General features: G+C 38.6%; 4 protein-coding genes across 13 annotated transcripts in view; 2 read left to right on the forward strand and 2 right to left on the reverse strand.

Annotated features, from left to right (window-relative positions):
- The first annotated feature begins 17,262 nt into the window (after positions 1-17,262).
- LOC116257310 (cysteine-rich receptor-like protein kinase 3) lies at positions 17,263-22,495 on the forward strand. 3 transcript variants are annotated; one of them, XR_007573814.1, is made up of 3 exons: positions 17,263-17,724; positions 18,442-19,565; positions 21,228-22,495. XR_007573814.1 is itself a non-coding variant. In XM_050078684.1 (2 exons), exons 1-2 carry the CDS (start codon positions 17,469-17,471, stop codon positions 19,459-19,461), a joined length of 330 nt encoding a protein of 109 aa, XP_049934641.1. In that variant the 5' UTR covers positions 17,274-17,468; the 3' UTR covers positions 19,462-19,851. The 3 variants fall into 3 exon arrangements, 2 of the variants coding, with proteins under 2 accessions (XP_049934641.1, XP_031489785.2); XM_050078684.1 differs by lacking the exon at positions 21,228-22,495 and having other exon boundaries at positions 17,274-17,724; positions 19,388-19,851; XM_031633925.2 differs by lacking the exon at positions 21,228-22,495 and having other exon boundaries at positions 17,282-17,724; positions 18,442-19,850.
- Positions 22,496-24,006: 1,511 nt separating this feature from the next.
- LOC116257309 (uncharacterized) lies at positions 24,007-44,715 on the reverse strand. Its single transcript, XM_031633924.2, is given in 7 exon segments — positions 24,007-24,200; positions 25,217-25,293; positions 25,398-25,445; positions 33,217-33,303; positions 44,075-44,212; positions 44,507-44,542; positions 44,641-44,715. Coding segments are annotated over 7 exon segments (618 nt in total). The 3' UTR covers positions 24,007-24,043.
- A 19,858-nt stretch (positions 44,716-64,573) lies between these two features.
- Positions 64,574-72,089, reverse strand: part of LOC116257404 (uncharacterized) — a 14,737-nt gene continuing 7,221 nt past the window's right edge. For 5 of the 8 annotated variants that reach the window (XM_031634124.2, XM_031634123.2, XM_050078756.1 and 2 more), the window contains one exon: positions 64,574-65,192. In XM_031634124.2, coding sequence (XP_031489984.1) covers positions 64,646-64,987 — 342 coding nt within the window. In that variant the 5' untranslated portion in view covers positions 64,988-65,192 and the 3' untranslated portion in view covers positions 64,574-64,645. Of the gene's footprint in view, positions 65,193-68,047; positions 71,644-71,683; positions 71,836-72,089 lie in introns of those variants that run through there. The other 3 variants (XM_050078758.1, XM_031634120.2, XM_050078757.1) reach the window with 2 other exon arrangements.
- LOC116257660 (uncharacterized) overlaps positions 70,502-72,089 on the forward strand; it is a 1,832-nt gene continuing 244 nt past the window's right edge. Inside the window, exons 1-3 of the mRNA XM_031634607.1 lie at positions 70,502-70,906; positions 71,555-71,697; positions 71,751-72,089. The exon at positions 71,751-72,089 is cut by the window's right edge and continues 244 nt beyond it. Of these exons, the coding sequence (XP_031490467.1) occupies positions 70,502-70,906; positions 71,555-71,697; positions 71,751-72,089 (887 nt within the window). The remainder of the gene's footprint in view (positions 70,907-71,554; positions 71,698-71,750) is intronic.

Below are 72,089 nucleotides of genomic sequence, written 5' to 3' on the forward strand. Positions count from 1 at the left end.
GAGAGTACCGGGTACGATGAGGCGATGGCGTAAAGAGAGTTTTTAATACATGTCATTTAGAAATTGCGAGAGACCAGAAGTTCCATCCTTTTTCTTTCTTACTTTTTTTTATCTAGTCGATAACATTGTCTATTTAAGTGTTTACCATCCCATTCTCAATAGAATGTGGCCCTATTAGACAGATCAAATTTGAATTAAATATCCATCCGAATTACTTCTAAAATTTTGAATATAGTAAGCAATTTAATATCCGATTGAGAAAATCGGATCGAATTCAGATTTGAAAAATAACATCCAAGATACTTAACCATCTTATCGTTGGATACGGATTCAGATTCAGTTTTAAGTATATATCCGATCAGATACTTAACCATATCCGAATCTGAATTGATATCCAAATCCAAATTACAGCTTCATATCTTAATCCGAACCGTTGGTTGATATCCGAATCCAAAACGCAAGTGCTTATCCGAATCCGAACCGATAGTTAATATCTAAATCTGAAACACAAGGTGCTGACATCCGAATAATAGTCTAACCAAACGCACCAACTTGAAGTTATATTATTAGAGAAATATAAAATATAAACAAAGACATAATCTAATTAAGAGCCAATGATTTTTATGAAGTTATATATAATAATAGTCATATAGTCATTATATATATCATTTAACTTAAATTAAAAAATATATTATATAAAACTAATTAATTATTAAGTTTTATTGTATTTAATTAAACGTTTTTGTGTACACAAGCAAATTAGAGTTAAGACATCAACTAAACAAGATATCTTAAATAATGTATTTATTTAATTAAACACCTATATCAAGAAATTTCAATAAAATGAATATTTTTTAAAAAATAAAAATTAATTGCAAATAGATATATTTAATATTAAAAGACTGTTGAACTCATAAAAAAATTTTATTTATCAAATTATCAATTATTTATTTAATCAATTAAGTAAATTGAAAACAAAAGCCTTTAACTAGCAGGAAAACAACAAATTGTTCGATTTAATAAACTATCTTATATATCATTTGAGTAATTATACAATTTTATGTAAAAGACAGTTATTGTAATAAATGTAAAAGAATTAATAAATTATCTGATATATTATTAAACACTCTTTTTATGCGTATAACACAAATTATTTCAATTAACTCAATAAAATGAGAAAAAATTATTAAATAATATCTTTTTAATGAGAAATAATATGGGTCACATGATTTAATAATTCACAATAAGTGATCATCATGAAATAATAGTTTAGTCAATTAAAATATGTTATTAGTTTAAAATAAACCAATTAATGTTCAATATGTACAATTATTATGAAGGAAAGTGTGACTATGTATTTTAACAGGAAATCTTAAATAACATATTTATTTAATTAAAAATAATAAAAAAATTTCAATAAAAAAATTCAAAAAAATGAGAATTTTTAAAAATATAAAAAAAACACTTTTTAAAACTATAAATTTTAATGGACTGTTATGTCAAATGGGTTTCAAGAATAACTATATTATATATTTCAAAAATGAAATGTATCAAGAAAAACTATTGACATGTATGTCACTTATGAAAAAAATTTGATAGCAAAAAATATATTTCTTTTCTAAAACCAACTTAAAAGAAAATATGTTTTATAATGAATAGAAAATATTACACAATATTCATTTTAAGTTGAAAGCTTTTTCACTTTGTAAAATCTCAAATAAATATATTTAATATGAAAAAACTATTGAAATCATAAAAAAGTTTTATTTATCAAATAAATTCATATATAATAATATAATTATTTATTTAATCAATTAAGTAAATCATTTCATAAATTATATAATTTATTCAAAAGTCTTAGTATTTGATATATAACACATAATTCACAAAGTTAAAAATAAAAACTTTTTACTAGTAGCAAAATAATAAATTATTATATCATTGAGTACTTTTTTTACATATGTAACTCAAAATATTTTAATTAACTCAATGAAATGAGAAAAAATCATTAAATAATGTCTTTTTTAAATGATATATAATATGGGTCACCTAATTTAATAATTGTAATAAATGATCATCATCAAATAATAGTTTACTCAATTAAAATATGTTCTTATTTAAAATTAAACCAATCATTATTCAATATGCACAATTATTATAAAAAAAGTACAAGTCAAATATACTAGTAAAAAAAAGAGCCGGTTATGTAAATAATAGTTTATTCAATTAAAATAATAGTCAACTCCCTGCCCTAACTGGTGAGATAAAACCCAAAATGTATTCATAATTAATACAACCCCTCATAAAAAGATAACTTAAAATATAACATCGGATTCAGATATGGTATAAATTTTTTCATCCATATTCGAATTTAAATCTGAATCTAGATATATGAATATTCGGAAAATCAGATATGGTAAAAGGTATATACAATTTGAATTCAATCCATTGACATCCCTAAACCTTATCATTTCATTGCTGATATTTTGTTTCTTTTTGGTGCATTTGCAGAAATTTTATTTCTTTGTAGCCATTCAAATTCAGACCAATCAGCAGGTTTTGACATTTTCCTCTCATTTGCAAGAAACCACAAAGCAGCTCTTCCCAATCAGCAAGTTTTGGGAAACAGCAAAAAAGACTTTCAAGGTTCCAAATTGAGCTCAACAAGAACCTATGGAACTAGCAACAAAAAGTTTGAAGCTTGGATAAGATTTTGACTGCAAATTGCAATTTGGACAAGAAATAAGAAAGAAAGCACACCGGAGCTGTTGATATTAATGCATGAAAGATGGAGAAAATACAACTATGACAGTGCAAAAATGCAAGAGAGAGATAGAGAAAGTGAGAGGATTCAAATAAAAGAAAAAAAACAGCATTAGATCCATGCAAGGGCATCGATAGGGCTACACATGAGCCGAGTTGAGCCCGAGCCTAGCCAGCTCGAGCTCGACTCGGCTAAAAATACTCGAGCTCGAGCTCCACTCGAACTCGAGTCGAGCTTCTTAAAACAAGCTCGAGGTCGACTCAACTATACAAAGTTGAGCTCGAGTCAACTATACAAGGTCGAGCTCGAGCTCGACACATTTAACTCAATTAACTCATTAACTTGTTTAGCATCTACTCGACTTAACTCGTTTACCTCGTTTAGCTGGACGAAAATTAAAAAAATACCAACTTTGACAAAACATTCACTAAAGAAACGAACTACAACACAAAGAGATAGAGAGAGAGAGAGAGAGCGGAAAAATTACATATACCACTGATAAGAAAAGATAGACAGGATGCCAGTGGCCGTTGGCTGGTGGCCTATGGCCGGATGGTGGTGCTGCCGTGGTTGTACAGGCCGTGCAGTGGCCAGCCTATGAGGAGCCTATAAGGGTGGTCGTCTGGTCGATGGAAGAGGAAAGACAAGAAGAGAGAGAGCAGAAGGAAAAAGAGAGAGCAGTTGAAAGACCTAAGGCGAAGGGTGGTTGTCTGGTTGACGGAAGAGGGAAGACGGGAAAAGAGAGAGACAGCGCCGTAGAGAGCAGTAGGGAAGACAGAGGAAGAGTGAAGAGCGAAGGCTATAAGAGAAGACCTCGGTAAATACTTTTTGCCCTAAACCGGTGAACTGGTTTCGCGAACCGGTTTATACAATTCAACTGCTTATATAACGAGTTGAGTCGAGTTTAGGTAGAGGTGGGCATCGAGCCGGGTCGGGCCAGCCCGATATCTGAAACCCGGGCTCGACCCGGTTATAATAAAATAATAGTTTTTAAAAGTTATAAATATATATTATTAAAATAAAAAATATTTTTTAATCCTTAATGGGCCGGCCCTGCCCGACCCGATAAGAATGTCAAAATCAAAGCCCGGAAACCGTATCGGGAAACGAGCCGGGCCGGGCCAATGTAATTTCGGGCCTCGGGCTTCGATTAATGCCCGAAGCCCGGCCCGACCGGATTGATAATGGGCCGGACGGGCTTAGTCGGGCTTTTGGGTGGGGCGGGCCGGGCATGTTTCTCATTTTTTTTTTTCTTCTCCTCCTTCTCCCAAGAGAAATCGATGAGTGGTTGTGGTGGACAGTCTATTGGAATGCAAAATCTGGCGATGAAATGAAAAAATGATCGACTGATTGCGATGATATCGAGAAGCGAGGGAGAGTGTGATGAAGAGGCGGTAGCGAGGGAGAGAAGCGCGATGGAAGAAGCCCAAACGGGCAGAAAAAAAAATCGTCGAAAAAAAGTCGGACCTTTACGGTAATGGCGACGGCAACAGGTAGGATCGAAGGCCGACGGGGAGGACCGGGCCTGTTTCTCATTTCTTCTTTCTTCTCCTCCTTCTCGCAAGAGAAATCGATCGAGTGGTTGTGGTAGACAGTCTATTGGAATGCAAAATCTGTCGATGAAATGAAAAAATGATCAACTGATTGCGATGATAATGAGAAGCAAGGGAGAGTGTGATGAAGAGGCGGTAGCGAAGGAGAGGAGCGCGATGGAAGAAGCCCTAACGGGCAGAAAAAAAAATCGTCGAAAAAAAGTCGGATCTTTACAGTGATGGCGATGGCTATAGGTAGGACCGAAGGCCGACGGGGAGGACCGATGGCTGTGCAACGGCGATGGAGAGAACCGGAAGAGCAGCCGAGGGCCGATGAGGAGGATGGGAGGAGGCAGTCTCGACGACAGAGATGAAACTTTTAACAACAAAAAGTCCAAAACCCTAAGTTACCTAAGTGCATTTTTGTAAAAGAAAAAAATAATACTATAATAGTAATGTCGGGCTTCTCGGGCCGCCGACGATCACAGCGGCAAGCCCGAGCCCAGCCCGTTATTTATCGGGCCAGGCCAAGCCCGATAAAAAAAGCCCGGAACTCAATTTTTCAAGGCCTGGGCCCGTGGCGGGCCGGGTACCCGGTACCCGATGGTGGCCTGGCCCGATGCCCAGGCTTAGGCCCGCTAGGCTTTTTCCGGCCCGAACCGGGTCGTTGAGGTGCTTTATTTCTATTACAATGATGTAGGTATGAACATAAAGTTGGCATACAAATATCACAACAAAAAATATGACAATCAAATATATCTATAAACTCTAAAACCAAAAATATAAATGTTACCTAAAACAAGGAGTTTTGTATTATTTTTACGTACACAATCATTTTTTGCCTGTCTTTATTGAAAATAGTTACATATCATCATTTATTCACTTGCACAATAAAATGTAAATAAAAGTTACATAATTGATTATTGAAACTAAATAATGACTCAAATAAACGTTACCATAAAAAGGATACAACAAAATACTTTATCTATTGTAGTTGTGGTCTACGACTTTCCATCTTATAAAAGACATCAATAATACATCGAAGAAAAATCTGAAATTTAAAATAGACAACAAGATTTTAACACATTGAAGAAACGTACTGAAATTTTAACTCATGAAAAAACAAGAATTTAAAACCAACCACCTTGTAAACAGTAGATAAAGAAAACAACATTCACCTATTGAACCTCTTGCACTTTGTAGAACAACGAAAAGTTCTTTTCCTCCCTTCGTCAATGATGCTACCTTGCATTTCAAAGAGTTTTTCCTATTTGAAAAGAAAAGAAAAGGAAATATGCTGCGATAAAAAAGTAGTATAATGTTTTACAGACAAATTTAGATCTATGAATACAAAATATATTCTTGTGATAAATAATCTAAAAGTATCCTTCAAACATAAACAGAAGATTGGGTCTTAAAATAACAAAAATGTGAATTTGTCTCAAAAGTATCTTTGTGCTGGTGCTGCTGCTACTACTGCTGGCAGAAGAGAGCATGAAACAAAAGAGGAGTGGTTTTGTAAGGCACAAATGAAAACCAAGAACGAATGAAAAGACATAAATGAGAGTAATATATAAAAATGATTGAAGGTGTGATTCAAGAAATCAAGAGATCGAATGTAAAACCTTCTTAAAGAGAATGCTCAAACCCACAATCAATAATGGATCAAAGGAGCTCTAGTTTTATAAGGCAGTCATCAAATCCTGAACTATATATTTCAAATAATAGCTCTTGTAAAACAGAAAAGACATCAAAAGCATGTTGTCACTTGGAAGGAATGAAAATGCAAACACATATAACGGTCTAGATATACACTTCGGCCAACTAGATCATAGATAGATTATGAATCAATCGTTTAAAGTTCCACTTCCCAATAGAAAAATAGACGATCACTGTCATATAAAATTAATTTCTGAACTAAATAGAGCAAAATCCGTCTGAGCTGTTACACACCAGAAGAACATAAAAGCAGAGCATACCTAGCTATGGATAAGTTTGACATGTTCTACCAATGACGGGAGTCCAAAGAAACACCAGTGACAAGCTGATCTATGTATTCTGATGCTGAAAAAGTGGTAAGATGCTTTCTTATTAATTCATCATGTCCATTTCAAAAGTGGTTGCAAGTTCCAATTGGAGAAATGAAGATGCAGAGGAATTAGGAGGGCCTATCCCCTCGACATACCATTAATCCAAAAAAAAGCTAAAGATCAAAAGAGAAAATTGAAAATCTCAAACGATTTTACCCGCTGCTACCGTGTGCCTAGTCCGTTTTCCTCATGTTCTTCTCTCTCTTCTTCTCTTCCGACTCCTTCCTGCAGCCCTGCTATTTCTCTCGTGCTCCCTTTCTCACTCTTCCATACACTATCTCCCTCTCTTTGTCTCTTGTTCTCTCCCTCGCACTCTCTTCCTGCAGCGTAGCCTTATGTTTTTTCCCTTTCGAAAAGCAATTTTCGAAATAGGCAAACGAAAGTGGGCGGGATTTGTGGGTTGGATAAGAGTGGATCAATTTTTTTTAATTTAACCTTTTTTTCATTTTGCTGGGCGGCTGGGGTGGGGCCACGGCCCAGGTGGGCCCCCTGGCTCCACCCTTGGGTAGAAAGTCTTTGGGGTGTAGTCCATTTAAAATAGCAAAGAACAGCAGTAATTGATGCCACATATTCTTGTTGTTCAACAGAATGGAAGACCAACCTTCACCTACAAGTTTGTTAGAGACCGGCAAAAGCAAATAGAGTTAGCTAAATCGTTCTTGCACAAAGTTGCCAAGAAGATGAAGAATTGGGCCAACAAGAAGTGATGACATGTGGAGTTTAGAATCAGACCAGGTTCTCTTAAAGTTGTACCAAGACCGCACAAAAATCTTTTGTGGGCGACACCCTGCCTTGGTATAGAAGTATGAATGATCATTCATGGTAATCAAGAGGATCAAGAATTTGCAATACAAGGTAGACCTGTTGCCAGACTTTAAAGTATATTCAGTGTTTTATACATCAGTAACCTGAAACTCTTCTATGTTGATAGTGAAAACTCAGAAAGGAGCATGTTGCAACGGAAGCCAATCTTAGAGAGAACACAATCAACCAACCGAGTGACAGACCGACAAATAGAATGAATTCTTCGATACAAAATTAACTATCTTAAGGAGCCAAAGAAGTACTTGGTGAAGTGGATAGACGATGAACAACCAACGTGGAAGTATGCCTTCTGAATGAAGCAGCGACACCAAAGGTAACCTAGGCCTACCATGCAGCTATTAGCGAAGAGGACACCATATGATTTGAAGGGGAGAGACTGTTTTCTTGTGTTCGAGTCTGTTTTTATCTTCTTTTTTTTTTTTTGCTTATAATATCTTTGGTTTATGCTTTTTTACTTGTAATTGAGTACTCTTCCACTGGCCCAGTGCATATTGGAGATTTTGTGTTTTGAGTAGTTAATATTTGAATCCTATGTAAGTAAAGTTGAGCTTTCTTCAAAACCTCTTTACTTACATTGCCTTACATTGCCTTTGTGATGAATGCAACCTATGCTCATTGCAAGTGCCTCCCTCCATTCTTTGCGTCATTCGGTTTCCGCACACTATCATTGTTTTCAAGTTATTTGTGCACTTGCCCCCTAAGGCTTATGGAGGATAGGCAACCGTCATGTTGCACAGGCCAAAGAAAGTAAGCCTATGACACAGAGGCTCTTATCAATTAATTCCTTCTTGGATCAACATGCAATTAATAGTCGGGAAGGCTTATCTCATCTTTAAGTGGTAATCTTTTACCAGCGTTTGATGGTTTTCTGCTTGCTTTGGTTCTTATACATGTTTAATTTTTCCACAGGAAGTGATAACTTTCTCCCTGTTTTAATTATTCGAATTAACTATCAAATATTGCTCTGTTATATTATGTATTCAGAGTTTAAGATTGAATATTGAGTTAGGCGTGGAAGACGTTGGCCTTTTGATTATATTATGTGTTCAGAATTTAAGATCGAATATTGAGTTGCGCGTAGAAGACATTGGCCTTTTAATTTGCATTAGTGACTTTGCTAGTTTCTTAACCTAATCCACGGTTCCCTGTTGGATCCGTGCACGATTCTTTATAATACTATTGGTGAGTGTCCACCGTGAAATTCTACAAGGCGAATGTGACCGCCGTCGTACAAAACGCTATATATGTCTATCAGATAAATTAAAGATGAAATTAGAAGGACCTTGCTTAATTATATAGCAGCTACCTTCAGCTATATATATATATATATATATATATATATATATATATATATATATATATATATATATATATATATATTGGCCTTTTAATTTGCATTAGTGAGTTCGTTAGTTTCTTAACCTAATCCACGGTTCTCTGTTGGATCCGCGCACTATTCTTTATAATATTGTTGGTGAGTGTCCGTCGTGAAATTCTACAAGGCGAATGTGACCGCCGTCGAACAAAATGCTATATATGTCTGTCAGATAAATTAAAGATGAAATTAGAATGACCTTGCTTAATTATATAGCAGCTACCATTAGCTATATATATATATATATATATATATATATATATATATATATACCGGCAAGAGAGTGAAGTGATCTAAAGTAGTGGACGCTGGCCTAACCCAACATGCAAGCAAATTAGAGAGCAAAGGAAAAGGGAAGTTTGTGTTGTGCTTAGTAAAAGCCGTTTTTTATATTTCAAAAATAAGTCGGCCAAAAAAACCCTTCTTTTTAAAAAATGTGCCAAAACGAAAAAAATCCAAAAATATAAAAAACACATTTTTTCATGTTTTTTGGTATATTTTTTCATTTCTTATTACTGTATTCCATTTCATGTTTTAAGGTTTGAAGCTAAATACGCTATGCATGATGTGTGAAACCGCGAAGTTTATCCAAACTAATGCAATGCTAGAAATCAAAATGCTACTCTACAATGCATGCAAGAAAGATTCCTACACTAGAAAAGAAGTTATTTTTACCTTGGGGTTTAGGGAGAAGCATGACATTTCACTTCCTTTGATGAACACTCTGCTGCTAACAATCCGCTCACTTGATGAGGTACTCCTTGTGTGGAATGCACGAGGAAGATTGAATGGATCTAAGTTAGGACGAGACATTGGGAGCTTGATCACCAATAGTGGATGTCGGGAATCTTGGAAGAAATGTAAAAGACAGTGAATGGTTTGTGCATTTTGAGAAAGAGGAGTTGATAAAAAATTCTTCACCCAACATGAGTGGATATGTTTGAGAGGCTTCATCCATTATATGGATGAGTACTGCTTTGAGAAATTAATGACAACATCCTTCAAGAACAAAGAGGGGTTGGGAGATCACCTAAGAAGTGGGAAACATAACAAGCGATGTCAAGTTTTTACTTTGAAATAGCTCATAAAACTTAATTTTAAATCATAAGCTTTAGTGTTCTTGTTGTGCAAATGATATGTCATTTATTTACCTAAGTATTGTACAAGCATCAGGATTCATTTCATATCAATATTGTTGAATCTATAGAAGAGATGTCTTTAAAAATCTAAAATATGAACATAAAGAAATCATAATGGATGTCTTAGAAAATCAAAATAGCGGAGCAGATATTGACCCAAGAATTGCATATCTATTAAAGATTGTCACATTTAATTCCTATAAGTTCAACCTGCATGCTATTCATTTTTTGGACTGCTTTTTTCTTTTCTTGCTTTTTTTTTCTTTTTATTTTTTTGTAGCCAGCTTTTTACCTTTTTTTTCTTGCTTTTGATTTTTTGTTAGGCTGACTTTCATTTTTGAGATAATACCTCACCACCCCAAATGTTATTACATTACTCCACCGCTTTAGTGGTTATGTATAACTTTGTCATGTATCCAAACCATTTCACCTTGCGGGTTTTTAACATGCCAAAGGTTCATTAGATATAAATCAACTTTATGTCTACTTGATACTTTTGATTCCTGATCTAAAAGAACAACTACACAAGCCCTATGCTCATCTTTCAACTCTCATTTTGTTATCTGCCAAGATTTTAAAGGGCATTATGGCTTATCTCTTGAAATATTTTTCAAGCTAAATCTTGATACATGCTTTATCACTAACCTTTCCTAGTCTTGACTTTCTTAGCTTTACAGATTTTTTCCCTCATCACTCATATCTAGGATTTTTCCAGACTTCTTCTTCTAATTTACAACAAAACTTGAAACTTTTTCCTTTTACACAGTGAGGTACTAAGAATAAAATGAATAAGTATATGTTCGTGAGAAGACATTTTTAAAATTATTTTAGTCAAAATTAAAAATTTCTTCTTTCAAAAATTTTTTTTGACATCAAATAGCATATTACATAGAAGTAGAAACTCTCTTCTTTCTAAAGAGAGGAGTGTTTATAAGACTAGATGGACTTGTTAGGTAGAACAAAGAACTTCATCACCTCTCTTGTCAAAGACTTATGAACCAAGCTATCGCTATCTACCACAGGCCGCTTAAACCAAGTAATGAGTTCTCATAAATGTCAGGTCAGCAACTGGCTTCAATACCAGTTGGTGACCTGTCATATGCTGTATCAAGTATTCCCAGCGCCAGCAGACAGGGAGAAGTTGAAATGATGCCTAACAGAACCAGGTGAAATGAGTAATTCTTTCAAGCAAGTTCTGAATTCGCGCATGAAGCACCTAGCTGGTTGCAACTGTGACACTGCGCCTCCGTCATGAGGCCACCTCGAAGACATCCAATAGAATTGAAACGTATTTAACTTATGAACCAGGCTATCTACCACAGGCTATAAGATGAAAAGTGGGGGAGCAAAGAACAATGTCAAAAATAAAATGCAAAAAAGGGGGGGAAAGGTTGAAAGGTGGCTCAGAAACCCTTCATGACAGCAGCAGCAGGAGGCCAAGCCCGGGCGGCCCAGGCCTGAGGACAGGCCCATCAATAATCGGGTTGGGCCGGGTTGGGCTTCAGGCATAATCTTAAGCCTGAGGCCCGACCTGGCCCGATACTCAGCCCTACAGTAGCCAATGGTAGAGCAGTTGGGTGTTAATTGACTGGTCATAGGTTCAAATTCTACTTGGAAAGATTTGATTAAGCCTTTTTAACAGGACAAAGCCACTGGTATTGAACTATAGCAGTGAAGTTTTGGCACGGCATAGGGAAAAACTAGCAGCAAAATAAATCGCCGGTATATCTTCAAACAATCACCACCACTGGTATTGAACTATAGCGGTGACGTTTTGTCACGGCATAGGGAAAAACTAGCAACGAAAATAATCGCTGGTATATCTGCACCAGTGACAATCATCACCGGTATAGATTAGAATTACATATCCCCCCTTCAAAACCCAATCAAAAGGCCATGTCCGTGTGAGGGTTCACACTTGGTACGAACAAGCGCACCTGCTGTCACGAGAAGATTCCAAAACGATATGCCCTTTTAATTTGGTTTAGCATTTGGGATGTGGCCATTTTGGTGACATAAGGAGATCGGCAAGCTAGACAAACAAAACCTGTATTTTGATGTGTGCTAACAATAAAAGCGACATGCTGAACAATTTTCATTTTTTATTCTTTAATATGTTGGGCCAGTCGCACAACAAAATGACGGCACGAGGCTTATTGTTCAGGGCCTTTGATTTATGGTTTGTCCTTTCAGGCTTAAGAGCATACAGGATTTAAGGGAACTACCGCAATTTAGGCCACGGAAAAAATCGTAGCCCCTCCGCCACTTCCCTAGGTAGTGATTGATAGGCAGGGATTCTACTGTAGCTCAGGAAACATTATTCAAATTTTAAAAAAAATTCCTGCGTATCAAACGGGAATTAATTTTTCGTCTGTTGCGGTCGATTCTGGAATTTTATTTCCGGAAATATGTTTCCACCGCGCTAGGTGGAAACATATTTCCAGTATTATTTTTTTGCCTGTTAGGGCACGACCTTCGTTATCCATCTTCTTTCTCCATCCTGCGCTGCCGCTACCGCCTTCACCATCTTCTTGTTTTGATTGGAAAAAATGGAAGCGAAGAATCCAGCTGCTGTTGGATACGAAGGTGGAGATGGAGGATGGAAATGAGGCGTTTTCAGCGAAATCACAAGTCCCATGGACAAGACGTTGTGCAATTCTGTTAAGTTATGAGGCTCTTAGCAATTAAGTTCAGCCTAACCACTAATTCTGAATTTATTAGCAGGCTGTTTTGGATCAAGAGTCTAGAAGGTTCTCACCTTATGCGAAGACAGCTAAGTGGTTACGTTTTAACAGAATTGGTTTTATATTCTGAATTTTCCTGTTTTTCATTATAATTCATTATTCTTGTATTGATGCTCCATAAAAGGGTGTTCATAGCCCTCAACTGAAGCGTGAATAATACATCTCACCTCTTTCTGTGCGTTTCTTTTTTCTCTACTTTGTTCTGCTCTGTTCTGCCCCATTGCAGTTTATTCACATGGTATCAGAGCGTTGATCCATGGCAAACGCACAAATGCCTCCTGTCCAACCAATTTCTGAGGCTGCAACAGAAATCAATTCTGTCGACTTCTCAAGCCCCTTTTTCCTGCATCACTCGGACAACCCTGGGACTGTATTGGTCTCTCAACTTCTGACGGGTGAGAACTATGCAACTTGGAGCCGTGCAATGCTCATGGCTCTCTCAGCCAAGAACAAGACCTCGTTTGTAGATGGCAGCCTTCCTCAACCGAAAACCATGGCACCTGAGTATTGTCTGTGGAATCGCTGCAATCACATGGTACTTTCCTGGCTCTTAAATTCCATTTCTCCTGATCTTATGCACAATGTTATATATGCCTCAACGGCAGTAGAAGTCTGGAACGACCTCAAAGAAAGATTCACCCAAAGCACTGCTCCCAGAAAATACCAAATCAAATCTGCCATCTGTCGACTGAATCAGGAATCTATGACTGTTGCTGTCTACTATACCAAGTTGAAAGATTGTGGGACGAGCTGGACTCTTATGATATTTTACCTAACTGTTCATGTGGTGCTCTGAGTAAAATATTTGTCAAGCAGCAAGAAGACAAAGTCATTCAGTTTCTCATGGGTCTGAATGACTCCTGCAACACAATCCGTGGTCAGATCATTTTAATCGACCCTCTGCCATCAATCTCTAAAGTTTACTCACTGGTTCTCCAAGAGGTCCAGTGTGAAGCGAGAAACTCCTTCAATCCTGTCGAACATGTGAGCTTGCTGTCAAATTCAGACAATAGATCAATGAGAAGCAAAGGGATCAGGAAGAACCAATACTTCTGCACATACTGTCACATCTTTGGACACACAAGAGACCGTTGCTTCAAATTAGTGGGCTATCCCACAAACCCAAAAGGAACAAAGCTGAGGGCTGACAAGGGTGCGACTGCGAACAATGTTGTTGATTCAGAAAAGAACGGTGGATATGGTACTGCATCCAATGCTGCTGGTTCATCTCAAATTGGCATTGAAGCTGCCAAAGAGCCTGCCCAATCCCTGACTATGGATGAGTGTATCAAAATTAGGCAACTCCTGAAAGACAATTTTCTACCTCAAGTAAACTTTGCAGGTATGTCTCTTCATCAAACCAATTCTTGGATTGTTGATAGTGGTGCAACCGACCACATGTCATCTTCGTTAGAACTGATGTCCAACGTCACTCCTTTGACTACTCTGTTTCCTATTCGATTACCTAATGATAAATATAGGTCAGGCTGTCTTTTCGCCCAGTTTAACACTTGACAATGTTTATTTCTTGCCTCACTTCAAATTCAATCTAATTTCTGTAAACAAACTTGTCAAACAGCTTGATTGCCTTATTACCTTCTCTGGTGAGTGTTGCTTTTTGCAGGACCAGAACTCCATGATGAAGACTGGTCTGGGTGACTTGCGGAATGGACTGTATGTTGCAAATTTCCTCAACAACTCCTTGAACTCTATGGCCTTCCATAGTAGTAGGTTCATCTCACCAGAAATGTGGCACATAAGGCTAGGACACCCGTCAATATCCAAAGGCCATCCCTTCTTGAAATGTGACTCTGGTATTGAGCAGTTGAACAAGCATTGGGACACTTGTAAACTGGCAAAACAGACCAGATTACCTTTTAACTCAAGTGAAACTGTTTCTACTGCAATCTTTGAACTTGTCCACTGCGATATTTGGGGTCCATACACTGAAGCATCACACTCTGGTGCAAAATACTTTCTAACTTTGGTTGATGATTTCTCCCGTGCTGTGGGTCTTCCTTATGAAACGCAAAAGTGAGACTTCCTATCATCTCAAAAATTTTATAAACTTGAGCAAAAATCAGTTCAGCGCCATTGTACTGAAAATCAGATCAGACAATGGCACTGCACTGAATTTTTTTCTGACAATCTGAAAATTTTCTTACTTGAAAAGGGGATTGAACATCATCATTCATGTGTTTATACCCCTCAACAGAACGGTGTTGTCGAAAGGAAACATCGACACATTCTTGATGTTGCGCGAGCACTAAAATTCCAATCAAGTGTTCCGCTAATCTTCTGGGATGAGTGTGTTCTCACAGCAGTATACTTAATAAATAGAACACCATCCTTGTTACTGCAGAACAAAACACCATATGAAATCTTAATGGGAAAGAAACCAGAATATTCTCACCTCAGATCTTTTGGTTGTCTTTGCTATGCAACTAACATTTATCCCAAATCCAAGTTTGATCCGAGAGCCATCCGATGCATTTTCTTGGGCTATCCTCAGGGACAAAAAGCCTACAAGGTGTGTGATTTGCAAACCAAAAGAGTTTTCACTAGTGATGTTATATTTTATGAAAATATATTCCCATTTAAACTTGTTGCAAAACCACAAGTATCACCTGTTATTCCACTGCCTCTTACAGATGATCACATGGAGACAATTGATGGTCGTTTAGACACCAATAACCCAAGGGCCCAACCACCTCAGTATGACACAACTTTCCCTTCATCAGAATCACATTCTCAATCACAAAACCAAAACCATCATGATATCGACTCCATCGAAAACCCTCAAGCTGTGGGAACTGAAACTGAACCTAAACCAAACTCATTAACTCATCCTAATACTGCCCAACCTTGTGAACTGAGACGCTCCACCAGGCTACGTAGACAATCAGTACTCTTGAGAAATTTTTACTGCAATGCAACTGTCCTAAAGTCACTCAACCAATCTTCATCTGGAAATCGGTCCAGCACAAGGTATCCTCTCTCCAACTCATTATCTTTCTCTAATTTCTCTGATTGTCATACTGCCTACCTTTTAAATATCTCTCGCTACACCGAACCTTCATCCTACAGTCAAGTAATACAGGACTCTAGGTGGATAGATGCTATGCGAGATGAACTAAAAGCATTGGAGAGCAACAATACCTGGACACTCACTCAACTGCCAGAAGGTGCCAAACTGATTCCCTGCAAATGGATATATCGCATCAAATATAAATCAAATGGTGAAATAGAGCGATTCAAGGCCAGATTAGTGGCAAAGGGCTTTGCACAGATTGAAGGAATTGATTACGATAAAACATACGCTCCCGTAGCAAAATTGACAACTGTACGATGCCTGCTATCAGTAGCTGCAAAGAGAAATTGGCTGCTTCATCAAATGGATGTATACAACGCCTTTTTAAATGGAGATCTTGAAGAAGATATATACATGATGTTGCCGCCAGGGTATGGCAGCAAAAAGGAAAATAGAATTCGCAAACTGAACAAGTCCATCTATGGACTCAAACAAGCTCCCCGCAACTGGTTTGCCAAATTCTCTTCACCATTGCCACATATGGTTTCAAGCAATCGAAAAGTGATTATTCGCTGTTCACATTGCATCAAAGGTCAGTGTTCTTAGCTGTGCTGGTATATGTAGATGACTTAATCATTGCAAGAAATGATCAAGGAAGAATTGATGACTTCAAGAATTATTTGAACCAACAATTTCGTATGAAAGACTTGGGTACCCTTAAATACTTCCTAGGATTGGAACTGTCTCGCTCCAAGCAGGGAATCTTCCTTTCACAAAGAAAATACACATGCGACATTTTAGATGAAGCTGGATTGATCAATGCTAAGCCAACTGATATACCCATGCAGTTCAAACAGAACCTGTCAGCAAGCTGTGGAGAACCCCTGAAAGATGGCTCAACATTTAGAAGATTGGTTGGGTGTTTGATCTACCTGACCATTACCAGGCCCGACATCATGTTTGCTGTACACTCACTCAGTCGCCATATGCAAAATCCCACCACAGTTCATTTCAACTCAGCACTCAAGGTCTTACGCTACCTCAAGAACAGTCCTGGACAAGGTCTTCTTTTCTCAAGAAATGACAATGATCAGATAATTGCTTATTGCGATGCTGATTGGGCAGCATGCAAAGACACTCGTCGATCCATTACTGGGTATTGTGTCTTCCTGGGCCAAAGTCTTGTCTCATGGAAGACCAAAAAACAGCACACCATCTCAAGGTCATCAGTTGAAGCTGAATACAGGTCTCTAGCCAATGTGTGTTGTGAAGTTCTGTGGTTAAAAAATCTTCTGTCAGACCTAAAAGTTACACAATCTTCTCCAGTCTTGCTAATGTGTGACAATAAATCAGCTATACAAATGGCAGCCAATCCTGTGCATCACGAAAGGACCAAACATGTTGAGTTGGACTGTCACTTAGTCCGTGACTTGGTGAAAAACAAAACTGTAGCAACCAAGTATATACCTTCTAACTTGCAAGTGGCAGATTTATTTACCAAGACTCTCCCAAAGGACAAATTCATGTTTCTAAGAGGCAAACTGGGCATGAGCAATCTCCATGCACCAGTTTGAAGGGGGTGCGTTAAGTTATGAGGCTCTTAGCAATTAAGTTCAGCCTAGCCACTAATTCTGAATTTATTAGCAGGCTGTTTTGGATCAAGAGTCCAGAAGGTTCTCACCTTATGCGAAGACAGCTAAGTGGTTACGTTTTAACAGAATTGGTTTTATATTCTGAATTTTTCTGTTTTTCATTATAATTCATTATTCTTGTATCGATGCTCCATAAAAGGGTGTTCATAGCCCTCAACTGAAGCGTGAATAATACATCTAACCTCTTTCTGTGCGTTTCTTTTTTCTCTACTTTGTTCTGCTCTGTTCTGCCCCATTGCAGTTTATTCACAATTCCACTAGATCTTACAGTAATCAGAGCGATTTCGTAGTCAATGTGAAGGGAATCATAGGGAACATGAGTTATCGGGCGGTTTCGAACAATGGTTTCTGGAGAGGTTCTGTTGGCAGCGGGAATTCGACGGTTTATGCTATAGGCCAGTGTTGGGAGACATTGAATATGAGCTCCTGCAAGACTTGCTTGGACACAGCAGCTTCCAAAATCGATTCTTGCCTTCCTTCTTTCCAAGCAAGGGTTCTCAGCTCGGGTTGTTACTTGAGATACGCCGATTATCAGTTCTATGATTCTTCAACCGCGTCTACATCATCTGGAGGTAATTTTATCAAGAGCTGCTGCTTTTTGATTTCTCTGTAGGGCGTCAAACAATAGTTTTTTGCAGAGGTTTTTTTTTTTTTTTACTCTCTTATTAGATTGTTTTACCGTTTTTATCAGTGATGGGGATGATGGCGGTTGTTGCTTTCAGCTAATTTTGTTAATGTTATGTTGAACATTTCTTATATTTCTCAGGTTCTGTCGCTGGATGCTTACAGTTTTTCTTGTCTTTTTTCTCTCCTCATAGCATTCTCTTTTGTACTCTTGTTTCTGTTCGTGTCTCTTTATCGATCTTTGAAGACTCTTCTGTAGCCCGTGGATGGCTACGACCAAATTATGACATCTTTCTCTCTTGCTGTAGTTTTTTTCTAGGAATGAATTCCTGAAAAGCATCATAAAGTAAAAGTTTTGTTGCTAGAGCCGGTAATGGGTTTGGAAGTTAAAAGAGGACTATTTTTCTAATGACTGATGCTCAGTATAACTTTTTTCAAGTGCACTGGAAGTAGTTTCTAAACTTAGTAAATACTGCTGCTATATAACCATGAACTGGAATTGGGAAGGACGTTCGATGTTTGAACATGGGATGCTGCTTTTCTTTTGATCTCTACCTTGCACTTCTTTATCCTTGCAATCTAGTATTTTCTAATGTCACGTGAATTCTATTCTTTCGACTTTGTAAGTGCTTATTGTAACATCCTTTTACCTTGTGTTATTATAGGTTGTTATTCCAACCTTGGACTGGGAGATGGGCACTTTTGGTCTGGCCCATCATGGATGAGCCAGGAATTCAATCTGATCTATCAGTTTGGTTTCATTAGATTTGTGCTTGCATTATGAGTGGCTTGACCGAGGCAGAGATGTGCAGGGTTAATATTATTGATTTCATGTGAAACACCTGTTGTTTGTAGTGCCGTATTCACGTAGCAGAAGGCAAATTAAAAAGAGCTTATGTGGGCATTTTCACCAACAGCAATTTTCTTATCATGTGAAAAATTATTGGGTTGGGGTTTTACATCTGCTTCACTTATTTTTTTTTCCCTTTGATCTCTTTTGAACATATATGACTAGACAGTTTCATCCCATATAGGAATTTCAAATTATGATGATTCAACAAATTGATTTTTTTTTTGGTTATTTTTTTTCTTACCTTTTTGTTTCAATGTGGAATTCTCCTTAGTCTGCTTCTCCATGCAATTTAATTGTTCATAAAAGGATGCTTGTGTTTATGTCAAATCAATCAACTTGGTCATCTGAGCAAGATTATCTTCTTGAATTGCCCACCACTGTCAAGCTGTAACTGTTTTTCTCATTCTCTTTTCATGTGAATGTGGTGACACTTGGGCTCTGTTCCAAACATTGGGAATCATGTTTTATGGCTTTTTTTTCTTCTTCGTCATCCTTTGCTGGATGTTAATCACATCTTCTAAGATTTTGTATTAGTAATTTAGTTGAACAAATAAAGGTAGTAAAATATACTGAATTCATTGATTAATTAGAATTGTAATTGTCAATTTATCAATAACTCGAACTGGGCACTGAAAACAAGAACTGAATCAACTGATTAATCTCCTGCATTTGACTATTCTCTGACCAAACGAATGTAGCTATTAATCTGTTAAGCTTTTCCTGTCTAACTTTTTTCCTTTGCTGCTTTGTTTTTGCAGACACTATAGTTCTGGAAATTGGAAACTCCTTGATCAAATATATAATGGCCTTCTCTTTATCCTGCTGTGTTTGATTTGTAGTAAAAATGAGCGTTGTTGGTTTCGACCTTGGAAAGGAGAGTTGTATTGTTGCTGTGGCACGGCGGCCATGTTGGACATGTATCAGCTGCTTTGGAAGGTTCAGCTAAACCTTCTTTCATGCTGTTTTGGGATTTGAATTTTATTAGTTTGAACATGGAAATTGACACTTGATTATGGCATTCTCACTCAGTAAATTTGAGTTTGATAATGGAGCTCTTGCTTAGTAATGTTCATGTTTATTTTATCGCTGGTCGTGCTTTGGTAAATGGTTTATTATTTATGTATGTGTTTAAGAAACTATATGAAGATTATGTAAATCTGGAAATATGTTTCCTTATTATCAAACACAGAAATATAATTTTGAAAATATATTTCTTTATCATCAAACACAGAAATATATTTCTAGAAATATATTTCTCAGTCATCACACACACATCAAAATGAGAATCGGAAAGATTTTTCTCATTCTATTATTCCAAGAAATATATTTTCAGAAATATATTTTCAATTCTAAAATTCCTAGCCATCAAACACTACCTAGATGGTTGTGGTTTGAGATCAAACTCTTGGAATTTAGGTTTTAAGGTTTGAAGCATGTTATTAATGGTTTAGGCCATAGAGCATTGGATCTGGGTTGGGGACAGAATTGTCACTGATAGAATTATCTTTCAACCATTATGCAGAATTGTCCCTCAACCATGGCTAGAGTGGCTATGAATATAATCGTCCTTCATTTATTTTGAATATGAAGGGCAAACTTGTCTCTTAAAAACCATTTGGTAATAGCAACAAAATGTTACTGTTTTATGAATTGAGGTAGATTCATGAAAAACGTAGTTTTATGAATTGAGGTAGATTCATGAAACATGTAGGTCATGAATCTACCTCAATTTTTGAACAGATTTATTAAACAATAATAATTTGTTATGGTTGCCAAAGAGCCCCTAAAGGGCCATTTGGAAACAATAACATAGTATTATAGTCTCATGAATTTAGCACAAAAAATAAGCAATGCACCTATTCGTATCTATTTAGTGATCAGCCCACTAGTTTCTTTGATCCCACTCGGTGTTCCTTTTCCATTTGCTTTTAATAGTTCGACCTATCCAAAAAAATGGTCGTCCCACGAATGTGGTTTCGATCCTTCCGATGATGCCAGAAGTCGTTTCGATATACGACTTTATCCGGTTTCTATTTTATTTATTATCCCTGATCCGAAAGTCACCTTTTCCTTTCCTTGGGCAGTACCTCCCAACAAGATTGATCTGTTTGGATCTTGGTCCATGATGGCCTTTTTATTGATTGAAAGAAATCTGGATGAATCTAGGAACTGCTGCTCGCCACTCCCTGAGGCCAAGGACGGGGTCGAACCGTCATTCCAGGATTTGCAGTATGATACATTTCCATTACTAACTTTATAAAAAAAATGTCATTATCCATACCCAAAATGATGGAAAGGTCAGGATTCTTTTTGAAGGTTAGGAATAATTTCTTGAAAGGTGAGGGCAACTACTCTATGGTTCGAAAAAGTCCTTATTTTTTCAAAAAAGTCAGTCTTGACCTTTCAAAAAAGTCCTCACTTTTCCATAACTTTTCCATTAACAAGAATGACATACAATTTGTTGTATAGTCGGTACTCATGGCATTGGTTGATGGTCAGCACTCATTTTGATAGTGACATCTAATTGCAATTAGTCCTCACCTTTCTTTGGTATCTGACCCTAACTTTGGCAAGGTGCGCTTCGTCCTCAATTTCAAGAACTATGTTCGCAATCTATAAGGAGCGATGGACCAACAAGAGCTCGAGCTACCACCACCACTAACACGGGGCAGCTGCTGCTCCAACCGTCAGGAATGTTTTTTCCAATTCAAGGGTAGGTGTTTGAGAGCAGCCCTGGCGGTTTACTCACTCTATTAGATGTAGTAGCGATGCTCAGCCTGCAATGTCCGATAACAACACTGAAGTAGTTCATCTATCGGCAGGGGCGGAGGGAGGGGGGGGCCCGCCTAGGCCATGGCCCCACCCTGATCAATGAAAAAAAAAATTTTATATTGAAAAAAATATTATTTTTTAATCACTCTATGTATTTTTTAGATTTAAATTTAATTTGGCCCTACCCGCATCTAGAGGTTGGACTGTCCTGGCTCCGCCACTGTCTATCGGCACTACAACAGTGGCATACCACTTTGGACCTAACGGGCAACAATTCCATTCAGAAGGACCTTCAAGATCAGATTGTGATATAGCTACACCTAATTCCAGACCGGTTCCAGAACGAACAAGATATCAGTTGAAAAGGGGGAGTTAGCAAAGTTGGACAAGATTGGAATGGGCATAAGAACAGTACTGATGTACCATCACTCACGCTTGCTTTTGACCGGTCTTGACTTTGCTTTTGAAAGGTCAAGACTAATGAGAATTGTATGTCATTAGTACTCACTATACCTGAAAATCACATGCTTGCACTATATCTAACTCGATAAACCAGCTTCTGAGATAGGTCAGGATTCATGGCAATGAGATGCTATTAGTGTTGACCATACCACAAATTGTATACCATTAACCATGAAAATGAGAGCGGATCTCCATATCACCAAAGGAGAGCGAAAGGCGAGCAATGAAATGAGAAAGGTTCACAAACGAAAGTGCTTAGTGCCCGCGTGCTTATGATAGGTTGAGGCTTGTCTCTCCTCCTTTACAGGTTGATTCTAGTTCGTCCAATAGGTTCCTTGATGTTCTTTCTTCTTCAGGGGAGGTCTTGATGAAGTTTTCAAGTTGTTGTGTGATCGTGTACTTTTCGTCGAGCAGCTCATTGGAATGTGATCAAACGTTCTGATCCAAGAACCGCTGAAGGCAAGCAAACAGACTAATATGAATATTTGGTACTAATGAAACATTATAGACATTATTGCTTTAATTTAATATCATTTTTAAAGGCTATGAAAATAACAATGTATTACTATTGTCAAACGGCCCATAATATCTTATGATTGAATAAAGGAAGGGTGTCTAGATGGTGGGTCTTATTTGCTGAACCCACCAAATGGGGTCACGGCTGGCAGGGAGACAGCCAAGTATCGAGTTAAATGCACTGGAGTTGTGATTGAATCCCCTTGTATGCTTCCTCTTGCATTCTCATACTTGTACATCTTGTAATCACTTACAACGCTACTGTATGTGGCCATTCATTTTCTCTGAAACACAAAAAAACTACTTATACTATGTTCATTTGAACAACAGGCTACAGAAATTAGTTTGAATTAATTTTACTTTCTCTATTTACTCAAACTACTCTAGTAGTTCGACTACACTACAGCCACAAAACCGTGGGTGACATACTTTTTCCCCACGCTATCATTCATACATATTAATGGTTATTAACACCTCAGGAAGAAGCATTTTCCAGTGTTGATATATATCATGTTAAATATTCTTTGCTCTGTTCTTTTAAATATACACAAGTGCTCTACTAGCACCAGTGGCTGGATAACTGGAGTTTAAAGTAAAAAAAAGAAAAAAAAGAAAAAGAAAATCCAGGTTTAAATACTGTTGTTCCACCTCAATAGGTATAGTAGCAGATTTGGCTAAGGGCATGTAAAAAGGTTTGTCTCTAGTTTGATTACTATTAGCATTCTGTTTCTACGGGACATAATACGTAAGTAAAATGGTGCACCACTGCAGTGTAAGAACCCATAAGCAGAAGGAATGAGGGGCATTCGCCTCTTTGGATAGTGGGTTATCAAATTCTTGTTCACTGTGGTTCCATTTAAGAGCCTGATATAGCACAACTCAAATTTTCAAGAACCATAAAACTGAAAACGTCCACTTCCATATGAAACAATCTGGGGCAATGGCTTGATGTTGGAGGAAACATGTAACTAACCAATTTGGCAGATCCCAATCCATCCCCTAGTGACTTCCATTCCAATTCCAAAAAGCAAGAAACTAGACAAGTAATTTCTCAACAATCCCCTTTTGTAAGTCCCCCAACATTTTTCCCAATCAGGATTAAACTTTTGCTATTTTACAATTCACCTTCTTAAGGCATGCATGTGGGACCTCATATCAAAGTGTTGAATCGGCTTTAATACCATCATTAACGGATCTCAACCCATCCCCTAGTATCTTTAATTCTAATCTAAAGGTTATAATTCATCCATATTTCTTTACAATTTTAGGCACATGACTAAACTTTTGGGGGAGTTACAAAATATATTCCAAGTAGATTAAGGAAAGGAGTTTTATAACAAATTTCGGAAAGCAAAACAAAAAATGTGTGCGTGGAAGAAGAGGCGTATTCAGTAGTATAAAGTCAGAGCAAGGACTTTCCTCATAGGCAAAAAAGGTACCACAGCAGTCTTACGCCAAAAAGACAACCTAATCAAGATACAGCAAATTTGTTGGACCACATCACTGAAAAGATGTTGATAGGAATGACTACAATGAGCACTTACATAAAGTTCTTTGTGAATATGCTCTGACAGGAATACTGTCCCGGCTGTATCTGTTAAGTATGGCATATTTTAAGCGTTAGGTAGAGAGAATATACCTTCGCTGGTAAGGCCTCAACCTGCTCATGGAGTATGATCCACAACTCCAAAGAGGTTCCAATCATCAACTTTGAAGCTTACCATTGCAAATTTGAACACCTCTGAAACTGGAAGAAGTTCAGATTGTGCAGCAGGGACCGCCAAACCAGCTCCTACAGTCAATGCAGTTTCACTAAAGGCACTGCAAATGATTCAAGTAGCTGTGTCACTTTCATTGAATTAAGATGACACTTGTATGAGAAATGGACAGAATAAGACCACATTACACTTCCAATGCTAGTGTAACAAAGAGCCATCACAACAAAAACCATTAATTACTAACAGCTACTCCCAAAGGACAACCTGCCCGTGCTGAAGTTGGGTTTGGCACACAGCCCATTTGCAGTAGGTTCTCGCCTAATGTGCCTAAACCATACACCCTCCCTCCCTTAATTTCTTGCTAACCACTTTTCTTCTTCTGTGTCAGGACACTGTTTTTTCACTTCCTAGTGATTTTGTTGCTCCCCCCTTGTTTCTTTTTTCTGAAATTGCATTTCTTGCGTAGCTGCTGTCAAGTAAGAATGTTATTCATTCGCTAATATTATTCAGTTATGGTATTCCTTAATAGAATATATTGTTAACACAATTATCTATTGTTTTAATGTTGTTAAATGTTCATGTCTTTATCTTGTTTTTGGAGTTAATTATGCAATGAGCATAAAGATATTAGTTTTTAATCTTTACTTATTTTCTGTTTAGATCGGTTTACTGTTCCTAGGCAAGGTCTACTGCTTAGACAGTGCATTACGCTTTTGATGACAGGTTCAAGAACATGGCAACCATAAACACGTGTGCATGAGTACAAGGTCCTTCGATTGCTGTAGAGCAGCAGATTGACTACTTTCAAAGTTATAGTCAATTGCTAGTACCTTGTTTACCTACAAAAAGGCACTCAAATACATTACATTGTGTCACAAAATGACAGAAGAACGGCAATTTCCCATCTGACTTGGTACGCTCTACTAGCTTGTCAAGGAGACGAAGGAATTTCTAGTAAAGCCAATCACAGAGCTACAAAAAATAAAGACCAAAGTAATTCTAATAAAGACAATCACATAGCTACAAAAATAAAGTCCGGACCTCCACTAGGTAAGAAGTTTCTATAGATCGTTAACCATTTGTTTGGGAATAAATGCAAAAAAAGTAGCAGAAACTTACCTTATTAGTATCGGTTCATATGCAATTATCAGCACATCTGTACCAACAGCCTTAAGACGCAAATTTGCTAGATATACCTGCATTAGGTGATGACAGACATATACTCAACTATTTTCATCAAGTAAGAAGAGCAAAACAGCCACACAAAAAACACCCAAAAGATCCAAAGAGAAAACCATACTCGGACTACATTCTGCGCTTCCCTCCCTTGTCTTCCTTTAGAAACTGCCTACACCAGCACGCATGAATAACCACTTCATGCATATCATTATGGAGAAGTATCACATGAATGAGTCATCAAAAAAGGTAATGTGCATGCCCTTTGTTGTAACTTCAAGATGGAGAAATAAAGTCCAACTAAAATGAAGATGATCATTTGAAGCTGCAAATACAAGCCATTGATTCATTTACTGTTTTGGTGAGGAACAAGTAGGGCCTAGGGCTGCATCAGCTTGCGGTCAACCCACTGGAATCAAACCAGGGACTTTCCTTCTACCACCCTCTGGTTCAACCAGCTAGGACAAACCCCTTGAGGCTTGATTTATTTAGTGTTGACTCCAAAACTTGCCAAGCTTTTCCATCCTCTTTGTAAATGGAGCTAAAAATCTAAATTAGGTTTGACAGCAGAGCTAGACATTTAAATAAAGTTTTAAAAAACCCAATAAGGTGGAGCCAGAAATCTAAATTATGACAATGGAGAGACTAAACTAGGATGGACATACATATGTTGAAGAAAAAAATAAAATAAAAACATAGCGAGTTGGCATGCATTACTAGCATTGTATTTCTCAAAACAAACTATAATCATGTTTTTCTTTTCCAAAATGTAATAAGTCAAATGACACACATATATGCTATGTCCCATGCACAAGATGGCTTGGAAATAATCTGATCGTCATTAGTTTTATATAGTAAATGATGTTTATATATCCTTGGAACCAATTACTATGTATCCTGGTTCATAATTCTTTTGGATGTATGAGACATCTTGCAGTTGTACTCCTCCTCAAAATGGGGTCGCTGAGAGCAAAAATCGTCAGCTGCTTAATGTCACTAGGGCCCTCTTGTTTCAAATGAATCTTCCAAAACATTATTAGGGAGGTGTTGTTCTCACTAGTGCATATTTGGTTAACCGTATGTCGTACTTTCGTTTACCTGTTGAAAGACCGTAGTGCAATGTTGTACGTATCGTACAATACGTACCGCATCGATTTCCTTTTACGGTACGATACACCCCCCGTATCGTAAATGGGGGGTGTATCGGCCCTGTATCGCACGTATTGTGCGATACAGGGCCCCTATCGTACGATAAATGCTAATTTTGAAAAAGAGCCACCCGACGCCTCCTTTTTCACTTTTTGTTTAAAATGTCTGATGCTGCTTCGTTTGTAACGTGGGGATTGTGCGTCCAAGGGGGGAGATCATCAATTTTCACCGTGAAAACATCGATTTTCACCGTGAAATCAAAGATTAAAGGGTCGATTTGTGCATGGGTGGTTGATTTTCGTTGGGAGGAAAGGGGTTTTCTTCATTTCTTCTTCGTAAGGTATGAAATCTCATGTTTTTACCATATATTCATAATTTTTTACCTTACAATCGTAGATTGAAAGATTTTGAATGTTTTTCATTAAGTTTACCATAGAATTTCGTTTTTCTTTTTTGAAGATATGGATCCTACATGGGAATGGTGCGAAAGGGTAAAGGAGAATAACCGTTTGAAACTCAAATGTAACTTTTGTGGGAATACATTTTCAGGAGGGATTAGTAGAATAAAACACCATTTGGCAGGGACCTCCAAAGATGCGTCTCCTTGTGTTGGAGGACCAAACAAACCTTTGCCTCCATTTGTGCATCAGCAATGTTTAGATATGCTTCATGCTTTACGTCAAAAGAGGATACAAAAAGAAATTGAAGAGGCAGATTAGGCTATAATGAGCCTTTGGAAGATGAAGAAGAAGAGGAAGAAGCTTATGAATGTGATAATGAAGATGATAGCAGTCTAAGAACAGATTTGGAGACCTCAAGAGGTAGAGATCGTAGAGGAAAAAGGATCATGTATGAAGGAGGTCGATCTGGCATAACGGGAAGGAAGAGAAGAGACACAACAGATATTAGGGCCAGACGTGGAATGCGACCACCTAGTGGTAGAGTTCCTACTGGTAGGTTTAGTGTTGGTTCTATTAAGAGCTTTTTCCCTTCATATACTAACCCAGGTGGTCAGCTGCAGATTCGTGCTGCTATGACATCTAAAGATATGTTATATCAAGCACAAAAGACGGTAGGGAAATGGTTTTATGATGCATGTATTTCATTTAATGCAGTTAATTCTTTTCAATTCCAAGCCATGGCAGATGCAATTGCTTCTATAGGCTCCGGATTCAAAATGCCATCATATCATCAGTTGAGAGGTAAAATTCTTCAAGATACGGCGAAAGAAGTGCCTGAACATTGCGATCAATTGAAATTATCTTGGAAGGAAACAGGTTGCTTCATTATGTCAGATGGATGGACTGATACAAGGTCAAGAACACTTGTAAATTTTCTTATTTATTGCTCTAAAGGTACAATGTTCTTGAAATCTCTTGACTTGTCTGATGTTCCTAAGACTGCTGAGATTTTGTTCAATGTTTTTGATAATGTCGTACAAGAAGTTGGACCTGCAACATTGTACAGTTTATTACAGATAATGCTGCAAATTATAGAGTTGCATGAGATTTGTTACTTCAAAAGTATAGAACATTTTGTTGGAGTCCATGTGCCACTAATTGTGTTAATCTTATACTTCAAGATCTTAATGAGATGCATGATATGAAATCAACCATTGACCAATGTCAGGAGGTAACAAAATTTATCTATAATCATGCATATGTATTGAGTTTGATGAGAAAGTTTACAAAAGGAGTTGAATTGATACGACCTGCACAAACTAGATTTGCTACAAATGTATTGATTGTGCAGAGTGTGGTGAAACAAAGAACTCCTTTGAGGCAAATGTCCGCTAGTGAAGAATGGGCTGCATATCCATATGCTCATAAAAGAAATGTTTCTTTAGTTGTGGATATCATATTTAATAACGAATTTTGGGAATCATGTGTGAAGCTATTGAAGGTCTGTGTTCCATTAGTGAAAGTAGCGAGGATAGGCCTTCCATAGGGTACTTATATGAGGCCATGGATAAAGCAAAAGAGGCAATTCGAGACAACTTAAAAGGAAAGAAAAAGTTATATATGCCCATACGGAAGATGATAGATAAAAGGTGGGCTAGACAGCTTCATCAACCTCTTCATGCAGCAGCTTACTATCTAAATCCTGCAATTAGATTTTCTTCTACATTTAAGAAGGACAGAGAAGTCTTGCATGGTTTGTTGGATTGTATTAACGTGTTAGTGGCACATTCTAGAGAACAAGATGCCGTCAGCAATGAGTTGGATCTATATGATACTTGTTATCGGGGCATGGGACAACCTGTCGCCGTTCGAGCCAGGACAACCATGCGTCCAGATAAATACATAGAAATGTTTAATTTACTTTGCATTTGCTACATTTGATTCTTTTAGAACTTTCACATTGATTTGTTATAATGTTATATTTTTGTTTAGATTTGTGGTGGAATAGGTATGGATTTAATTGTCCAAACCTAGCACGTTTTGCAATCAAAGTCCTCAGCCAAACATGCAGTGCTAGTGGATGCGAAAGGAATTGGAGTGTGTTCTAACATATCCATAGCAAAAAAAGGAATAGGCTCGAACAGAAAAGGTTGAATGACCTTGTCTTTGTTCGATATAATATGAGGTTGAAACAAAGGTAATATAGTTTAATGTTTACATCTTCTGTACAATATATTTATATGAAATTATATATTAACAAGTTTTTTTCTTACGTAACGTAAAGAATTACAAAAAACAGTAGCAAGGAAGCACACATCTCAGTTCGATCCTATCAGATTGGAAAACTTTGACGATCTGAAGCCATGGATTGAGAAAGAACCAGCTACAATATTTGATAATGAAGATCTTGAATGCTTCAACCTTGAAGCTGGAGCAACAGAAGGCTTTGTTGATGAAGGAGAGTCTGCTAGTGCTACTGCTGGTGTTGAATATGTTGGTGAGGATCTTCCAATTTTTGACGATGAAGATGATGAAGATTATGAATGATGAATCATTATATGTATCGAACGACGTAAGAGTTATGAATCTATGGTTGTTGAACACTTGAATGTTTTATCACTTTATGACTTATGCTTTGTTGATTAAAATTGAATGATATTGTTATGAATTTTGATGTCTATGAAGTATGAATGATGAACCGTGAACACGCAAGTTTATAGCATTTAACAATAATAAGTCCATCATTATCTAAAAGTCTAAAACATGTTTTCTATGAAGAATTTAATATTTTCAATTTTTTTTATTATTTTTTAAAAAAATTTACGATATGGTTATGATACGTTACGATATGGCGTATCTTCAAGCCCGACCGATACAGCTTATGATACTGATACGTGTTTTACAACATTGCCGTAGTGAAGTGTCTCATGTCATAGAGACCTTCATTCTTCTTGTGGAGACCCAATATGGTAGTTCTGTTAAGACTTTTCGGTCTGATAATGCTCGTGAGTATGTGTGTCAAGCTGTTGAGGATTTTTTTAAAAAAATGGGGATTGTTCATGAGACATCTTGCAGTTGTACTCATCCTCAAAATGGGGTCGTTGAGAAGAAAAATCATCAGTTGCTTAATGTCACTAGGGCCCTCTTGTTTCAAAAAAATCTTCCAAAACATTATTAGGGAAATGTTCTCACTAGTGCATATTTGATTAACTGTATGCCTAGTCGCGTGCTAAATGGGCGGACACCCCACTCTATGGTTCCAGGGGATCGTCAACTCTTTCACCTCCCTCCTTGTGTCTTTGGATGTGTTTGCTTTATTCATGATTACAGTCCTAATGTTAAAAAACTTGATCCAAGGTTGATTAAGGGAATATTTGTTGGGTATCCTCCTACTCAAAAAAGGTATAAGTGTCTCGATCCTACCACTGGTCGTGTTTACGTTACCAAGGATGTCATTTTCTTGGAACATGTCTTATATTTTGGTGAGAATCCCCTTCAGGGGGATAAGTCTATGTCAAGGGAAAAGTATTCTCCAAGTCAGGAAATTCAACTTATAGATTTCTTAAGAGTACAAGAGGGAAGAGAGTCCACCGGTTGTAGATGTGCTTGAACATGAGATGAATGAAGGGTATTCCACTGGGACAGAAGAGGAACATCATCGCTTGTTTGGGCAAGTGTACTCTAGGCAAAGAGTTCGTACAGATGAGGTGATGAGGTGACTGATGGTGAGAATTCTACTCCTGATCCCAATGCCACTTCTTCCCTTGATGACCCAAGTCATGCTCAGGAGAAACCAGTTGAGAAAGATGTCCAGAAAGAAACTGAAAATGAAGAGTTTCTCATTGCCCTGAGAAAGGGTGTCAGGTCATGTACTCAACACCCTATTAGTAACTTTGTATCATTCTAGACCGAGCAAGGATTACAAATGTTTTGTATCATCTCTTTCTTTGGTTGTGATTCTCAGGACTGTTACAGAGGCTCAGAGTGATCTCAAGAGAACTCATGCTATGCAAGAAGAGATGGAAGCCTTGAGCAGAAACCAGACATGGGAAGTGGTAGAGATGCCTGAAGCGGCTCATCTGGTTGGATCCAAGTGGGTCTACACCATTAAGTACAAACCAGATGAGAATGTTGAGAGGTACAAAATTCGCCTGGTTGCCAAGGGGTTTAGTTAGAAATATAGGATTGACTACTTGGAGACTTTCGCTCCTGTTGCAAAGATGAAGATGGTTAGAGTTATCATTTCTCTAGCAGTGTTGAAAGAGTGGAAGATGTACCAACTTGACGTTAAGAATGTTTTTCTCAACGGAGATTTTGAAGAAGAAGTGTATATGTGTATGCCCTCAAGATATGAGAAACCGGAAAAATGCTACAAAGTGAAGAAAACGTTATATGGGCTCAAGCAGTCTCCCCGAGCATGGTTTGAACGACTTAGATTTGTGATGAGACAACATGGCTACAATAAAGGAAACAGAGGTCATACTCTGCTTGTAAAAAGGAAGGAGGGTAAGCTTACTTTTTTGTTAGTCTATGTTGATGATATGATCGTTACAGGTGATGATGAAGATGAGATAACAAGATTGAAGGGTTTACTGGCTACCGAATTTGATCTCAAGGACCTTGGCAAACTAAAATATTTTCTGGGTATTGAAATTGCTAGGTCAGACCATTATGTTGAATCAAAGGAAGTATACCTTGGATTTACTGAAGGAAATAGGAAAACTTGGGTGTAGACACAAACTCAGCATTAAGGATGGAGAACCTCTTTGTGAAGAGGCTAAGGGGAAGTATCAACGTCTGGTTGAAAGATTCATCTACCTCACTTTGACTAGACTTGATATCACATTTGCTGTTAATGTGATGAGTCAGTTCACGCATGCACCTACAGATGCTCACTTGAAGGTTGTCGACATAATCTTGTGCTACTTGAAGAGGAATCCTGGCAAGAGGCTTCTATATGCGAAACAATGGCTTATTGAGATTGATGGGTATTCAGATGCAGACTGGACATGTTGTGTTGATAGTAGAAAATCTATTTCAGGGTACTGCGTCTACTTGGAGGGAAATCTTATTGTTTGGAGGAGCAAAAGACAAGATGTTTGTTCCTGCCCAAATCAGAGGCTGAATATAAGGCTGTTGCTATGGGAGTGTCAGAATTATTGTGGCTGAAAGTATTGTTGGCTGATATTGGAATAAAGACTGAAAGACCTATGAAGATGTACTGTGATAACAAGTCCGCAATCAATCTACCCAACAACCCTGTGTTACATGACCGAACAAAACATGTCAAGATTGACCGCCACTTCATCCGAGAGAGGATTGGTGCCAAAAGAGTTGATTCTACCATATATGAAGTCTGAAGACCAAATTGCTGATGTTTTGACTAAAGTCTAACCTTCGACTCAGTTTGAGAGAAATGTATCCAAGTTGGGCATGTTTGATATGTATGCCCAACTTGAGAGAGAGTGTTGACATATGTTGTATTTGGGTCACCTTTTCGGTTTTGGATCTGGACTCGATATAGCGTGTTACTGTTATGGCCCTTCTTAACATGTGTAAACCCTAACTTTTCTGTGAGTGAATAAAAATCTAAGAGAGAGAGTGTCTAGGTGCTAGTGGGCACCAGTCCTCTTCACCGGTGGTTTTTTCTCTCTTGTTGAGGGGTTTTCCATTTTACATCCTTGTTTGTTCATACTTGCTTTTACTGTTTCTACAGAATTAATACAAACTAAAAGTGAAGTGACATCCATCAAACGGGACTTAGTTCAGCTTTTGAACTAGCCGTCATAAATCGTATCAAAGCAATGCTTACTTTTACATAATATCCCACATCACAGTTGGCTATAGGTCCTGGGCCTCATGAACTTGGCATAAGTGCAGTTCAACATGAGAAGCTTGTAAATGGTAATGTGTTCATCAACGAATTGTGAATGTATAAAAACCTAGGCAGCAAGTTGACATGTAAAGTTAGGGAAATCCAATCCTAGCGCCATGCATTTCCACCTACTAGGTTACACAACCTTGCGGTCAGAAAACTGCAAGTTACTGACACTGAAAATCAAGCACAAAGAATGAGTTTCAGAATGTATTATTTTTATTAGAACAAAAAAAGAGTATTAAAGCGTATTTTGTGACTTCTATTGTTCTCCCTTCACAAAGAAGGCCCCTTTTCAGGAGTTTGGGAAAACCTTAGATTTGGAAAAAAACAAAAAGGGAAACAGGAAAAAACACACTTGTTTCCACCTCCCCCTCAATTTTTCTTTCCCTTCAGTCAATGGCAAGACGACAAACAAGATAAATGAATTAAATAATCTAGTCAGTAAACCTATGCAGAAAAGATTTTCATCACGTGAACCAATTAGAGAGTGGATGTTCAAGTATAACAGAAATTACCATGTGGCCGACTACTGTTGTAATCACTGCAGGCAAGTCCTTAAACATTAAATCTTCTGGTTGAAGACCGCCAGACTGCTCAATCACCTGAAAGAAATTACAAGGGAGACAGCAGTGACTATGACTTGTGAAAGACACAAAAATAGCCAAGCAGGCCCTTGACAAATTAACATAATTCTGCAGATTGCCATTTTTCACCAAAACACATGCTTTTGTCTCAGCTTATGTTCAGCTCCTATGCAAAATATCTACCTAAATTAAACATGCACCCCATATTCGACCTAAAAAGTTACATTTTCAATGTCGGCAGAGTTAGAATATATATGTAATTCTATGTTACATAGGTACGGGTTCGGGTGCGGGTACGGGTACCGGTGCAGGTACGGGTACGGACCATTTTCAAAAAATTTGGGTGCGAGGGTATGGCCGTACACACACGCGGACATATATATATATATATATATATATATATATATATATATATATATATATATATATATATATATATATATATATGTTCACACATATATATATCAAAAAATTGCAAACATATAATGAACTTTCAAAAAAATACTTGGCTCCTTGCCCGATCCTAAGTAAACCAAAACGATAGACAGGAAAAATCAAGTTTTGGTGAATGAAAAAAAAAAGGGAAAAAAAACACAGACCTAATGCAACAATGTTGATAGCATATAGACCCTATTCGACTGCTCACAAGAAAAACACATAACAATAAGCAGCACAGAAGTTTAAACGACTGCTAATGGGTTCCTAAAAAAGCACAAAACCAAGCAGCACACAAGTTTAAACCACCAACAAAATGAGAAAACCAGAGATAAATCTGAGAAATCACAAACAAATGGGAAATCCACAACAAAACCATAGTCTCGAACAATCCTCAAACTAAAAACACTAAGTAGAAACACAAATCAAACATTGCTACTAATCAGAAACTAAACTGCAATGGACAAACATGAATGGGAAACCAGACTAGCTTAAACTAATGCATAAAACTAAAATATATGTACTAGATTTTCATCAGAAACTAAACTGCAACAGACAAACACAAATGGGAAATCAAACTAGCCCAAAACAAATGCATAGAACACAAATACACATACTGTATTTAGATTGAGAGACAAAGAAAGATAGGGAGCGAGAGAGAACACATTGAATGAGAGGTTTAGAATCCCAATAAGGGCGGACAAGTTACCAATGCTTGAAGGGAGCCGCTCACGGAGTTAGAAGAGAGGTCGAACTGGACGAGAGACTTCGGTGAGCCGGTTCCGGTGGGGAAGGGAGTGTACCAGGCCCACCATCGGCCGACTGGCCAAGAGAGAGAGAGGAACCTCAAAGGCTGAAGAGATCGTCGCCGGAGATCGTCTGCCGTCGCCGATCACCGCCTGCAGCCACGGGTCTCCACCCCTTTCTTTGCCGGTCGCCGTGAGTGATCGTTGGTGAGAGAAGAAGAAACGCACGAGATGAAACGAAACGGAAAAGGGCTTTAGGGTTTCGATATATTTAACGTTAAAAACGTTAAAATGGTTTAATACATGAAAATGTAAAAAAAGGTTAACATTAAAATCGGACAGAATTGAACTCCATCAACTTTGATCGAGTATAAAAAAAGGTCGAAAATGACCTTGGGTGCGTTGACCGTACCCAGTACGGTCAATGCAGCACCCCTGCCACACCCACGGGCGTACCGGTACCCGTACCAATATCGTACCCGTATCGTGCGGGTACTCCTCCTTAAGAGGAGTACCTGTGTGACATAGATGTAAATGTATTATATGTTTACTCATATTGTCATACATACATATATATATATATATATATATATATATATATATATATATATATATATATATATATATATATATACACACACACAATATATTATGAAATGTAAGTATATATGTATATATATATGAATAAATATATGATTTATATAGGATTAATTTGTACAATTTTTATTCTCTTTGTAAAACCCCATTACATAAAGTTTGTTCCTATATTGAAGATGGAAATCTTCCAGGGCTTACAAGGGGCTTGGTTAAGTATTTAATTACCATGGATTCTAACTTTTTCCATGATGGAACCAAAGCTACTAGGGGGCATCTGAGATCTGCCAAACTAGGAGCTCGATGGGAGGAGGCTAGGTTGTTATACCTTTTTCATAATTTTCTGATTTTTATTTTTATTTTTGTTGTTCATGCTGCAGCAATGAGCTAGCTTCCAGGGGTAGCCAATTGATTGCCCCCAAGGGGCATAAGGTAGCTGGTCAGGCTGGGGCTTTAGAGATGAATGCCTTGCCAGTTCAAATCTTGTGGAAGCGCTCTTATGCCATATGGGTGGAGCATGACACACCAAGGTGAAGGTGTTTTATCTACCCTCCAAGGCACCAGCACAGCAGTGGAACTTGAGAGCACAGTAAATGGAGAGGAACGAAGCTTCAACTCTTTTTTGGGCAGTGGGACATGGTCTTCTTGCTCACCTAAAAGGCTAAACCAGATAATCCATTGGCTGCCTTTCTCTTTTGTATTAGTTTCTCTTATTCAATCAAGTTATTCCCAATGTTTTAGAAGTCGGTGACGCGGGACTCATCTCATCCCTGATCAACTTGTAACTTGATGAGTCAACTCGATGACTTGGCTGAGCCTGTGTTAAACATAGACTTTTAATATGTGTTGGAGAAATACAGTCAACAATAATATATTGACAAAGAGAAAAGCAGGGCTTAGCAGACATCATCACAAAGAGAGAGAGAGAGAGAGATGCTAGACAAAGAGAGAAACTATGTCACATAGGTGCAAGGTGCAGATGTGGATGGGGCAATTTAAAAAAAAAAAATAGGTGTGGGTGTAGCGAGGATATATATGTGTGTATATATATAGATACACACACACACACACATATATATATATATGCATCATTTGTTATATAGTTAATTAACTATTTAGTAGCCTTATTTATCTATATTTGCATTTGTCATTATCAACTTTTTTGCATTAAAGCTAGTTTAGTCAAGTGTGCCTTTAAGATGGTTAGTTTTGGACCAGTTTGGCTGGCTGCATCAAATGTGCTGTGTTGAAAAAGCACCAACAGCAGCACTGGCATTGACATAGGTAGGTGTGGTAAACTTAGGAGCACCCATGTGTCATAGGAGAGAAAGATGGCAGGAATTTGGCCGGACAATATGGAAAAGGTGTTGCAATTTTTTTTTTTTAAAAAAGGAAGTACCTTTGATGTGGGTGGATCTAGAGAACACCATGAAGCCACTGGAATCATTGCTATACCATAAATCATCAGAAGGATGAAGTTGGGCTTTCCAAGAAAGTTAAACCCATCAAAACCTTAATTGTAACACCACATGATTTTGTTTTAGATGAGTTTGTGTAACGTGCGATGTTGCAGGTCGGATCGGGTCAGGGTTCGGACCCGACCTCCATGCACGTAAGGAGCCCGACGCCGCAGCCCGTCTCCCCTTCCTCGTTCCCCTTCCCCCTCGTTTCCCCTTTGCGTCTCTCCCTTACCCACGACCGGAGCTCAGCGCAGAGAAAAAGAAGGAGACGGAGGTCGGTGCAACGGCGGCGACAGCGACGGCAGCAGCCGAGGGTAAGCTCCCTCCTTCTCTCGTCCCCTTCTCCCTCGCCTTTTTCTCCTTCCTCGCCCTTCTTCTTCTCCTCCTTCCTATGCAGCTTCTCCCTTCTTCGTCAGCACCCTTTGCTGCACGATTCCTCCCTCTTCCTCTCTGCTACCGCTCCCTCCTCGTCCCATCCGTCTCCTCTTCACCATCTCCCTCTTTTGCCCCACTCGATTTCCCTCCCCTCTGCAGGTTTTTCTCTTTTTCACACTCTTTCCTTTCCACCGGTTTTCCCCCACAACCGATTGTTTTCTTCTTATGGCAGACCCCTTGTTGGTCGATTTTTTTTTACTCGTTCAGGGCTTTTGGTCAATGTGCAGCTAAGGGACACATTTTTTCCCCACATAGCAGCGGAGTGAAGGCGTTGGTGGTGGCGGCATTGACAAATCATCAATTGTCACCGTGAAATCATCTATTAAACCATGGATTTGTGCATGGGTGGCTGATTCCCATTGAGAGGAAATGGTTTTTTTTTTAAACCATGAAGATAAAGATGAAAAAGAATGATATTGTTATGAATTTTGATGTCTATGAAGTATGAATGATGAACCGTGAACGTGTAAGTTTATAGCATTTAGCAAAATAATAAGTCTATCATTATCTAAAAGACTAAACCATGTTTTCTATGAAGAATTTATTATTTTTAATTTTTTCTGATTTTTTATGAATTTTTTGATTTTTTTTAAATTTTTTCTGATTTATTATTATTATTTTTTAAAAATTTACGATACGGTTACGATACGTTACGATACAGCGTATCTTAAAGCCTAACCGATACACCTTACGACACACTTTTTACAGCATTGATTTGAACACGTCTAATTATTGTTTGAGCATGCTAGAATTTAGAATTGAGGATTTGGGAGGCATGTTAGCGATTTTGCTTTTTGGAGTAAGTGTAGGATTATGATGGAGAAGTGATGATTCATGTATTTATTGATCTTTTAAGCATAATAGGTTGAGTTTCAATGCAATAAGAAAGCATGGTAGAGATTGTGATGTTGTGGAGTGGTATAGGACCGTTCTTGCGCACGCTTGGGAGTGCCTTTGTCGACGTAGGTCGTATGTGTGGGAAGGAAGAGGGTGTAGATGTTGGGAAGACACCGTCACTAGGGAAGCAAGAGAGAAATGGATTAGTGATCGATTTAAATCGATAGTGCGAAGCTTCAGCCTTTGGTGGTGACCTCTAGGGCTGAGAAGAGACCCTTTTGAGGGCTTCTCGGGTCAACACTACCGTCGATACCCTCTTGAAGCAATGACGTGCCTCAATGAATTTGTTTTATATTTGTTTTGATTGTGAATTTAAACCAGTGTAGAGTTTAGTCATTTACCACTTGTGTATGTTTGTAGGTACACTGGGTACGTCCCGTCGACCTTGAGTGACCAGTTTCGAAGCTTGAGGCATTTTGAAGTTTTTGTGAGCGCGCGACAGATATGGCGACATTCCAGGCAAATCCCTGCCTGGGCAAATGTGTGAATGTGTGTTCCTAGGGTCATGAGATTGTAGGATTTGTGATGTGAATTGATTGATTGTTTTGAGATTGAATGTGTGTATGCATGTACATGAATTGATATATGATATGAAGAGTTTTGAAAGGCTATTAGTAATTGTTTTGAAAATGTTACGTATTTGCATGTGCGTGCTAGAATTGATAACTGTTTAAGACAGATGAGGTGGGGTAACGAGTCGAGTGTCTCCTCAACCCCAAATGTGCATTAGAAAGCATCCTAGAATGATAACTTCATAGGACAGCTACGAGCCAATCACAGATCGAGACTACTCTCTGTGGTTTGGCTAAGTTTTTTTGAAGATGTGATTGATATGATGAATGATGTGAATGTTTTGTTCTGTTGCATACACATTGCTGCGGGCAATGATGCAAAAGATTGAATTGGAGGGTAATTGTACCCGTATTGTATGACGGCTAGCTATGACTGTTATTGTTATGTGTAGGCCTCGTGTGGTGGTAATTAGAGGTGTGAGTGTACTCGTGAAGTGCACCAACCTCATGAGCTAGCCAGTCAGTTTGTGAATGTGTTAATCTAATGATAATAATGAATGATAAGAGATGAGAGGCCAGTGGGATGTGGCTATGTGTTTGGGAGACGTCCCGCTTTTGCCACTGGTCTCGCATGTTCGGGGCGCAGGCGGTGCAAGGCCCCAGGGTACTGTTGTATGACGTTCTTGGAGTGTTGGGCTCCCGCCTTTCCAACCTGGGTGTCCTAGGGAGGGCTAAGTATCTCTCCGTGTAATTCACACATCCATGGATGAGTGTTCTACCGTTGCAGCGGATGGATAGATCCATACTATTCTGGGCCACCACGAGGGTTGTCTCTCGGCTGTAGGCCGCCCGCGGTGTGCACGTGCTTGTGTTTGCGCCCACAGGAACTGTCAATTCATTGATATTACTGAAAATGAAATGTATGTGAATGAAATGTACGTGATTAATGTGCATGTGATTGTTGTGCTTATGAATGTAAGTGACATGTTTAAACATGCCTTGCATGTGATCTGAAATTGTGTGACTGTGGCCTTTGCATGTTGTGCCCCGACACGACATGAGGATAGATTGTTTTGATGATGGCTCGTATAATTGAGCCCTGCCTAAGAGGGTTTGGACTTTTCCTGGCTTGTTGCCATACTGCGAAGGCTAAGCCTTCTGTTGTTTCATTTGTTTCAGGTTTTGGTGGACCAGGGGCAGCAGGTTGAGAAGATGGCTTCACTCACGTCCTACTGGAGAGATTTTGGGTCAATTGTAGTGCCGGCGCGTCTTGTTTTGGCTTTATTGATGTCTTATTTTTGTAGGCATCAATGTTGTGATTTTGAGCATTTTTGTCATATGTACAGATGAACTGAAATTCTTATATAATGGAAAGCTTGCCCATTGTTTTGCCTTGTGGGGCTCATCTCTTTTGAAATTGTTGTGACATCGCACTCCAATGCTTTATGTTAGAAAAAAATATATATATTTGTGGTTAAGGGTCAAAAAGGTTGGGGTGTGACAGATTTTGACAACTACAAACAATGGTTCTAACTTATTGACAAAGTAAATGGTAGGACTACATTCAGATATTATCCATGTCAAACCTGATAATCAGATCTTATCCAATCAATTTCAAGGGTCATATGTAAAAAAAAAAAAGGCTTCTACCCAGAGAAGACAAGAATCTGACTTACCAATAATGTGAATGGTTGGACGGCATTTAGATTTTAGTCATATCAAATATGATAAATCGGATCTCATCGTCAATTTCAAGGGTCATGTCAAAATCTTCTTAACCAAGCAACAGTACAGTCACTACTGTAATACTCAACTTTTGGGTGGGTCGGGTTGGGTCCAGGCCCGGACCCCAACCCGCTTGCGTGAAGAGCCCATCGCGCGAGGGGCTCTTCTCTCGCGTCTTCTCCCTCGACCTTACCTCTTCTCCCTCGTCCCGCTGGGTTGCACACAGCACAGAGAAGAAGGAGGCAGAAGAGATGGCAGCAGCGGAGAAGATGAAGGGCGACGGCAGTGGTGGCGCATAGGTAAGCCACTGGTTCCCCTCTCTTCTTTCTTCTCCTCCTCCCTCTCTCGCTGTTTTCCTCTTCTGACGCCTCTCCCTTAGTCCAGTAGGCGATAGGATTCAGACCCATCAAATTCAGGCCCGATTGTTCTTCGTTGAATGCCCCTCTTTCTCTCGTGCTCCTTACTCGCATCTCTCTCTCTCTGCGGTCTCTCTTACTCTCTCCATCTGTCTCTTCCCTATGTGTCATCGTTCTCTCTCCCTGCACACTCTCGCGTCTCTTTGGTCACGCCTTCCTCTACATTCTCTCTCACTCTCTCTTTGCCCACGCCCTCTGCTCGAGCCCTCTCCCTCAACCGAACACTCCCTGTCGTCTTTCCTTCTCTCTCACCCGAACCCTTGGTTCCCCTTCTCTCACTCATCTTCAGCCTCCCACACAGCTATTGTGGGCCACTTCTAACGACAAACCCCTCTTTTAGACCTCTCTTTTCGCCGATTTTGATTCTCATGTGGATGTTGGATTGGATTGTAGTTGGGGACGCGTTCTTCCCTCATAACAGCGACTAGAAGGCAATGGTGGTGGCAGCATTGCATGGTTTTTGTCATTTGGGGATCGTTGAACGCTTGAGGTGGCTGTCGGAAGCATCGCAGCAGTTCGGACTCTTTGATTGGGGTGAGCGAGACCTAACCAAGCCTAGATTGTTGTAAATTTTCTGTTGGAGTATGTATAATTATTGTTTGAGCATGCTAGAATTAAGAATTGATGATTTAGAAGACATGCTAGAGATGTCGCTATTTTGGGAAAGGTCTAGGACTCATGTGGAGGGACGATGATCCATATCTATAATGATCTTATAAGCATGATGAGTTGATTTTCAAAGCAATTAGGAAGCATGGTAGAGATTGTATTGTTGTGGAGAATGTTAGAATCGTTTTGGTGAGCTTGGGAAAATATGCTTCTATTGATGTGCATATACGTTGTATGTTGAGAATCTTATGGTGGGGAAGACACCTCAACTAAGGAAAACAAGTGAGAATCGTACATGTGATATGTCGAATACAAGTTTTGAGTTCTAATCGTGGGTGGCAACCTCGATGGCTGAGAAGAGACCCTTTTTGGAGGGTTTCGTGGGTCGACACCCATTTGAGGCGAAGACATGCTTCGATGTTGGTATTTTCAGATTTGTGTCGATTGTATAGCGATGCGAATAGAGAACTTACCGTTTGGCTGTGTTTGCAGGTACACCGGGCACGTCTAGTAGGCCTTGAGCAACGTGGGTTGTAGTTCGAGGTTGTAGTTCGAGGTGTTTTGTGGATGCGCGACAGGTATGGTGGCATTCCAGGCAAATCCCTGCCTAGGGCCAATTTGTGAATGTGTGTTCTAGGATCGTTGGATCCTGAGATTGTGATGTAATTGAATGATTGTAATGTGATTGAATGAATGGATGTATGCATAAGATTGAATGTATGTGATTAGTTTTGTTTTGAAAATTATTACGCATTTGCATGTGCATGCTAGAATTGATAACTGCAGATGAGGTGGGATATCGAGTCGAGTGTCTCATCGACCCCGATTGGGCATTAGAGAGCATCATAAAATGATAATTGCCTAGGACAGCTACGAGCCAATCACGGATCGAGACTACTCTCCATGGTTTGGCTAAGTTTTGAAAGACGTGACTGATGTGTGTGATTGTGAATGATTTGTCATGTGACAAGTTTTGTTTTGGAAAACTATTAGAAGCTTGTTTTGAAAATTGTTACGCATTTGCATGTGCATGCTAGAATTGATAACTGCTTAGGACAGATGAGGTGGGGTATCGTGTCGAGTGTCTCCTCGACCCCGATTGTGTATTAGAGAGCATCATAGAATGATAATTGCATAGGACAGCTACGAGCCATCACGGGTCCAGACTACTCTCCAGGATTTGGCAAAGTTTTGAAAGATCTGATTGTTGTGTTTGATAAGATGTGAGTGCTTATGAATGTGAATATTGTAAATTGTTGCATATGTATTGCCGCGGGCAATGATGCAAATGAATGAATTGGAGGGTAGCTGTACCCGTACTATATGACGGCTAGCTAAGACTGTTAATGTTATGTGTGGCCCTCGTGTGGAAGCAATTAGAGGTGTGGGTGCACTCGTGAAGTGTACCAACCTCATGAACTAGCCAGTCATTTTGTGAATGTGCTATTATAATGATAATAATGAAAGAATAAAAGATGAGAGGCCAGTGGGATGTGGCTATGTGTTTGGGAGACGTCCCGCTTTCGCCACTGGTCTCGCCTGTTCAGAGTGCAGGTGGTGCAAGGCCCCAGGGTACTGTTGTGTGATGTGCTTGGAGCGTTTGGCTCTCGCCTTTCCAACCTGAGTGTCCTAAGGAAGGCTGAGTATCTCTTCTTGAAATTCACACATCCATGGATAAGTGTTCTACCGCTGCAGCAGGTGAATGGATCCATACCGTTCTGGGCCACTATGGGGGTTGTCTCTCGGCTATGGGCCGTCCGCAGTGTGCACGTGCCTATGTTTGCACCCACAGGAACTGTCAATTCACTGAAGTTAATGAAATGAAAAGTATATGAATGAAATGTATATGATTGATGTGCATGTGAATTATATGAATGAAATGACATGTTTATTTGTGCCTTGCATGTGAATTGAAAACATGTTACTATGGCCATTGAGTGGCCTTTACATGTCGTAGCCTATGTTAGGGGCCTTCTTGGCAAATGATGTGGCTATGCCCTGACACGACATGATGATGATTTGTTTTATGATTGTATATTCTCATATTTGAGCCCTACCTAAGAGGGTTTGGGATTTTCGTGGCTTGTTGTCATACTGCGAAGGCTAAGCCTTTAGTTGTTTCTTTTTCAGGTTTTGGCAGACCCTGAGCAGCAGGTTGATCAAATGGCTTCACTCACATCTTACTGGGGAGGTTTTGGGTCTTTGGTAGTGTCGACGCGTCATGGTTTGGTCTTTTTGATGTCTTATTTTTGTTAGGCATTCAAGTTGTGGTTTGGGGCATTTTTGTCATACACATAGATGTGATTTTGTATGAATTGAAATTATTATATAAATGAAAGTTTGCCCCATGGTTTCAAATGACATAGCTCCCTCTTTTTTTGAATTGTTGTGTAGTCGCACCTCAATGCTTTATGTTTAGAAAAAAAATTGTTTGAGGGTCAAAAGGTTGGGGTGTGACAACTACAACAAACCATGTAGGGATTGTAGGCTCGGAAGAGATCAAGCTGCTAGGATGCCAGGACACCTAAGCAAGAGGCTAGGCATGTCTTTGAGTACATCAACCAAAATGGATTTAAGTTGATCTCACATGCAAAACCAAACAATACAATTGACATAACAGCAAAAATGACAATAACCTTTTATTCATACATGACTCCCTCTTCCTATGCCTGTGGAGTTAAGCTCCTGCTAAATCAAGCAAACTAAAAAATCATAACAATTTTCGACAAAAATTTTTAGAACAGCTAGTAAGATGGGCATGAGCCGCATGACAGATAGCTTTAAAGATGCAAGCAGGCTACAAGGCCAAGATATGCTAGTAATAGATAAGTTCCAGAAAGAGATAACATGGTGACTTCAAAAATGAGCTTAATAAGAGCCATAAGCATGATCACATAAAATTTGGTAAGATAGTGCACAGGTTTCTTTTGAAGTGAGAAGAACACTAGCTTGCATCTTACCAAACTTCCTTTTGCATCTTGCTCATTTGCAAGATCTTGGAGAAACCATATAGCACTTTCACTATCACTGACATCATTCTTTAGATCCAACAGCTCAAAGAAAAGGCTTTCATTCCGGCTCGAGTCAGCAAAGACCTCCTTGAATGGTAAAATGTAAACTAGTGATCAGAACGAGTGTATACAAGTACTTCATAATAAGATACAGAGAAAAGCATGACATGGATTAAACCGTGACCGTTGGAGAGGTGCTTAGACACATTAAGGAAGAAATCATTTGCAAACACAGGAAGCATTTAATAATTAACAGGCATGTAGATGCATTTTGATGAAAGAAATTCATTTGTAAAAACATGCGACCTTTGAAGATTAATCCATATGAGAACAGCTAATAATCACTCCAGGAATTTATATACAGTGAAGGAGATTTCAGACCTGGTGATCGGGAACATCACGAATGCTGCTGAGATCCTGCAATTTAATAATCCAGTTCCCATGAAGCATATAAGTTAGACTAACATCGTCAACAGAAAGTTTAGGGCTACTAAAGTAGTAGAAACAGCACTAACCTGGAACCTCATGGGAAAAGCACTTGATATGGCACCCCCAAAAAGTGGACGCTCAGAGCATTAATCTCCTGGCATGTCGGTTGCTGATTAAGAATGGCTGATGAACAAAAGGGAAACCTACCTGATTCCTGTAGAAGAGACTTGAATTAAAAAAAAAAAAGGTAACACGGATAAGAAAAAGTTCCATTCATATCCGGCAACAGGCATAGAAAAGTCGGAAAATGGAACACATAGAAAGGATGCAGTTGAAAGTGACAAAACCACTCAAAGAAGCCAATACATTTGACCATCAGAATTTTGCCATCAAGGACAACACTCATGAACTACAATTTATAGCAAAACTAGTAGTGAATCCTCAAAACACCAAACGGAATTGCCAACAATTCTCTACCTCGTGTAATCCCCTGATTAATACTTGATAATGAAAAAAAAAAAAAAAACGCAGTACCACTTTATAAGCGCCAAGAAAGGGGCTAGAAAAAGACAGATGACCTCGGAACCGCCTTGCAGCTCATAAAGCACGAAACAAGACCAAGACAGACGAGGGCTTTCAGATATCCTCTTTGTGAGAAGCGGCAACGAGACGGATCGAATGCCGAACCCATGGGACATCGGTGAACGGCTGAGAAAAGGGACACAACGGCGAGAAGGACGTGAGGGTGGGCAGAAGGTGCAAAGGCCTACCCCAGTGGCAGGACTGACTTTAATCCTTCCAATGCCCAAATGTAGGTTTTACTAGGACTCTGCCCTATTTCAGTTAAAGCCGATCTTGTTCTCCTCATAACCAATTTCATCGATCCAGTTGCCCATTGTTGATCTACTGCCTTACTTTAGCTTTAACTCTTTTTTTTTTATAAATCTTATCAAATAATTTATGCGAATAAAACGCCTTATTTATTGCTGATCAGGTGCTAACTATTTCATTTTTAGGCTCTAAATTTCATCATTAAGTTTTAAAGATAGTGACTTATGAACCAAATTTTTAGATGATAAATTTACCGATTCCTAACCAACAATCTTGTGTTGACAAGTACCTTTAATACTTTATTAATACTTTATGTCTAGGAACAGATTCGAAGTTAGGCTACTTGTCAAATTTTAAAGCATAGCACAATATTCCTATAATAAATTTGCAGCCTGACATGTAACTGGATGAACACTTAAGACAAGCATCAACATTTTGCCATGGTACGCCAATACGAATATAGTAAAACAATTGCTAAAACGAGTAACTTGATATGACCTCTCAAGTTTCTCATAACCAATGTTACTAGTGGAATGTAGTGAGTTTAAACCATTTTTACCAGACTGAACCAAATGAGGCCTATAAAATTCAAGATTCTCAACAAAGTAAATGCAAAAGCAGGTGAGACAGTTTCTATAAAACTTAAGCTTTTCTAGCAAATGAATGAACAAAATTACGCTGTTTATGGAAGGATATGTAATAACATCAACATCTCCATTAGAATGGGACAGCGGGTCTCCCCATACTAAGTGAATTGTCCAACTATGTTTCTGTCATCTTAACTAGTTGTATGGACCTTAGCTGACAGTGTATAGTACATGAGATTGAGGTAGCCTGCCTACACTAACTTACAAGCTAACAGCTTGACAAGAATTAGTTTCATATTAGTCTGTTTTAACATATAAGCTCAGTTGGGTAGAGTAGGCTCAGTTGCCAGAATTGCTTAATGTAGAAGCAGTAGCTAGTTCTCTGGTTGCCTCAAGTTAAGCAGTCCACAATCAGAATTGACTTTAAACAGCTCACTGATAAAGCATCCCATTTGAATAAAATACAAAACTTTGTTAAGGACTCCACTGGATGCAACCATGTCTGTAACACCTTCATGGGTTACCGCAGAATGGTAGCCCGGCATGTTCCTGCTATTCATTAAAAGTTCTATGGAAATCCTAAAGTTCAAATGGTCATGCCATGCATGCCTTTCATAGTTGGTAAACCCGTAACTCTAAACTCAGGTCGGCTGAAAACTAGATCATTTGCCAAAACAAAGGGTCTCTTGGGTGGGCAGGATGAACCTAATGTTGAGGTCCTGTTCGCACCCCACTCCTTTTTCAGGGAGGTCGAAATGCGAGTCAGCAAAATTCTTTTAAAATTGGGGTTTTGAGAAAATTTTCAAGAGAAAGGGATCCGCTCGTCGGTACGAGGTCCAACCGTTCCTGCCGCCTTTAACAGGGGTAATTAGACCAGGGACTAAGGATCAATTGGATGATGTACGAGTTATTGATGTAAGTCCTATATGCTTATGCATTGAGGTTTTGGATTCAAGAACCGAAATTCATTTTTTTGAATAAATGAATTTGAATATTGGGGGTTTTCAAGTTGGTTTAAAAACCTTTGTTTTGGTGTTATTTGAAACACATAATTCTTGAGGATTTTTGAAGATTTGGAATTGAGTTCTTTGTTGTGAACTCTAGATTATGATAAAAATTGATTTTGAACTCTTCTTTTGTCAAATCATGTGATTTGTAGAATTCATTCTTTTGAAAGAACATAGGTTCCAAATTGTTAGAAAACATGTTGTTTTTCAAATGCACTTTGGCCAAAAGATTATGAATGCATTGCTTGTGTTTTCTTTTGAAGTTAAGTGAGGTTTACAAATTCTCATTGCAATATGACTTGGTCACTTTTTGCAACTTAAATTTGAATCACTTAATTTCTTGAGAATGTGCATGTGGTGCTATTGGTTTTGTGTGAAAGTGAATGCATGAAACGAGAATGGAAACTATATGGAACATTCATTCTTCTCTCTCTCATAATCCCTTAAGATTCATTCATATGAAACATACATTCTTCACTCCCTCATAATCTCTCAAAGTCCGTATTGCACGTCATACAATCTATGCATGAAGATTGATTAAAATGTATGACTTTCTCTATATGTGCTCATTATATGATTAAGCACATGAATTAGAGATGTAGTCCATAAACTTGAAGCTTGACATAAAATTATCAAAATTGTGAAAATATATAAATGATGTCAAGTTAAATCTTTGAAATGGATGGGAGACGTGGAGGACATCCACTTTTGTCTCAAAATAGCTAAAAATCAGACATTGTGTTGATTTAAATAGTTGAAAATTGTCGACATTGATTCCAATAAATATGTCGTTTCTTAGATGGAAATGACAAGTCTTTCAAATAGATTCAAATTTCATATTTGATAGTAATGAGATCGTCAACTCTTTTGGATGATTCTAGGATAGTTGGTATTTCAAATATGTAAACTTTGACATTCTTAAACCAATTCCTATGAAACATGATCTGATTTCAACAACATACATACATCTTACGTATGGATTTGCTGAAATTAAGTAAAAATGAAATGAAAATGATTCATAGTCTTGCACTAGGAAAATCAATAAAAATGGCCCATTTCCTTAAAAACCGGTTTGAAAACATGTTCCAACCTGATTTTAAGGGAGGAATGTAATTTTTGACAAGAAATCAGATACATATATGTACATATATAACAATGTATACATTACGTACCTTACTTTTCAAAATGAAATTTTATCAAGGGACCACATGACTCATGAATCATGATGATTCATGGCTGGGTTCTTTTATGTAGGAAGATTGAAAACTTGTTTCAAATCTTCCTTACTACCCTTGATTAATTAAATTGAAAGACATGAATCAAAATGACTGTGAATAAGAAAGAAAATAAAACAATACTCAAGCTTATTCGTCATCATTTCGCCATGCAATGGTGGATCACATTCATAAAAACGTATCCATCCCTTATAGGCATTTTCATCATACGTGATGTAGCAAAATCACTCTCTCACCATGAGATTCTCTCATAGTAGGGAGTTCAAAATGGTATTAAGTTGATTCCTTTGAAAGGGACGTGGCCTTGGGGCCCATTTCAAAATTTGATACTTGGGTTCATATTTAAGAAAAACCGACATATGCATGCATTATGCATTAACATGTACATTAAAGCATAGGTTTCCCTTAGCTGGACATCATTCCCAGCCGTAAGCAAATGAAAATAAACCCTCCCACGAATTGCTGGAATTAAAATAAATCAACAATAAGCTAAAGTAGAAGAGAAGTGAGTTAAGATCACCTACCTTGCGGTCGGTCTTGATGTTTGTCCTTCGACTTCACTTGTTTTCTTACTCAAGCAATCCTAAGCAAGAATCCAACCGTGGATTCAAGCTTAGCAAAGCTAGAATAAGAAATAGCTTGCTTGCTGGAATTTCGAGTGGTAAAGAGGGCTTCTCACCACGAAAATCCTAAGTAAGGGTTCACTTAAGCACCCTAACTTACCAAAATCAATGGGGAGAATAGAAGAAAGTGAAGAAGAGAATGGGAGAAAAAGGGGAAGGGGGCTTGGACGAACCTCTTCTCTCTTCCTTGGCTTCTCCCTCCTAGCTCCTTGGCTGCAGCAATTTGATAGAATGCTCCAAAATTTCGTCCTCCCTCTGGTGGCCAAGGGGAGGTTTATATAGAGGAGGAGGTGGGTTCAACCACCTTCTTAACTCACCTTGGGAACTTGCTTAAGACCTTGGGGACTTGTAAAATGAGTTAAATAGACTTTAAAGGCTCTAATTGACCATTTCTCAGCCCATTTCCACGAGCTAGGTGGGCTGGGCTAGGTTTGGTCAACATGGGTTCAGACCTAGGTGACCATTTTGACAAAAATTTTGGACGAAAATGCCCTTGCACAGGGTTTTTCCCTTATTTTGTACTATTTATTTATTTTTTGTTTGAAATCGAGCTTATAAGGTTAAAACCTAGTTACTAAGATCCAAATGCCATTGAATTATGATAATTAAATTTAAATTTTAATAAAATTTAAAAATTTTATCAAATTTGGTTCGAAAAGGGTATTTTCGTCCAAAACTTGATTGAAAATGGATTTCAACTGAATCAAACTTTCACTTGAGAAATTCAATTTAAATTTGGTATTTGATTCATGCATATGACAAATTCAAATGTTTATTTGCCTTTCATAAACCATTTTAGGCTTTTTTAATCTTAAGTTGACCGTAGAAGGGCAAAATTGTCCAAATTGATCAATTTCGACCAATTGACCAAAGTCAAAGCTCATTTGCAAGTAGTTTGACTTTATTTGAGGTAATTTGATAAATTTGGGTCAAGAAAGCTCTTAATTGAGCTAAATTGTACTTTGACTGAGTTTAGTCAAAGTGGGTTTGGTTCGGTCAAAGTCTATTTTTATCCATTAATTGGATCATGAGACAGACTTACGTTTTGACTGTGTTGAGCCCATGGTGACCGAACCTAGCTGGAATTGGCACCACATTTGAGTGTACCCGGGTCAAACCTACTTGGATTAAGTATGTTAGGTGAGTTTGACCAGTATAGTAATTGCTTCCTTGAAAATGATTTTTTTTTTTAAGGAAGACCTGGTTAAAGAAGAGAGAGAGACATAAATGTCTCTCTTTTCCTAGGTTTCTCCTTTATTTCTTCTTGAAAATGACTTTTCTTCAATTAATTTGAGAGAAAATATTTATTTATTATTTTTTTGACATGAAGAGGGCATGGCCCCTGGGGGGCTCTTGACCACACGGGCTAGGTGGGGCCCACACGTGGGTCCCACGTAGCATTTTTGACTGAATTAGATCCAATTCTTGGATCTAAGTCAAAATTTGCATTTTGCAATTGGATTTGGATTTCAAATGACATTTGCAATTGAATTTGGACTCGTAATCCTGCATTGGGATTCGTGTATCGGGTTAAATTCACGATTTGAATCTAATTGTTCTTTAGATTCGAAATTGACTTTGAAATTGCAAATTTTCACAATTCTTTTGTGAAATTTTCACATTGCTTCAATTTTGATGTGAAAAAATTTGGGGTGTTAACAGATGCCCCTCTTTGCTGTTAAGCAAATTGAATAATTTGCTTAATAGCAAAGATTCACGCACCAAATTTTTGCAAATCGTTTGGAAAATCCATTTTTCAAATGATGTTGAACCATCCTCGCTCGAGGGGAAATGCTAGGCATAGACCTGAAATAAGAAGATTTTTCTCCATCTCATTGGAGACTTTGTAGAGGAATTAATGTTGGTTGAAAAATTTTGTAATTGTGAAAGTGTTTGCATTTGATGCTTGGAGAAATTTGCCCTCGATGCCTTCTAAACCATTGGCAAGTGCTTTTTCTCTCCTTTTACTTAGTTTTTCACATACTCGCTTTTGCTTTTGAATTTTGATTTTCTTTTTGAGCCACCCTTCACTCTTGGGAGAAATTCCTCACCACCCCAAATGCTACTACGGAGTTCCAACGCTTTGGCGGTTTTGTGTAGTTTACTTTGTGTAATATCAAGTCTATCGGGCTTTCTTCTGAACCATTGTAACAGGCTTTGGGCCGGTAACTCCTAGACCAGTTGGCCTCAGGGTACCAAATGTAAAACACTCCCCGGGCTTACTTGCTCGAATTCAGAAGGCTTTAGGAGACTTAATATAAGCAAAATGTTCATGGATTGCTTTTTAGCTTCACGGCGTAAGCATAGGTCATATGCCCACCCGTGCCTGCTGAGCTTTGAACCAGAGGAACAACTACACTCACCCCGAGCTCATTGCTCAACTCATTTCGTTTGATAGCTTTTTCTAGCATCTTGCCAAGGTCTTTTAGGTGACAAGTCTTTTTCTTATGGCATCTCATGCTAGACCTTTACAAATGCCGATTGTCGGGACCAACATTAATTACTATACATTAGTCCCTCAATGTCTGTGAAATTTCTTTTCTATTTCAAGACGATGCCCTTGCAATTGTCCTCAAGACATGGGTTGAGTTTGAAAATTTTGATGCATTTTTGAAACTTTTCCCTAAGGGATACCATGCCCCTTAGTTGGTTTGAAAATGTTACAAACGTGCTTATCAAAGCACAACTATTTTGAAATTTTTTTTTTTTTGAATTGCAAATTCAAGTATAGAATTTTTTGAGATGCAAAGCATTAATTGGATCGGGGATTTCAACCCCATCGACATCAATCAGTCGATAAGAATTGTGAGGTAGAACCTCTTTGACAACATATGGTCCTTCCCAGTTCGGCGCCCATTTTCCTTTGGGTCTACTCCTGAGTGGAACTATGGATCTTAAAACAATATCATTTACCTGAAATTTTCTTTCAATGACTGATTTGGCATAATGTCGGGCGACTCTCTTACGATAGACTTCGGCATGCTCTGCCGCTTGTAGTCTTTTCTCGTCTAAGAGGTCTAATTGAGCAAGTCTCTTTTTTTGATATTTGCTAATTGGGAGTTCAATAAGAGCAGCAAATTTCATTGCTGGTTTTTGGACATGTAATGGAAGGACAATTTCCGTTCCATATACTAATTCTGCTGGTGTAGCATTGGTGGGTGTCCGAATTGTGGTTCGATACGCCCAAAGTGCATTGTGCATTTTCTCGTGCCAATCTCGACCTGTTTCAACTGTCCTTTCTAAGACACGAATCAAAATCTTGTTGGTTGCTTCTGCCTGACCATTACCTTGAGGGTAATATGGGGCAGAAAAGTGATGTTGTATTTTGTGTTTGTGACAAAGATTGCGCATTTTCTCATTTTTGAAATGAGTACCGTTATCAGAAACGATATCATGCGGGATGCCAAATCTACACAAAAGATTTTTATGAATGAAGGACACTACGTGTTGTCCTTCAACTGTTTTTAAAGTGATCACTTCCACCCATTTGGTGAAGTAATCTGTAGCTGCAAGAAAATACCTGTGTCCATTTGAGGCAGGTGGATTGATTGGACCGACTACGTCGAAGGCCCACATGGAGAATGGCCATGGTGAGCTAACCGAATGAAGGTACGCTGCTGGAGCATGAATTGATGGTGCATGCAACTGACATTTGATGCATTTCTTGACAAATTGGTGACAGTCTCTTTGCATTGTGGGCCAATAGTACCCTGCTCTGACTATCTGCTTGACGAGGGTCTGATACCCTACATGTCCCCCACAAATTCCTTCATGGGCTTCTTGAATGACTTCTAGTGCCTCATTTGCATCGAGACATCTAGCATATTCTGTGCTGAATCCTCTTCTGTATAGGATGTCGGCTAGAATGAAATATCTTGAAGACATGTGTCTCAAAACTCTTTGCTCTTTTCGAGACATTTCTGGTGGAAGTGTTCCAGTTTGGAGAAAATCCTTGATGTTCTGATACCATGGTGTTTCTCTACTTTCTGCTTGCAACACCTGTTCTGGTATGACAAAAGATGGTTGTTCGAGTCTTCCAACTTCAAAAGATCTGATAGATTCTCTAGGTTTGAAGGCAATGGTAGAACCTAAACTGGCTAAACCGTCTGCTATTGGGTTAAATTCTCTTTTGACATGTAAGAGTTGACATTCTCGAACTGTCTTAAGAGGGAAGCTGCTAACTCTTGATATGGGATCAATTTTTGATCTTTGACTTGCCAATCTCCATTGACCTGACTGACAACTAAGAGAGAATCTCCAAAAATGCGAACTCTCTGCACTTTAAATTTGAGCAACATTTTGAGTCCTTGGATTAGGGCCTCGTACTCTGCCATATTATGCGTGCAGGAAAAATTCAATTTGAGAGAATAAGGAATCATTTCCCTTTCTGGTGTAATGAAAAGTATCCCAATGCCTGCCCCAGCTGTGCTCTTAGATCCATCAAAGTACATCTCCCAAATCGGCTCTGGTTCAGTTGTCAGGATTTGCTCATCTGAAAAATCATCATTTGTTATAATTTCTTCATATAGAGGAAAATCTGCCAATTGGTCTGCAATGGCTTGCCCCTTGATTGATTTTTGTGACACATATTCCAAATCATATTGCATCAGCAAAACCTGTCACTTTGCTATCCTTCCATTCAGAAATGGCTGTTCGAGGATATATTTGAGTGGATTAAGTTTGGATAAAATTTTAACTTCACAAGCCAATAGATAATGCCTTAATTTTTGACACATCCACACCAAGGCTAAGCAAGTTTTTTCCATGTGCGAGTAGTTCTTTTCATACTGCACAAATGTCTTACTGATGTAATAAATGGCATGTTCTATTCGGCATCCTTCTTCATATTGAGCCAGAAATCCACCACAGGCTGAATCGTTAACTGTGATGTAAAGGAGTAGAGGTTCCCCTAAAATTGGAGGTTTTAAAATTGGTGGGCAAAGAAGATACTTCTTGATCTTTTCGAATGAGGCTTGACATTCATGCCCCCATTCAAATTTGACTCCTTTCTGCAGTAAATGGTTGAAGGGTTCGCACCTCATGACGAGATTAGATATAAACCTTCTGATTGACTGAATTCTGCCTTGCAAGCTGCGTAGCTCCTTAAGATTTGTTGGGGGTGACATTTCGATGATCGCCTTTGCTTTGGAAGGATCCATCTCGATTCCTTTTTGCTGACCATAAATCCCAAAAGTTTACCGGATTCCACACCAAATACACATTTTTGTGGATTCAATATAAGTTTGTATTGTAAGAGTCTATCAAAAACTTGAGAGAGAATGTTGATGTGATTCTCCCTTGTTTTTGACTTAATTAGTAGATCATCTACATATGCATCCATGATTTGATGCATTTGGTCATGAAAAATAGTTGCCATAGCCCTTTGATATGTTGCCCCAGCGTTCTTCAAACCAAATGGCATTACTGTATAGCAGAAGGTACCCATGGGGTTGTAAATGATGTTTTGGCTTGATCTTGAGCTGCCAATTTAATTTGGTTATAACCAGAATATCCATCCATAAAGGAGAACATAGCGTGACCTGCGGTACTGTCTACCAACAAGTCAATGTTTGGAAGTGGTAGTCATCCTTTGGTGTAGCCTTATTCAAATCTCTGAAATCGATGCAGAGCCGAATTTTGCCATTTTTCTTTGGGACTACCACAATGTTTGCTAACCATTCAGGATAGTCGATTGTTCGGATGAACCCTGCCTTTAGTAGGTCTTCCAGGCCTTCCTTAACTTGCCCCTCAAGACGAGGGTCTAGTTTCCTCAATTTTTGTTTGATTGGCTTGCATTCTGGTTTCAATGGTAGTCGATGCTCGACTAATTTTGTATCAAGTCCTGGCATGTCCTCATAAGTCCACGCAAAGGCTTCTTGATGCTTTTTGAGGAAGTCTATCAACTCTTTTCTTTCTTCTGCTGAGAGACTTGTTCCAATTTGCAAAATCTTTGGACTCTCTTCCGTGCCAATGTTAATTTCCTCAATCGGATCATTAATCAGAGGTGACGGTTGATCTTGCTTTCTCATTTGGATGAACTCTGGACATTCGGCCTCAGTGAGTTCTGGATTTATCTCCTTAAAAGCTTTTGATGTTTGATCCTCAAATGCCATCCTAAAGATTGTAAAGAAGTTAGATGAAATTTGAGACATTGTATATGGAAGTAATTTGCATTTGTCATTGTATTTTTGAAGGTATTACAAAATGAAGACACTTGGTCTATTTGAGTACAATGACGACAAAATGACAAAATGATGGCGGATTTGTTGATTCAAATTGATAGTGAACATCTGCCTATGGTATTGCTCTTGACGAAAGGTACTGGCTTGAATTCTTCTCAACATCCACTTTTTCATAGCTTTGGCACCCCAAGGCTTGAGTGCCTCGTTGTCCTGTCAAGGTAACTGGTTCCAAGATTCCATTTTCATGTTTGCCAAGGCCAGTAAATGGCTGGTAGCCATGGCATATGAGTAAATCCAATCCTTTCTCATTCTGGCAGAATTTCTTGAACAACGGATGACTTTTGTAACTTGTTTCAAGTTTGGTACCCTTTTTCACCCATACATGTTTCTTTGGTTTCTGAATGGCCAATCTGCTAAGACTTTGAGATATTTCTTCCTCTTTGCAGACTCGAATACTGGGTACCTCAATTGTATATGTTGGTACCGGAATCATTGGGTGTACAAGCCGACTTTCCCTATCCTCTGCATACATGGTTATAGAATTCCCGTTGTGAGTCCATTTGACACACTGATGTAGAATGGAGGGAACTGCATTGGTAGCATGGATCCATGGCCTGCCAAGCAACAAGTTGAAGGAGGGTTCTATATCCACCACATGAAATAAAACCCGATAATACGTCTCAGAAATATTCAAATCCAGACATATGCATCCTAGGCATGGTTGTCCTGTCCCGTCATATCCATGGATGAAAATTGTGGATGGAGTATAGTCGGCCTGTCTTATGCCCAACTCACGAGCTGTTTGTTGTGGACAGATGTTCAGGCTTGCTCCACCATCAATTAAAACATGGGAGACTCTGGTGCCCCTTGTCTCTATCACTATGTGCAAGGCGTTTTTGTGCGATGCACCTCCAGTTGGTAGATCTTTATCAGAGAATATGATCGGACTATTTTCACATAGTTCAAAAGTTCATTCATTCCCCCTGTTAGGGCTAAACCCTCCCTTCTTGACTTTAGGTAAGGGGTCCAATTCATTGAAAATGGATTCCAATGGTTCAGGGTCGCACACTTGTGACTTCTGATCAATCTCTATCAGATGGTCTTGTTTAACCAGTTCGGTTTGTGCATTGATAGATCCTTTATCATGTTTGAAAAGCAAACCAAAGAAATCCAGGGACGCTGTATCCCTTTTGTTTGTCACCATAATTTGACGACCTGTTGAAAATCTGACCATCGAAACTATTCCTTTGTCATGTTTAGGAAAAGGATTCTTGAGAATGTTTGGCTGTTCACTGACCTCTTTGATTATTTCTTTGTCAACTGCATCTTGCACAATATTTTTAAGTACAAGGCAGTCTTCTGTATCATGTCCTGGAGCGTGATGAAATTTGTAGAATTGCTCTTTGTTTTTCCCCATCATTGGTGGGGGGTTGGAGACTTTTGGGAGAAACAGAGTACCTCTTTCGATTAGCATATGCATGACCTCTTCATAACTTTTTTGTAAAGGGGTGAATTTTCTATCGTACCCTCATCCAGGATGTTTGTTTTTTGTGCCACTACTACTGCCACTAGCTCTGTCCATTACCCCTTTATTCTTGGGATATTCAGACTTTTCTTTGTTGAAGGCTGCAGCGTTGGCCACGATGTTGGCTGGAGCATTCTGACTTCTGCTATTCTTCTTTGTATCTTCCCTTACTTTTACCGGGATGACAGCATCAAAAGCTCCATTTCAATTCCTGATTCAATGCATTCTGCCCTCACAGTGAGATCGATGAAAGACTTGATTGGAGCATTGGAAATGACGCTCCTTAATGGTTGTGTCAAATTGTTTACGATCAATACCAGTGCATGGGATTGAGAGATTGGGTCTCTCATCTTGTTGCAAGAAGACCTCCACCTTTGAATAAAATCTCTCACCTTTTCACCTGGCCTCTGTTTTAATAGCATAATGTGGTGATCGTTGGTGCAGTTTCAATGTTTTGAATGAACCTTTCGATGAAAAGGTTGATTAACATGTCAAAATTTTTCAATTCCACTGGGTTGATGTGTTCCCGATACCATTGTGCTGCAATTCCTTCTAGGCTTCTAGGGAAACATCGAAAGAGGGCCCTATGATTGTGGCGAAATTTGTAGCATTCAGTAAAGAACATGGCCAAATGTGCCTTTGGGTCTCCATGGCCATCAAATTTGATAAATTTCTTGGGCAAGTTTTTTATGTGTTTGTCATTTTCGAAGCTTTTGTAGAAATCTTCGCAAGTGAAATTCCTCTTGTTCTTGCCTTTAAGTTGTACTGCATTTAACTTCTTTTCAACTTCCTGGATTTTTGTTTTCAGGATTCTCCCTTCTTCTTTTTCTTGGGAGTTTTCGGTTCTTCCTCACTACTAGATTCTGTTGTAGCGTCTTCAGAAGAGTCTGAACTGCTTGATGAGTATTTTCTTGTTTTCTTCCCTTTCTTTTTGGCTTTTTCTGCCTGTGCTTGTTCTTCATTGAACATGATCATGTATTTCCGGAATCTTCTGTATTCCTCAAATTCTGGGTCATTTATTTCAGCTTGGGAGGTGTTTCTGAGGAGGATTCTTCTCCCCTGTCTCCTATAAAAGGTTGATCAAGCTCCATTTCACTCCTTCTCCTGCTTTGGCTTCTGGTTTCAACCATAAAGCGGATGTTCATCTTGCAAGAAGAAAAATTGAAAATGTTAGGATGTGAATTGATGAGAGATGACAAATTTTGATTACATGTTAAAAGAAAGATGAGAATGACAAAACTTGACAAAGTTTAACATAACTTGACAAAACTTGACAAATTTTGGCTTAATGACAATGAACTAGACATGACAATCTAGGACAGAAGGATAGATGGGCGGACTTCATCCCACCATTTTACATATTTGGGACCCATTCCTGGACCAAGGACAAGATACAAGTGAGCAAATGATTCCCAACGTTGCTGGGCATAGGTGTATATCCCGGACCACTCTTCAGTGTCTAGTTCACACTCCACAATGGCTCCTTCCGATTCAATTGGATATGCCTTCCTCTGACGCAGTGAGAATTGCCTGAGGCAACGCTCTGGATGATATTCAATTATGAAAAATGGTCCCAATAGAAGACTTCCTCTGACTGGGTTGTAAGTGTATCTTGACTTGATGACCTCTCGATCAAAGAAGTCCCAAATGATGGTGGAGTCATCAACTTCCTCCATCTTTCTGCGGTAGTGCTCCATACTGGATAACTGACCGTCTGTGTTTTGAAAATGACATGATTGTGGCCCCACATGTTTGTAGAACCATGCTTGCAGTGCAAAGACACATCCTTCTATCGAGTCTGCATCTCCAATTGAAAATTTGTCCAACCCTCTGTAAAGGAATGCCAAGGCTGCCATTGCTATGGAAATGTGACGGACTTTGACATGCCCCCATTTTCTGAAGAGGCGAGCTATGCGGAAATCCATTATGTGTTCTTCATTATTGAAGAAGATAAGACCCACGGTACAAGTCACCATGGAGTTTTTGTACTTGTCTGCAACACTTCTAGATAGTGACGCAGGGTTGACAAATTGGGAGTATGTTTCACCAAGCTCTTGTAGTTGAAGATATTGATGTCCATCTTTCTCTAGAAAATGCCAACTCCTTTTCCCTATGAGTTTACGAATCACTTCTAGAGTTTTGACTTGACCTTGGTTTACAAGGAACTGGTCTTCAATTGGACCTCTTGGGTCACCTTTTGGTTCTGGCAAACCCATAATGTTGGAGAACTCATCAAGAGTGATTGTCATTTCACCCCATGGAAACCAGAATGTGTTGGTCCTTGGGTTCCATCTTTCAGCAATTGCATGGATTAGATTGCCATTGATAGGTTGTATGGCAAGACTGACTGCTTCTTTAAGACCGCAATCCTCTAAGTGATCCGAGAACATACACCGAAAAGTTGGGTACCATGAAAGATACCACTGAGGTAGGTAGACTCCACTTGGGATGATGTGAAGTCCGGATCGGCCTTGACATGACCCGAATAGGATATGGTCATATGGGAAGATACTTTCTGAGTCCATCTAGACAAGAGAAGGTATTAGACTTTGACATGAATTGACCCAATAGAGACTCGAGAAGAGTTTTGACATTGGGTTTGGACATGGACTTAGGGGCAAAGTAAAACATCACATGCGTCCAAACAAACAGTTAATGAAAAATTGATAATGCAATTCCTAGGACTCTTGCCTATATGCATTATTTTGAAAATTGATCTTGAAACCTATGGAAAATAAATGGGTAAATGGTTCTTTATTTATCCAAAATTTATGGTATACCTATATACCAAATTTATGGTACTAGCATTGACTCCTCCAAGGGTTTTCTAGATTTGGGCTCTCCATTTCTCCTTGTTCACCCATCGATATACCGGGACTATTGTTCGTTTCGGTACTAATGGGGGGACTTTTCAGTCCAATTGGGTGGTCCAGTTGTAAGGCTATATCTTGGAGTAATGTCCTAAAAATAGCCCGACAACATGATGACCGGGATATGATATAGGTAAGGATTTGTTTTTCAAAATTCATGAGAAGGAGCAAAATAGATGGCTCTATTGCATACATTCCTAAGAGATGGATTTGAAATTTTGAGAGCATACATGGGCTGCATACAATCCTTAAATTGAGGAGGGGTAGGATAAATTGAAATGAATGAGGTTCATGAAATCTCATCAATGTACACTACATGATGTCGGTATGCATTTTAGCGATTTTTTTTTTGTGTGCAATTGATGTCCGACATTGGTGAAAATAACTCATATATGATCCAAATAAGTCTTTAGACAAACAATGACGGGTCCCACCGGGTGTGCCATCTGTTCGCACCCCACTCCTTTTTCAGGAGGTCGAAATGCGAGTCAGCAAAATTCTTTTAAAATTGGGGTTTTGAGAAAATTTTCAAGAGAAAGGGATCCGCTCGTCGGTACGAGGTCCAACCGTTCCTGCCGCCTTTAACAGGGGTAATTAGACCAGGGACTAAGGATCATTTGGATCATGTACGAGTTATTGATGTAGGTCCTATATGCTTATGCATTGAGGTTTTGGATTCAAGAACCGAAATTCGTCTTTTTGAATAAATGAATTTGAATATTGGGGGTTTTCAAGTTGGTTTAAAAACCTTTGTTTTGGTGTTATTTGAAACACATAATTCTTGAGGATTTTTGAAGATTTGGAATTGAGTTCTTTGTTGTGAACTCTAGATGATGATGATCATCTTATGATAAAAATTGATTTTGAACTCTTCTTTTGTCAAATCATGTGATTTGTAGAATTCATTCTTTTGAAAGAACATAGGTTCCAAATTGTTAGAAAACATGTTGTTTTTCAAATGCACTTTGGCCAAAAGATTATGAATGCATTGCTTGTGTTTTCTTTTGAAGGTAAGTAAGGTTTACAAATTCTCATTGCAATATGACTTGGTCACTTTTTGCAACTTAAATTTGAATCACTTAATTTCATGAGAATGTGCATGTGGTGCCAATGATTTTGAGTGAAAGTGAATGCATGAAACGAGAATGGAAACTATATGGAACATTCATTCTTCTCTCTCTCATAATCCCTTAAGATTCATTCATATGAAACATACATTCTTCACTCCCTCATAATCTCTCAAAGTCCGTATTGCACGTCATACAATCTATGCATGAAGATTGATTAAAATGTACGACTTTCTCTATATGTGCTCATTATATGATTAAGCACATGAATTAGAGATGTAGTCCATAAGCTTGAAGCTTGACATAAAATTATCAAAATGGTGAAAATATATAAATGATGTCAAGTTAAATCTTTGAAATGGATGAGAGACGTGGAGGACATCCACTTTTGTCTCAAAATAGCTAAAAATCAGACATTGTGTTGATTTAAATAGCTGAAAATTGTCGACATTGATTCCAATAAATATGTTGTTTCTTAGATGGAAATGACAAGTCTTTCAAATAGATTCAAATTCCAGATTTGATAGTAATGAGATCGTCAACTCTTTTGGATGATTCTAGGATAGTTGGTATTTCAAATATGTAAACTTTGACATTCTTAAACCAATTCCTATGAAACATGATCTGATTTCAACAACATACATACATCTTACGTATGGATTTGCTGAAATTAAGTAAAAATGAAATGAAAATGATTCATAGTCTTGCACTAGGAAAATCAATAAAAATGGTCCATTTCCTTAAAAACCGGTTTGAAAACATGTTCCAACCTGATTTTAAGGGAGGAATGTAATTTTTGACAAGAAATCAGATACATATATGTACATATATAACAATGTATACATATACGTACCTTACTTTTCAAAATGAAATTTTATCAAGGGACCGCATGACTCATGAATCATGATGATTCATGGCTGGGTTCTTTTATGTAGGAAGATTGAAAACTTGTTTCAAATCTTCCTTACTACCCTTGATTAATTAAATTGAAAGACATGAATCAAAATGACTGTGAATAAGAAAGAAAATAAAACAATACTCAAGCTTATTCGTCATCATTTCGCCATGCAATGGTGGATCACATTCATAAAAACGTATCCATCCCTTATAGGCATTTTCATCATACGTGATGTAGCAAAATCACTCTCTCACTGTGGGATTCTCTCATAGTAGAGAGTTCAAAATGATATTAAGTTGATTCCTTTGAAAGGGACGTGGCCTTAGGGCCCATTTCAAAATTTGATACTTGGGTTCATATTTAAGAAAAACCGACATATGCATGCATTATGCATTAACATGTACATTAAAGCGTAGGTTTCCCTTAGCTGAACATCATTCCCAGTCGTAAGCAAATGAAAATAAACCCTCCCACGAATTGCTGGAATTAAAATAAATCAACAATAAGCTAAAGTAGAAGAGAAGTGAGTTAAGATCACCTACCTTGCGGTCGGTCTTGATGTTTGTCCTTCGACTTCACTTGTTTTCTTACTCAAGCAATCCTAAGCAAGAATCCAATCGTGGATTCAAGCTTAGCAAAGGTAGAATAAGAAATAACTTTCTTGCTGGAATTTCGAGTGGTAAAGAGGGCTTCTCACCACGAAAATCCTAAGTAAGGGTTCACTTAAGTACCCTAACTTACCAAAATCAATGGTTAGAATAGAAGAAAGTGAAGAAGAGAATGGGAGAAAAAGGGGAAGGGGGCTTGGACGAACCTCTTCTTTCTTCCTTGGCTTCTCCCTCCTACCTTCTTGGCTGCAGCAATTTGATAGAATGCTCCAAAATTTCGTCCTCCCCCTTGGTGGCCAAGGGGAGGTTTATATAAAGGATGAGGTGAGTTCAACCACCTTCTTAACTCACCTTGGGAACTTGCTTAAGACCTTGGAGACTTGTAAAATGAGTTAAATAGATTTTAAAGGCTCTAATTGACAATTTCTCAGCCCATTTTCACGAGCTAGGTGGGCTGGGTTAGGTTTGGACAACATGGGTTCAGACCTAGATGACCATTTTGACCAAAATTTTGGACGAAAATGCCCTTGCACAGGGTTTTTCCCTTATTTTGTACTATTTATTTATTTTTTGTTTGAAATCGAGCTTATAAGGTTAAAACCTAGTTACTAAGCTCCAAATGCCATTGAATTATGATAATTAAATTTAAATTTTAATAAAATTTAAAAATTTTATCAAATTTGGTTCGAAAAGGGTATTTTCGTCCAAAACTTGATTGAAAATGGATTTCAACTGAATCAAACTTTCACTTGAGAAATTCAATTTAAATTTGGTATTTGATTCATGCATTTGACAAATTCAAATGTTTATTTGCCTTTCATAAACCATTTTAAGCTTTTTAATCTTAAGTTGACCGCAGAATGGCAAAATTATCCAAATTGATCAATTTCGACCAATTGACCAAAGTCAAAGCTCATTTGCAAGTAGTTTGACTTTATTTGAAGTAATTTGATAAATTTGGATTAAGAAAGCTCTTAATTGAGCTAAATTGTACTTTGACTGGGTTTAGTCAAAGTGGGTTTGGTTCGGTCAAAGTCTATTTTTGTCCATTAATTGGATCATGAGACAGACTTACGTTTTGACTGTGTTGAGCCCATGGTGACCGAACCTAGCTGGAATTGGCACCACATTTGAGTGCACCTAGGTCAAACCTACTTGGATTAAGTAGGTTAGGTGAGTTTGACCAGTATAGTAATTGCTTCCTTGAAAATGATTTTTTTTTTTAAGGAGGACCTGATTAAAGAAGAGAGAGAGACATAGAAGAGAGAGAGACATAAATGTCTCTCTTTTCCTAGGTTTCTCTTTTATTTCTTCTTGAAAATGACTTTTCTTCAATTAATTTGAGAGAAAATATTTATTTATTATTTTTTTGACATGAAGGGGGCATGGCCCCTGGGGGGCTCTTGACCACACGGGCTAGGTGGGGCCCACACGTGGGTCCCATGTAGCATTTTAGACTGAATTAGATCCAATTCTTGGATCTAAGTCAAAATTTACATTTTGCAATTGGATTTGGATTTCAAATGACATTTGCAATTGAAGTTGGACTCGTAATCCTGCATTGGGATTCGTGTATCGGGTTAAATTCACGATTTGAATCTAATTGTTCTTTAGATTCGAAATTGGCTTTGAAATTGCAAATTTTCACAATTCTTTTGTGAAATTTTCACATTGCTTCAGTTTTGATGTGGAAAAATTTGGGGTGTTAACAGGTCCACATGTGATGTATGAACAACGAAAGTTGTGGACTAGGAGGTTACAATTTTTATAGTGCATTTTTTTACTATAAATAAATTAAAAAAAGGTAAGCCTGTTGAAACTTTACATTTGACTTTTTTCAACTAAAACTGAATAACATGTAATATTAGTACTTGTATATATTTAATAAATTTTGTGACATTTCACAATTCGAAACACAGACTTTGACTCATGGCACTGTAAATGAACAATCCTAGCTGGCTCAAGCAATTCACAACTCGAATCAACACGGTTGTTACATCACGAGACAAGGCTTGCACTCTCACCTGAACCCCTTTGACTCGTTTCTTTGTACTAGATTAACTAATATACTAACGCGTGTAAATCAAGATCCATAGTTACCTACTACCTACAGCTTTCCATATGGTGGTTCGAGTGGTAGAAGGGAGAGGACAGCGAAAAACAGATGCAAGAAGAGAGAAAATAAAAAAGGAGAAAGACAAATAGTTCAAAGCCCTCAGAGAGGGAGAAAGGTCTCATCTATCTCCACTGGAGTCAAGGTTTCCCTTTTGAGCTCGACCAACTGGAACCTCCACTGTCTACCCATTCCATCTATTCACTCTGTCGATCCGATTGGTTCTTTTCTATAAATAAAGCAAGAGAGAACTTACGACCTTGCAGGTGGAGAGGGATTTGAACCCTCAGTAATAGCCATGGAACAGTAATGACGAGAATAGCGTGATTTTCATGATGTCGAGTCTATGATCTTTGAAGTAACATCTCACATTAGCCTTATGTATTCACTTGATCTCACCAAGTATAACCAAGTTTAGTGCTTAAATGGTCAAATTATCTTCGTTCACAACCAGCAGCCAACCAAAAAAAAGATTAAGATGCAGTACTTGTCTTGATAATCAGCATCCAGCAAGAAAGTATTAGCTAATTAATCAATAAAAGATGTCATAAAACTGAATCATCAACAATCTTTATCCCACCATTTCTAAGAGCAGTGATAAGAGCCCAAATTTTGGTGTGATTTTTTAAACCTTTATCCAGTTCTTTTTTAACATTACAATGTATTTGTGGCACCCCTTCTACTTTGATGCGCATGGCTAACACTTCTCCCACCACTGCTGCAGCCTTAGCATTGCACGTGCGATTACATTCAAAGCCATGTTTTAGGGCTGCTTCCACTGAAGAAGCTGATGAAACAATTCTCCCATTGTTCCTATCCACCACATTTGCAGTAATATATTTGAGGGAGAAGAACAGTTTCAAGACATATCTCTTTGTCAGAGACATGGTCCTTTACCAATCCCGTATTGAAAGCATAAAATGCCGCTTCCCAACGGAGGAGATGACAATATAACTGAGCCCTAATAAAAGATCGTCTTCTCCTGGGCAGGTGGTAATGCTGAATGTGACAGATGGTCTCCCGAAGTTTTTCTAAGTAGATAGTGAGATAAGAGAGCAATGCTGACAATTAAGTGAAACGTCTACCATCCACCTATCAAACAAATAAAGGCCATCAGTTTTGTAATAAAAAATGATCAGTACAATTATGCAACAAGGCAGACCGGCGAATGTTATGGTTTACTAAGCCAAGAAAGGCTGTCAGGGGGTCTTGCAACTTACCAGCCAAATCAATTTTTTTTTTCATGCATCAAGAAAGAAAACTCGTTCCAAAGTGCATTCTCTTGAATTAGAAAACAAGCAGCCTTTGTCCAGAATTAGAAAACAAGAAAGGTTATCAATTAAAGAAATGTTGAAGAAAATACAGTGCCCGTGAATTTGGAAATCCACCACTCCCCCCAAAAAAAGGTGATAAAATATTGAAAGATACTCTGTGTTGCATACGAATCACCACAGTCATCTGCCTCCATGGGAAAAATAGAGGCAGCATATTCTGATTATCCTCGATCCACCTTTACTAATTGAATATATGTAGAGTTTACAAGTCACAGGATGGGTTTTTGGTTTGTTTTCTAGCATCTACTTGTTCATTATCGACAACAGTTCGCAAAAAGATGTGCATCTACTTTGATAGGCTTTCTTTCCCTTTCTACCCATGGTTGTTTATTTTGAAGATACAAAATCCTTCTTTATTCCCTCTTGAAAGTGTTCTAACATTTTTGGCTCTTCACAGCCTCCAAATTTCAAAATACAAATCCAAAGGTAGAACTGTTCTCGTGAGGCAGACGATCAAGCATCATTAAAAGAATGAATTGCTGCACATCAGAGCCACAAACTACCAGGAATCATTAACAATTAAAACACCAAAGGTGTCTAAAGTCCTAATTTACCAAAAAATGGAATTAAGATAAAGCCAAGAGATTGATTACTACCAAGGGCAAAATGTTGAGCTCCAAATTTAGAAATGTGACATCCCAAGTATGGGGGTGGCTTAGGATTAGTTTCCATACATATGTCATATACTACTTTATGTCCTGATTTAGAATGAAAAGTCAACTAGAGAGGAGCTGGGATTCACCATACCAGATGTTCGGGCTAGTTTCAAACCAGATTATTACAATTGGATGAAAGTCATGTTCAACACTTCTACACTTCTAGGCTGCAACATGTAAGGATGCTTGTTGAACCTTGGGTGAACCAATTTATCTTATTACATTATAATACTATGTATAAGAGATTATTTACATATTTTTCTTTTTCTTTTATGCCCTTTCCTCTTCAGTTATTTATGCAATTTTGGTTGTTTCTTGGTCTTCCCTTCACTTGATTGACCATACCAGACATTGGTAGCTCCAAGGGTTACCAATGGACCCTGCTCAATAGCTAGCTCCTCTACCCTTTCTTGTATATAAAAAAACACGTTATTTTTGAAAAAACTGCGAAAAAAACATGAGAAAATGAAATGCCGTTTAAAACTGAAAAAAAAATGCGTTTTCTTGAAAACAAAACAAAGCATTTTTTTCACTTTTTTTTTTCATTTTTTAATGTCAAACAGTTTTTTTTATTTTTTATTTTTTATTTGTTGCAAATCTACTTATCTTTTGATGTGTGTGTTATTATTTTCTCAGTTATTTCATTTTCCTCATTTTTTGTTTTTTTGTTTTTTTTAAAAAATACCATTTTTCCCCATATTTTTCAAGTCCACTTTATGTTCTAGTCTAGATATGACTATGTTATCTTGTGATGTGTGTTGTTCGGCTAAACATGTTAGGGCTTCGTACCCTGTATCTACAAGTCGTTCTAATGAAGTTTTTGCTTTGATCCATTTTGATGTGTGGGGGTCTTCGAGAATTCCTTCTCATGGTTTTCGGTACTTTATAACTTTTATAGATGATTGCTTGCACAACACCTTCGTGCACTTGTTAAATGACCGTAGTGGAGTGCCTAAGGTCATGGAGACTTTCATTGTTATGTCTGCAATCAACTTGGCCAACAATCTGGTATTACATGATAAAACAAAGCATGTGGAGATTGACCGTCATTTCATTCGGTAGAGAATTGATGTTAAAGAACTTGTTCTGCCTTACATGAAATATGAAGACCAGACAACAGATGCTCTGACCAAGCCTTGTCATCAACTTCATTTGAAAGAAATGTATCCAAGTTGGCCATGTTTGATCTGTACACCCAACTTGAGGGAGAGTGTTGACGTGTTTATAAGTTTGGGTCCGGGTTTGGATACTATCCGGCCGTTATTCATGTTGAGCTCTATTTAAGTCTTTGTAACCCTATTTTCAAATAGTGAATGGGAATTAAGAGAGAGAGTGACTAGCTGCTAGTGAGCGCTGGAATCCATCTCTAATCGTGGTCTTTTCCTCTTGTTGAGGTTTTTCCATGCTAAGATTGTGTTCATTGTGCTTTTCCTATTCAACAGAGTCCATAAATAGATTTTTTTAGTTTACAAACCCATGTATGAGAGTCTCCTTTCATATATGCTGGAAGTTGTTCCATATATACTTCCTCCCTCAAATCACCATGAAAAAAAGCATTTTTCACATCCATTTGATGTAGTCTCCATTCATATTCAACTGTCAATGATATAATCATACAGATCGTTCCTATTTTGATCACAGGGCAGAATGTCTCATCATAATCTTGTCCATATTGTTGTGTGAAGCCTCATGCCACCAACCTTGCCCTGTATCTTTCCACACTGCTATCAGGTTTATATTTGACTTTATAAATTCATTTCGATCCTACTACAATCTTTTCTTTGGGTCTAGGAACAGTTTTTCGTATCCCGCATTCATGTAGTGCATCTATGTCTTCATTCATTGCCCTGATCCAATGCGACGACTTAGATATTTCCTCAAAAGAAGTAGGTTCATATTGTTTTATAACTGGAGACATAAAGAGATGAAAATCTAAGGAAAGATTATCATAACTTACCCATCTATGAATCGGGTGTCGCACTCGCTCAGACCTTCTAACAGGCTAATCATCATAGACTTCATCATGGGAAGAGGTTGGATTGCCATCTATCTCTCTTTTTTGACGAGTGTGAACCTGTCTTGAAAATCGACATAAGGCATTGTGTTAGCCCGAACCATTGTTGGTCATAGTATAGGATACATGAATAAGTGGGTCGGGTTTTAGAGATAGGAGATTCATAGCTCTCATAAAAGGGAACTAAAGAGGCTTATGCTTTTAATGATGCTTTTAATGAAAAGGTTCCTCTCTTGGGTTGAGAGAGTTTGGCCCTAATTCTAAGGAAAGTTAGGTTAAGTGTGCGTGTATTTTTACCTTCTTTATCGCAGCTCAGTTAGCCGACGGCTAACATCTGGTATCAGAGCCGATGACCATCAAAGAAGCACTAGCTGCAGTGGAAGCGCTGTGCCGACAGGCAGAGGTAGACCATCTGGCGATCGTTGGGAGATTGGAAGGAGTCGAAAGGAGCAGCGGAGAACTAGGACAACGGCTCAGCGACATGGAGAAGGAGATGCAATCGGGACAATAGGAGAGCAGAAAAATCAACCAGATTCCTCAATGGGTGGAAGGAGAGCAGGATCAGCAAACAGTCACCGAACAGAAACCCTACTGTCACTAAAGACCTGCGTGAAGTCCAGCCAGCAGCATGCGAAACTCAGCCAGCACAAAGAGAAAGCACAAGGAGTAGACAGGTGCTAGTCAAGCGACTCAGCCCAGAGCAAATCAGGGAATGACGCAGAAAAGGATTGTGTTTTCACTGCGAAGAGAAATGGGGCCCGACACATGCTTGTAAAAGGCTGCATATGTACTTGGTAGACAAATCTGAGGAGAATTTTCAGGAAGAGGAAGAAGAGGCCTTAGAACAGGAGACCAGTGACAGCCTAGAAGAATTAACTCCGGAGACATCTCTTCATGCCTTAGAAGGAGATAATGTTCCCCAAATGATGAGGATAGAAGGTTGAGTTAAAGGGAGGATTGTTAGCATATTGGTGGATACAGGGTCGACACATAACTTCATTGGATAAAAAACTGCCAAGACATGCGGCCGTAAAATTATCGAACAATCAGAATTTAAGGTTGTGGTTGGCAATGGTAGTTCCTTGTGGTGCAAGGGACGCTGCCCAAGGGAGGAAGTCAAGATCCAGGGGCATCGATTCGCGGTGGAATTGTTTTCCCTAGCGATGGGTGGAGCTGATTTGGTTTTAGGAATTCAATGGTTGAAACAGTTGGGGAAGGTTTGGTGGGATTTCACCGCCATGACAATGACTTTTAAGACAGCTGATGGGAAAATGTATACAGGCTCAACAGACGACAATGTCCAGGGAACAAGAGGCCACATAAATGAAGAAGGGGTGAAAAGGAGAAGGAGAACTAAACCTTCTCTTAATGTCTGCTGAACCTAGCAGCCCGCAGCAACCGATTGCTTCCAAGTTGGAAGCCCCCATCTTCTTGCGCGTTGTTCTAACAAAATATGCCGAGGTTTTTGAAAATCCAAAAGGGTTACCCCTAAGTCGTGAATTTTACCATCGAATCGAGCTAGAAATGGGATGGCAACCAGTCAATTTGAAGCCTTATAGATACAACCACATTCAGAAAGGAGAGATAGAAAAACTCATACAAAGTATGTTGTCAAAAGGCGTGGTCCAGCCCAGCCGAAGCCCTTATTCTTCTCCAGCCTTGTTAGTTCGAAAAAAAGATGGGACGTGGAGGTTTTGCGTAGATTACAGGGCACTTAATGCAGTCACCATAAAAAATCGGTATCTGATACCAGTTATAGAAAAACTGCTGAACGAATTACAAGGGGCAAACGTCTACTCCAAGCTAGATCTTCGGGCTGGGTATCATCAAATCAGGATGGCCAAGGAGGACATTTCCAAGACAGCTTTTCAAACCCATGAAGGCCATTACGAGTTTAAAGTATTGCCAATCGGGTTAATGAATGCACCAGCCACCTTTCAAGCATTGATGGACCACATCTTTCATTCTTTCCTAAGGAGATTTGTCTTGGTATTTTTCGATGATATATCGATTTACAGCAAGAGTGAAGAAGAACATCAAGAGCACCTACGATTGGTGTTGAAAACACTGAAAGAGCATCAACTACATGCCAAGGCTTCGAAATGTGTATTTGGATATGATCAAGTGACCTATTTGGGCCACACGATTTCTAAACGAGTAGAGATGGAAGAAGAAAAGGTGGCAGCCATTCGTACCTGAAAATTACCTGCAGGAATTAAAGGGTTGAGGGCCTTCCTAGGCCTGGCATGGTATTACCGCAGATTTGTTAAAGATTTTGGATTACATGTGGCGCCACTAACCAGCATGTTAAAAAAAGATCAGTTCAAGTGGAGCACTCAAAGTGAAGCTGCCTTTGAGAAGTTAAAACAAGCTATCATCAACTCATCGACATTAGCAATGCCTGATTTCACCAAGACCTTCAAGGTGGAGACAGATGCATCCGAGATGGGTGTTGGGGCAGTGCTCACCCAAGGGAAACACCCACAGCAAAGCTATGAGGGTTCGTTTCAAAATCAAATCCGCTTACGAACGAGAGCTCATAGCCATGGTCATGGCCATCCAAAGGTGGCATCACTATTTAGTAGGACGAAAATTTCAGGATTTTACGGACCACAGCAGTTGAGGCATTGCATGCAACAGAAATCAGTTACTGCTGCTCAAGTAAAGTGGATTATGAAGCTAGCTGAATATGAATTTGATGTTATATACAAGAAGGGCAGTGAAAACATAGTGGCTGATAGCTTGTCGCGGAGATATGAAGAAGAAAACAGAGCAGAATTAAATACCTTTTGTTTACTTTTGGTATGTAGGCCTATTGCAGACTTATGGGAGAAGATGAAACAAGAACATCATATTTCAATGGATGTACAAAAGAAGAAAGAACAATTCGAGTAGAATGAAACTCAAGTGTATGGTTACCGGTGGAGAGAACCTTACCTATACTATCAAAACAGAATATATGTACCTCCAAATTCCACGCTCATCAAGGAATTAATTTCCTTCTTCCATGACGGCATCGAAGGGGGACACCAAGGAGAGGAAGGCACTTACAAGAGGGCCCAACAGACTTTCTTTTGGCCAGGCATGAAGAGAGAAATCAGAGAATATATCAAGGCCTGTGATACTTGCAGACGGCACAAATATGAGGCGTTGTGCCCCGCTGGCCTCTTACAACCTCTGTCCATTTCAGACAAAATATGGGAGGACTTATCCATGGATTTTATTATTGGACTGCCACGATCAAAAGGAAGATCAATTATCTTAGTCGTTGTGGACAGGCTATCGAAATATGGTCATTTTATAGCACTGTCACACCTCTTCACAGCCAAGGATGTGGCTAAGGCCTTTCAGGATCATGTAGGAAAGCTACATGGTATGCCACAGAGAGTGGTAAGTGATCGGGACCCCCTGTTTTTAAGTAACTTTTGGAAAAAGTACTTCGAATTGCAGGGAACCAAACTACAAATGAGCACTGCGTATCATCCACAGTCAGATGGTCAAACAGAAGTTATAAATAGGGTATTGGAAACATATCTGAGGTGTTACGCCGAGTTCCAGCCTCATAACTGGACAGAATACCTCTCATGGGCAAAGTATTCATATAACACTGCAGTACATTCAGCTCTAGGAAAATCTCCTTTTGAAGTGGTGTATGGGGCGGGCGACCCCCTCCTGATTTATGTCGCTTCCATCCTCAAGGGTCACAGCTGGACGAAGTAGATATTCAGCTCCTAGCAAGAGACCAAGTGCTGGATATTATCAAAAGCAAGTTGGTAGCTGCTCAAAACAGAATGGCCAAGCAGTACAATAAAAAGCATCGTTCTCAAGAATATGAGATAGGTCAGTGGATCTACTTGAAGAATTTTCCTGCAGGAAAAATCCAGCGTCGATCAGCCGAAATCCATAAATTGTCTGCACGGTATTCAGACCCTTTCAAGGTGATTGAAAGGATTGGGACATTAGCGTATAGGCTACAGCTTCCGGA

Source organism: Nymphaea colorata, chromosome 7 (genome assembly GCF_008831285.2).
Source record: "Nymphaea colorata isolate Beijing-Zhang1983 chromosome 7, ASM883128v2, whole genome shotgun sequence".
Taxonomy (NCBI): Eukaryota; Viridiplantae; Streptophyta; class Magnoliopsida; order Nymphaeales; family Nymphaeaceae; genus Nymphaea; species Nymphaea colorata.

Excerpts from the sequence above, each read along its gene's own strand:
- LOC116257310 (XM_031633925.2), top strand. The coding sequence starts at position 17,469 with ATGAGTTATCGGGCGGTTTCGAACAATGGTTTCTGGAGAGGTTCTGTT. Across the intron at positions 17,725-18,441 it reads CGCGTCTACATCATCTGGAG|GTTGTTATTCCAACCTTGGA; the intron begins GTAATTTTATCA and ends GTGTTATTATAG.